At 41.6% G+C, this 72,089-nt stretch overlaps 3 protein-coding genes across 24 annotated transcripts in view; 2 read left to right on the forward strand and 1 right to left on the reverse strand.

Annotated features, from left to right (window-relative positions):
• Window positions 1-20,701: 20,701 nt before the first annotated feature.
• psma8 (proteasome 20S subunit alpha 8) lies at window positions 20,702-24,283 on the reverse strand. Its single transcript, XM_034703480.1, has 7 exons — window positions 24,068-24,283; window positions 23,020-23,146; window positions 22,451-22,575; window positions 22,023-22,145; window positions 21,806-21,925; window positions 21,255-21,317; window positions 20,702-21,172 (listed from the first exon to the last, which is right to left on the reverse strand). Exons 1-7 carry the CDS (start codon window positions 24,167-24,169, stop codon window positions 21,077-21,079), a joined length of 756 nt encoding a protein of 251 aa, XP_034559371.1. The 5' UTR covers window positions 24,170-24,283; the 3' UTR covers window positions 20,702-21,076.
• A 588-nt stretch (window positions 24,284-24,871) lies between these two features.
• On the forward strand, window positions 24,872-38,244 carry ss18 (SS18 subunit of BAF chromatin remodeling complex). Of its 7 annotated transcripts, XM_034702999.1 has the most exons (11): window positions 24,875-25,058; window positions 26,649-26,725; window positions 26,819-26,903; window positions 28,151-28,307; window positions 30,204-30,434; window positions 30,556-30,726; window positions 31,022-31,099; window positions 32,680-32,802; window positions 35,534-35,664; window positions 36,086-36,149; window positions 36,863-38,043. In XM_034702999.1, exons 1-10 carry the CDS (start codon window positions 24,990-24,992, stop codon window positions 36,101-36,103), a joined length of 1,140 nt encoding a protein of 379 aa, XP_034558890.1. In that variant the 5' UTR covers window positions 24,875-24,989; the 3' UTR covers window positions 36,104-36,149; window positions 36,863-38,043. The 7 variants fall into 7 exon arrangements, 6 of the variants coding, with proteins under 6 accessions (XP_034558892.1, XP_034558890.1, XP_034558889.1 ...); XM_034703001.1 differs by lacking the exon at window positions 36,086-36,149 and having other exon boundaries at window positions 24,872-25,058; window positions 30,228-30,434; XM_034702998.1 differs by lacking the exon at window positions 36,086-36,149 and having other exon boundaries at window positions 24,883-25,058; window positions 36,863-38,244.
• A 23,797-nt stretch (window positions 38,245-62,041) lies between these two features.
• The window catches only part of LOC117826867 (zinc finger protein 521), a 97,356-nt gene continuing 87,308 nt past the window's right edge, over window positions 62,042-72,089 (forward strand). For 3 of the 16 annotated variants that reach the window (XM_034703251.1, XM_034703252.1, XM_034703257.1), the window contains exons 1-3: window positions 62,042-62,359; window positions 65,223-65,450; window positions 68,246-68,315. In XM_034703251.1, the coding sequence (XP_034559142.1) occupies window positions 65,418-65,450; window positions 68,246-68,315 (103 nt within the window). In that variant the 5' untranslated portion in view covers window positions 62,042-62,359; window positions 65,223-65,417. Of the gene's footprint in view, window positions 62,360-65,222; window positions 65,451-68,245; window positions 69,301-72,089 lie in introns of those variants that run through there. The other 13 variants (XM_034703253.1, XM_034703256.1, XM_034703266.1 and 10 more) reach the window with 10 other exon arrangements.

Raw genomic sequence — 72,089 nt, forward strand, 5'->3', positions numbered from 1 at the left:
CATCTCAATTGTTGCCCTTTTCAGCTCCATCCCTGTAACACTCTCAAATGTGGATATTAAGCTACAGCTGGTTAGCCCAGCTAAGCAGAAAAGACTGCTTAGTCATCTTTGATTTTGTGTGAGTGTTTGTGCAGATCATACAAATAAAATATGGCATGTTGGATGGACATTTTGCAGATTTTGACAGAGCTAGGCTAGCTAGTGTTTGTGCTAAGGTAAGCTTACTAGTTGCTTGCCCTAGTGTCACATTTATTTTACACATGTATTGCTATCGAGTATGTCATTTAAATCTCAGAGAGAAAAAAGACATGAAATAAAAAATGTTTTTATTTTGTACTCATAATTAATTCCTAAAATTTCACAACTATTATTTTAACATTTCAATAAAGATTTGTAGAATGAAAATGGTTGACAAGTGTCTTGGATGTTCATTTCTTTAGCTAATTAAACACGTGTTTTGCTGTTAAAAAAAAAAAATCCCCATGGTTTGCTATAAATGTAATAGTAGTAAATTGTATTATAAGTCACAAAATGAACATGTGTATGGTTTAAAATTCAATGGTACTTTTTGTGCATGCTATGTGATTTCTAAGTTTGCTACCTGTGGGGCAGCCTGAGTATAATGAGACCCTGTCCAGCCCTATCTCTCCTCACTTCCTGGATTCAGACTAAGTTGAAAAGGAATTAGAGATATCCTGCTCTCAGGACACAGCCTGTTGGAGAAAAGATGAATAGTATTAAGAAACTGACTTGCAGTCCTTTAGAGGACAGGGGCTTTTGAGCAGAGAATAAAGTAATTTGAGATCCTCCTCTCCTCTGTGGTGTGTCTGTGATCATGTCTCTCTCACTCGCTTTCTCTCTAGTGATTATTTCCAGTCATCAAAAGGCAGCGTAGGGCCTGGAGAAAGTGGCTGTGGCCATCTTTCCCTCGGTCCCCGGGCTCTGCTTACTCACCACAAGTGAAGGTCAGTGGATGGACTCATTCACCTCGTCTTCAAATCATCAGCCCTCACAGTGCTCAGCTCCACAGCACTGTGAGAGATACTGCTGCTAATGAATGTCCTAACTAAATACACTTAATAAAGGATATACTTTGTACTCCTAATTGAGTCTTTTTCTATTCGTAGTGCTCTCTCTTGTTCTGTGTTGATCTATAGGTAATACTCTGTGCTGTAGGTGCCGCCTACCTTTATTGAAAAAGCCTTGTGGACATTTTATGCCAGCAAGATAATTATAAATGTAACCCCTGGCAAAAAAGCAAAACACAACTCCCACATCTTTCCCTTGCCATTCCTCTCTCTCTCTCTCTCTCTCTCTCTCTCTCTCTCTCTCTCTCTCTCTCTCTCTCTCTCTCTCTCTCTCTCTCTCTCTCTCTCTCTCTCTCTCTCTCTCTCTCTCTCTCTTCCTCTCTCTCTCTCTCTCTCTTCCTCTCCCTAAGCCTCAGGAGCTGATTTCAAATTTTCAAAGATATCTCATAGTGAGCCTGTGAGATTGAAGGCTCATAAATACCTTTATTATAATATAATGGCCACATATTTCTAGCAATTATTTCTAGTGGAAAAATTAGTTCATCTGTGTGATGAATGCCTGCTCAGTCTTTGGGGCTTTAAATGTTCTTAGACGGACAATCCCTGGTAGGATAATATCTCAAATGGACACTCACTAGTGGAATATTAAGTCACAGTGGCTTTGCTTCACTTATAGAACTAATGGTGTAAAGTATATTGCAATGTGAATTGATTCTAAATAGGAAAAGAGTGAGCAAGAACTGCAACGGATGGGTTCTCTGGTTTGAAGTTGTTTGTGAAGAGGGCTGCATGCAAGAGAAAACCTTGTTACTTTTGTTTGTGCAGAACCATATTAACACATAATCCTACCGTCCCCCAAGTTTTCTATTATGTAAGAGCTCTAGGCAACTTGTAATAATCTACTTTTAATGTATAACAGCCTCTAACCCAGTAAGGTTTGATAACCTGCACAATAGTTTATTAGCTCGGCCATACAAGAGATTTTGGCATCAGAAAAGTTTACTTGCAGAGTCAAACAAAAACGGCCAGAGACAATCATGAGAGAATTATTTTTCTAACCACTAAACCAAAATTTGACAACTCTTTTCATTAAGAATACTCAAGCGTTTTTGATATTGCACCCCATGACATTTAAGGATTTATGAGAGAATAAGGATAGCTGTTGCAATCGAAGCAGCAGAGCCTATATATTCTAACTTTAGGCCCTTGTGAGGGTCAGTCTCCAAAAACAATGTATCCTACACAATCCAATATTGTTAAATAGACTGAGGCTTTAATGCTATACTTGCGTTTTACTTTGCTAAAAGTTAGTAGAGGTAGTTGGACATTTACACAATTACAAGTCTAACATGCAAGATGCTTAGTGTTTGCTGCTGTAGCTCCATGAATTTCCCTGTTGTGGGACGGATAAAGGAGTGTCTTATCTTATCTTAAGAATAAACTTCCGTCTTGGACAGAGTGGCATTTGTAACCTTTTATTTGAACCATTATTTTTTGAATGTCAGTGTCACCTAAGTTTGACCATTCAATAAGGAACATGAAGTGTAGGGATTTTGTGGCCATAGCTACAGTTGTCAAGACATCTCGCTCAATTTTAAAACTTTACAAAAAAAAGTAACATGTGTCTTTTTGTGAACCCTAAATATCTGTGGAAAATGCTGTGTTGATTGAGCTATTGTAACTTTAATGACATCAGTGTGTTCTCTCCAAGCCTGGGATTAACCAATTGTTTAGTTGTTTAGGTGATTTTGTCAGACCTAACAAAAAGGTCCAAAAGAGCCTCAGCAGCTGTATGGCTGTATTGTACTTATTTAGACATCAGTGGAATACATCACGAGTAAATTGTAAGGCAAAATTATATTACCATATAATTACGTATTTACTAAGATGCTGTGATTGCCAACTTTGTCAAAAACAGTTGATTTTACACACCAACCCCTCATTGGACCCTCCGCTCACCTTGTGTTTATTGGCCTGTCTATGTAACAGTGCTCCTGGTGGAGGATTTGAGGTAGTGCTCCACAACATGCTGCGCTCTCCATTGTTTATTTATCAGTCAGGCCTTGAGTTATGGTGCGCTTGCAGTGAGGAATTTTAGACCGGACTATGGTCGCTGCAGGCCCCTTGGCATCCACTGTACACTGAGAGGGAATCATTTATATTCTACTCCAGAGGTAACAGAAGAACATGAGATTGGGAAACAGCTCAAACACCACTCTGCTTGTGAGGCTTTAGGCACAGAAAAGTCAAGCTGTTTTTTTTTCTTCAATTTTTTTGGGGCTGCAGAGCATATTCAAGCAAGTTTTGTGTTTCTTTTTCGATTCTTTTAAATAGTTTCTCAGAAAAATCTGCAAATATACACGCTGTCCTCAGTTTTACCTTCTTGGTCGTACAGTCTGTGTGATGGAATGCTGGCTTTGGTGAAATTTTCCGCAGTAATGAAATCTGACCATTGAAGCCGCCTGTAAATGCTATAGAAGCTCATTCTAACCTGTATTGAAAAAACCTGCAGGGCGATTTGAGCCACTGAGATAATTGCAAATGTATCCTTTGGCAAAAACATCCACAAACTTGCCCCCTCCCTCACTCCATTTTCTTTCCTCTCGACCACTCTTTCTCTTGGATTGGAATTAATAATGGCCACCCATCCTTGATTAAAAGGTCTCAACTGTACTGTATTGCTCACCGGTAGCAGCCTTTCACATGGGCAGACCTGCATGTTAGGAGAGCTCTAATGATTCTGGAGCTCGCCATTCGAGGGCCACCCATCCATCATAGCGGTGAGGCCAGCGGCTTTATTATAATACAGAGGACAGACATGCTCCGAGGCTATGTGGGACACAATAGAGGTCTTTCAACAGACCTATAAATACATGATCTGTCAGAGTTGCTGTCCTGAGGGCGCTCTCAGCTCGGCTCAAGCCCTCCGGTCGGCCATCACTTATGCTAAGATATGCGCCGGCCCTGGGGCTAAGGCTAAGGCTCAGTTCATTTCAGCCCCTCATCAACTACCACATTCTACCTCCAGCCATGAGAATAAATAAGAACAAGATGAAAAAAAAGTGATTCATTATGATGGAGAGCAAAACCTTAACAAAACAAACAAATGGAGGGAGTGAAAACAAACAGTGATAGCTTGCTATTGACTCTTTGGCAGCGGCATCTGAAAATCTGTTGCTCATATAACAAGGCTGAGTTTTTGACTTCAATATTGGAGAAGACTGATTTTATGGACCGCATGCCAAAACATTTGTTTGGCATGTCACAGCGACTAACAGCTATAATCAAAATATACATACACAAATGCAATTGTGCAAGAATAAAAGACATGTGGCTTGGATGGGTGTCAGATTAGAGCAAAAGTTGAAGATCACATCTCCCGCCAGCTTTTCCTCAAATGTTACATTTTTGAAAGTGTATTTTAAGTGATGTATGCAGCTCCTCCTTCTGCTGCTGCTGCTCTTCTCCACACCTTATCTCAGGTGAGAATCTCCTTTCACTGTTGCCTCCGAGCCAAGATCAGCAATCTGGGAGTTGGGGTGTGTTTCTTTTGGAGATTAGTGTGGATGGAGGCTGTTGCATGTTGGAATAATAAACAGGTGAACACTTCAACTCTGCATAATTCTCTATCTCTGTGCAAACCTTAATGTATGAAAATCGTATTCCACCTCGGGGCAGAAAAACCGGCAGAAGATTATGTCCAGGGCACGGTGAGAGGAAACCCAATGACAAATCTCACCACTCGCACAACAATGATCAAGAGGTAGGAGGTTGCTTTTTATCATCTATTTTTTCACTAAAATCCAGGCAGGTTAGGGAGGGATTCTAGATGTTTGAAATGTAAGTATTGCTAATGTTTACACGGGGACACACTTAACTGTATCTGCAAACAACACCCTATGCCAAACACATGTTCACGCACCAGACGCCCAAGTTCTTCCTGTTCTCATCCAGAGCGTAGCCAGCCCCCTCTTTGCCTTCTCCAAGGGTTATTCCGATCCCCTTGAGAGCCCAGCCAGGTAGGGGGTAACATTCATAACGGCTGGTGTTCTCAGCTTTGGATTTTTTAGTGCTCCCCTTCCTTTGCACACAACAACGCCCCCTGCACCCGTCTCATCAACCCCCCAGCGCTCCCTCCCCAACTCACTCCTCTTCTTCTTCGTCTTCTTCTTCTTCTTCTTCTCCTTCTTTTTCTTCTTCTTCTTCTTCCCCCAGATCTCTCTTTGCCACAGCTGCTGCCTCCAAGCCTCGCCTGCAGCCTTCAGGAGGCTTCCCAGCTCCCTCTCTCCTTTTCCCCGCAGCCAAGAAGGAAAAAGCAGGCAAAGGAGGGAAAATAAAACTTCAGGCACACCACGCAAGGCCATCTGGGTAATCTTGTTCAAAAGGCTTGAGGTGATAGCTGCAATTTACACAGGCAAAAAAAGAAGAGGAAGAAAAAAAAGAACAGACCTCATTTCCATACCTAGCAGCCTCAAGGAGATGAAATTGAATAAACTAAGAATTAGAAAAGAATTACAGTAAAACCAATACGGAATATTCAACATTAGTTCATTTTGTCCTTGTAACACCCCCCCCCCCTCCACACACACACACACGCACACACATCTTGTGATTTACTAAGAAAGGGTTGACATGAAGGTGCCATGGACAACTTAGTGAAGCACACAAGCCTACACACACAGACGCACACACAGCTCACTCGGATACACGTGCAGACACACACAGCCGTGGGGGGAAACAATATTTGCGATGAAAGCAAATCAAACTGAAATCCAACATGTTAAAGTCAAGTTGATTAGTGTGAAAATGTAAAAGCATCCTCAACTGGCATATCCCACAGTCATAAAGATATGTTAATTTGCAACTTAATGGCTGAGAGCATAATTTTGCTTATATAAACCTTGAAACATGCTGCATTTTTTTGAAATGTGCCTTAATTTAATGAAGTAAACACCACTGCAGAAACAATAAATGCCCCAATTAAAGAACAGGCATGAAGAGAAGTGTCTATTTCCCATTTTGCCCCCGCGGACATATGTACCCAAGCGTGTCTGTGCATTTACCCACACGCACAAGAAGCATATGCATCATGTGCAGCTCATAAACATCATGCCTTCCCTTTTCACATTAGCATATGTGCCGTGCTGTACAAGATGTAGGTTATCTGGTGTGAGATCCAGGCTACATGTTTATGGCAGAATCAGTGGCATGCATGTAAGTATGTGTATTTGTGTGCATCTGTAGGGGGCGGGAGTATGTGCATGTACGTCTGTGATGGCATGGTGTTTCTGTATAATTGGTCCATAATGTGGTCCAAATTGCTGTTCATAATTGTATGCATGTTTCAGGAGCATATTGTGCATTAAAAGCGGGATGCACCATCCTCTATTCTTCCTTCCTTCTTCGCCTGTGTCCCTGCATCTGTATGTCATCTGGCCTGCTTCGCACCCCTGGAGGGCATTTCCCATCAGGCTCGCTGTGCTCCAATGTGTCTCGACAGACCTGATGTGATCTGAGTGGCTGACGGGTTTGTCCCTGCTGCCCGCTGTCTTTTCTCTTCCCCGGCCATACTCACACATGTGCCTAAGAAACACACAACCTGATGCGGGCTGACTGGAGTTTACACCTCCTGTGGAAAAAAAGCCTCCAATCAGTGCTGGCATAATTATCCTCTGCACCAAATATGTCCGTGCACAGTACCTCACTAGAAGAATCTTTAACCTGATCGTGAGTTTGACTTTAATTCAAGTGCAGAACATGGTTTACGAGCTTCATTTCTTCTTTTAGTATCCGTTTGAACGTGTGCATAAATGTGAACGTTCAATTATGAAACCCCGCTGGAGAGAAACAATGCCCTCTTGGTTCAGTAGCCATCTTACACACACAGACACACACACACACACAGAAGCCTGAGGGGATGCAGGGAGAGTGGGGGTTGGATACCATGAGACTAGGGCATCAAACTGGGGCTTAGAGACAGAGATATACCAACTGGAACCTTATACCTACAGGGTGTGTGTGTGTGTGTGTGTGTGGATCTACAGAATGTGTGTGTCTGCTCGTATCCTTGTGTTACTCAGACTCACATATGGAGGATGCAGGTATCATACTGAGTGCTGCATAGGGAGGAATACAGTTTGTGGAGGATCTGCGTGTGTGCATGTGTGTGTATGTGTGTATGTGTGTGTGTTTGAATATAATCTAATTGCTTACTAGTGGAGGACAAAATTGTTTAGCCTGCAGGTATAAGTGCTGATGAGAACTGGTCTGATATCTCAATCCACCAATCAGCAACACAGGGCCGCCCCACAGCCTTGCTTTAAATCTTTCACACACTAAACTGTGTATGTTAGCATAACATTTTTGCCTTTTAAATGCAGTTATTTGTTGTTTTTCTTCCTTTAATAGACAATGAAATAGGTTGTCTTAAGGTCTGTTTTCTCAAGTACAGCAGCAGCAGAGAGCATCAGCCTTTTAGCCTTTAATTAAAAAAAGATCAAGGCGATTTTTATTGATATTTCTCTGCACACTTCAGGCACAGAACTATAATGCCCCCAAGTCCAGGGTAATGTTTTTTTGATCAATGATTAACTACCTTAGTCGGGGCCTTAGATCACCTTTAGGTGCTTCTCACAAGCTAGTTTTGTCTTGTGGCTAAAATGAGCCACGGCAGTGAGGAAATGGCTGCAGAAATGGCTGAGGGAGGACTGTGACGGAGCAGTGTTATTATCCTGCTCGTGTCCATTCAAGCAGCACAACTCAAGTGTTTGCTGGAACTCAAGGTGAGGAAACAATTAGACAAGTTCCTTGTTCTGAGTCACTATCACACAAATTAGGGATCTTCCTTATTTTCACTGAAGTATTAAACTTTTTCCACATGAGTAATATTGCAACGGTACAGCTTTAAGATGACACATAAGGTTGGCTGTTTCTGACATGATGTTTGGACGCTGTCAACTCGGAAAAACTCTTCCCTCAAAAGCCCAGGGACATAAACGCCATTTTGGAGGGGGCAAATGTGACCCTTATACGGTCTGTGATCATTCTAACCGACTCGCCGACAGGAGGGGAGGGGTCTCAGGAGGGCCAGGCGGGTCAGGAGTCACTTGAGTCATGTGACAACCCCCCAGGGTGTTATTGGGAGTGACAGGGAGAGCCAGAAAGCAGAGCTGCGGTGTGTAGCTGCATGCCCACGGGTGAAAAGGAGGTCACTGGCCACAGGAAGCAAGTGCAAAAAGTGCCCAGAGCTAGTGTCCTTAATGAGAGCTCATCCCCTGAGGTGTGTATCCCAGCAGCCTAACTGCCACATGAAAAACTAATCTATAAAGAGAGCTGTAGGCACACGAGAGAGCAGCCATTTTCATGGTCCATTCCCTGAGCCAGGAGCCATCTTGTGAGGTAAACAAACCCAAGTCTAAAGATGTGCACCTGAGTACGAGGCCAATGTCACGCCGAGCCCTACGAGGCCTTATCTCAATATCTGTTTGGTCCTAAAGATTTGAATCCCATCAAAAGTACTGTAAATGAACTTATTAATAAAGTTTCTGTGCTGCTGAGAAGCAGAGGTTAATAAAACAGGAGCCCTATAGCACGAGTGGGAGAAATACATTTGAAAATAAACTTTGAGTAACTCATTAGATTAAGAAAATTATAAGAATAATAACCCCGAGCGCTGCCTGGGGAGGGAAATCTCATTAACAGGTTTTTCGATTCCTTCTTTCAATACATTTGTTCAAAGTGCCAGAGAGTGTTCAATTATCACCCGCCCTCTCACCTCCGAGACATAGGGTGACAAGAAACCCCAGAGAAACCTGCAGGGCCGGGGAGGGGCTGTGTAACACAAGCACACACACATATATCCACACACACACACACACACACACACACACACACACACACACACACACACACACACACACACGGTTTCACTTCACTCCCCCCTGAGTAATGGGCTTTCTGACCATTTGTTTAATACTGTCAACAAACAAGACAAGAGCTGCAGGGCTACTCAGGAAATGCAATCCCACCCTTGAATGAGTGTGAGCACATGAAACTTACACACATATACTGTATGTATGTTCTATATACACGTTCACAGCAAGCTTTTGCCTCTTTCAACAATATCTCGAAGATTCTAAAGGACGTACTTTCATCCAGCAGGGTTTCATAACAGCAAACAAAGAGCTCCACCAAAGTTTCCTGCTTTCATCTGTTTCCAATCTTCCCATGAGCCTTTGGGCTACAGCCTTCAGGCCGGAGGTTTGGAAGGCTATATTTGCTCTGGAACCATTTACCGTGCTCTCCTCCTTCTCCAGACATGGCAGAGCGCCCGAGGGGGGGCTGCAACTCGGCCCACCTGGAGTGCTGTGTCTCCACCCAACCCCCCTCTGGTGGTAGTCACCAGCGTTGTACAGCACTGGTTTGTGCCTCGCAGGCCTCCGACTACAGCAACCGCTCGGAAAAGACATCACAATCTGGAGATCAAGATTGAATAAAGGCGGCTTCCAAACAACACTTTTCATGGCACAAAGCTGAGAGGTTGGATTTGAAGCATATGTGGCCGATTGAAAACTTGACCACAGCTATGTTATGGTAACACTTATAACCATTTACAAGCCAGATTTTTAAAAGCATAGATGAGACGCTTGGAAAAAGAAAAGTTGAAGTGTTAGCTCTGCACTGTATTACTCCAATGTTATTTCTGGTACCAACCAGCTAACAGTTTCATGGCAGCAACACCTGGAGCTAACACCTCTTGCCAGCTAATATTCCTTAAAATAACTTTCGAGATCCATGCAAAGAGGGTGTCAAATGGACCTGTAATCATAATAAGTAAGACAGCTTAGTAGATTCCGAATTAAAAGTAAGTCTTAAGTTGAGCCATATGTGCTCAGGCTGCCTGGAAGTGCCAAATTTTGCGCAGGCTAAAAACTATTTATGTTGCACCTTAAAAACAGTAAAACCTACAAAAACCTAGTCGTTGCCTCTGCTAGGATAGATGTTCTCCACTTTGAAATGGTAGAGGAAGACCCACATCTTTTCTGTAGGTCGGCCTTGACTTATGATGTTTGGCAGCAAACTAAATCAAAACCTCTAGACATAAAATATGTTAAAGTCTGTCTTTAAGATTGTGATAAAATAAAGACTTTGTGGACACAGATGTATGAGGACCATTAGTTATATATTTACACACCATATATGTGTCTGTTCTCATGTAGAGAGAGGGAGGGGATGATTTGCAGATAGGTAAAAGCATAAAAAAGACAATCTCTTAGCCAAAGGCAAGAGAGAAGTCATTTCTTTTCTAGCCCTCCAGCAGCAAACCTGGCATCATTTATTTCCATCTCTGTTGCCTACGCAACTGTTGAAGCAGCAGCATATGCTTGGCTTGTTTCATTTTATACCCAATGGATTGGCATTTTGTGTGACAGAGGAAGAAACAATATGTGAAAAAATCAATCCTTTGAAAATGGGTTTTCATCAGAGCAACAGCCCCTGATGTTGCCGTAAGTTTTAAAAGAAGTGTACAGAAAGTAGGACCACCAGACAATTTCATCTTACTGCAGAAATGCAGCATAAAGAGTTTCAGATTAACAGCACAGCTTGATCCAATGGGCAAGAAAACTAAACACAAATAATGGTTGAACTCTGTTGATGAATCTCATGACAGACAGTTAGATCTTTATTTATAGTTTATGTTTAAGTCCCACAAAACAAAACAAACACAGGTTTAGTGTCTACCAGAGAGACTGCAAAAAAAGACAGACGACATGACACCTCCTCAATAGTGAAGCAAAAACACTTGGAGCACCCCTACGGACTTGCTGCAGGATAGGTCATAAAGCCTGCCTACCCTTCTTGAATCAACATAGTTCACAATGTGAAATCAAAATATGGGTCAGAATTTCATCTAAAACGGGTTCTGTCACGATTGTTAGTTCTCATCATCCTGATGTATGTCCAAATATGATTTTTGTTTTAATGAGCTATTTAACATTAAAATGGTATATAATGCACCAGGTTAACAGAGAGTAGGAAACAGTGAGCAGGTGAACAAATACTAACATAAAATAATTGAACTTCCATTATTGTGAATGTCTGCATGGAACTGGCACAAAAAGCTGTTATCCTGTACACTGTGCTGTTCTCCTCAGACAAACTTGTGGTGTTTGCTGTTTACTGGTAAGTTTAATATGTGTATCAGTTAGCAGACAGGGTGGGGCGTAAGTAATCATCAGGCAATCTCTGCACAAACTCTGGCTCAAAAAACATCTATAGTGCAAGATGTCAGCACGTCTTGATATACAGTCAGAAGTATTTCCAGAAATATTATGTTAGCCTTTTGTATATGTAACATAAGCTTTTTGGGGTAAGTGGCTATTTGACATGTCATACCTCCAAGTCAAATGTAGCTAACTCAGTTATAGTCACCACTATTTGTAGAGCACATTGGAGCCAGAAAAAGCTTAGCGTGGTAGCACTGAAACTCCACTGTAAGCTAACATTTTGGGGGTGTGACAGCAACATAAACACATTCCATAAACAAGAAGAAAAACTCATGCATCTTACATATGTAGACTTAGGTGTTAGCTAAGTCAGATGGAAGCAGCTGTAAAGAAAATAAAATGTTAAAATCTAGATGGTAAAAGTATATGGTTTTCATTGCCTGAAGGTAGTGACATATTTGTGTCAACAAGGTCTAACTTGGTGTTAGTGGCAAATGCTAAACTGTGCTGCACCACAGAATGTATAAAATCCTGGACAGTAGAAGAGATACCATGAGTGAAGCCACAACTTTTAGAGCACCCCCTGGTGACTGGCTGCAGCATAGGCTTTAAAGCTCACCTCCTCTACTATAACAGATGGAACATGGGTCAAACTAGAAAATGAATGCATGTCGTTCTCTCAAATATACTTCTGCCATGACTGTAGTTCTTATCAAGTTGATTTATGTGCAAGCGGTCATTTTTGGAGAAGCATTTCAACTAGCTTTAACTTGTTATTTGATGCTAAAAGCAGGGTTTTATTTTTATTTGGTTAGCCGAGTAGAGGAAGTATGGCGAGAGGAAACGTAAAATGATGAGTTATTGAACTTTGCATAGCCGTACAAACTTTGTGTAGTACACAGCTCCTCCTCGTGGAATAACCGCAGCATGCCAATTTTGTTTATGAGTTACTTGTAATTCCATTTGAGTGGTTAACAAAATCAGATACACAGATACATGTCTAATGACAAACTAGTGCTGCTCTGTCTTTGGTTCCCACAAACAGTTACTCCCAGGCTGAAACATTTACTGTGTCTAAAAAAATGAGATAAAACCAACGACTAAACTAAAGCGGGTAATGATGCATTCATGATAGAACTGGAGCAAAAAAATGCAGGCATACACATACACCCACCATTCACACACAAGCACAGTCAAAGTTTTAGTGCCTAGTTTTGATTCAGCTCTTCATTAGCCACAGGGCCCAACTCCGGTTAGCTCCAGTATTAGGCTCAATTAGAACAAGATCCAATTAGAGGGCTGCTTTCCCCTGGGGCAAGGAGAGGCAGGAAATGGAGACTGAGAAATGTATAAGTCGACAACATGCGGACACAGCCAACATAAACAAACTTACTTTGTTGATCTCTGCTGTTGCTACGCAGGAGTCCTCTGGGAGTTAAAACCCTGCTAGTCTAAGCTATGAGATAAAACAAAATAAAAAAAAAAAGCCCTGCAGCGAAACATGAACTCTGTGAACACAAGGGCTCCGACACCATGAAGGGAACGTCTGGGCCCAGAAAATGAAAAGCCCGCAGGCGTTTTCCATTTACAGCTAAAAATCCAGCACTCGCTCCTAGCCAGGGTTAGTATCAGACTCTCAAAATGAACACTTACACTACGGGGGGAACAAATGAGTAGCTTTCTATTGTCGCTCTATTAAATCTGTCGGTTAATAGACATATACCTTACTGCTGACAGAAATCAATAATGTACAATAAGATAAAAGGCAGGAGGAAGAAAAGGAAGGTATAATTGGAGAAAGAAAGGGAAAAAAGAAAGACAAAGATCCAACTGTGTGATTCTGAGTGCAGTATTTCTGTCCTCCTATCAGTATGGTTGGAGGTGGTGATGGCGGCGGTGTTGTGTGAGCTGTTTGGGCTTGCCCTTGCCTCGGGCCTCTAGTGTTCCTCCCCCGGGCGGCGTGCGAGGGAAATGGTGTGTGGTGCGAGGGTAAACCTTGACCTGCCTGCCAGGAGGCTGCACATGGAATGAAATGAGCACAAACAAAGCGGGGAGAGAGGAGGAGGAGGAGGAGGAGGAGGAGGAGGAGGAGGAGGAGGAGGAGGAGGAGGAGGAAGAAGAGGAGGTAGAGGTGGAGGAGGAGGAAGAAGAAGAGGAGGTAGAGGTGGAGGAGGAGGGGTGTCAGGCAGCAATTGAGGAGGTGTACAGTTTTACTTGTATCACCGCTACACCTCTTTTTCTTGCTGTCTGAGTGGCAGGACACACATGATAGATTTGTGTAGGACATACACATACACGCACGCACGCACACACACGCACGCACGCACATGCACTCAACGCACGCGCGCGTGCGCGCGTGCACACACACACACACACACACACACTCACACACTCACTCACACACTCACTCACAGACACAGACACAGACACAGACACAGACACACACACACACACACACACACACACACACACACACACACACACACACACACACACACACACACACACACACACACACACACACACACACACACACACAGGCATCTCTGCTCTGATTGGGGGGTGCTCAGGTGTTGTGGGTGGCATCCTGGTACGCTGTGAAGATGGAATGTGAAATGTTGCGTTTCCCTTCATGCTTTGCCAAGTTGTGTCTCAGGGAAAGATGGAAATCCCATTATGTCACATGCCTAACTTGGCCCTCCAAACTCTGAAACTCATTTGTGAAATTGGGTTCAGGTCTTAATGAGTTGCAAAGTGGTTTTTGGTCTCATAAGTCTGGCAGCGGATATATTTGTTCAGACTTAAGTGAATGTGCTGATTTTAAGTTAACTTTGTTGCTAGCTAAATTGAAGGTAACAATTCAATTCTCACTTGTTTGATTCTGTGTAGAGTTTAAAGAAGATACAGCACTTAGTTCATCTTTATCCCAGGAGGATTACATAAATCTAGAACATATAATCACTGTAAACCAGCGTGTTGACAGAAGTGTGTATGCCACATCACCCTGCTTACCTGTGAAAAAAAGCCCAGTGAATCCATTACATACTTTAGAGACGACTCATGAATGGAATAATTAGCACAGCATGCTTTCCGCCCGGCTGGAAGTCTCTCTCGATAATGAACAAAGGAAAGGAAATTAGCTTTTGTCTCATAAAGTCACAACTTCAAAAGATCCCTGCCATTGCATTAATACAGCCATAGCCTGCAGCAGCGTGGCAGAGAATAAAATAAGCACTCACACTCAGACCCCATTCCTATCAAGGTCTTTCTCAGGACAAATACTGAGAGCTTGTCTTTTATAGACCACACACACTGGACACAATTGGTAAAATATTAGGAGAGAAAAATGCAAATCCATCCAAGCCAGCTCTTAAAAGCAGTAGAAGAGCCAGTTTGATGTGGATCCTGACTAAAGCATGGTTTCCATTACTAAAATAAATAATTCTCCAGGTGTTACACTATTTCTGTGTATTCTCCCTCCATGCAGCTGCATGTACACTTAATCACATCAGGTCAAGACTTTGGCCCGGGGCTTCCCAGCTGTGGCCTGGGCGACCTGCGACCAACGTCTCGCCTAACTGCTGCAGCAGTCAGCTGCCCTCAGGAGTGTGAGTGGTACACTGATCTGGTGCTGGGTCATGCGGCCTGGCATTACTACATTACAGCACATTAAAAAAAAAAAAAAAGAAAAAAGAAAAAAAAGGGGCCTACACAGCCCAGTGTTTGCGGTGAAGCTGATATGATTGATGGGGACAGTTTCTGTTTAGGTCACAAATTGAATCAATACGAGGGGGTTTTCCAGATTCTGGTCAGGGTGGAACATCATGAAAATGAAAGCATGTTGATGACAAATTGTAGTTAAAAAAAAGAGCAACTACAAAATTAGCTTTAACAAGTATTTTTGCCATAAGAGCTAAAGGAAGCAGCACTGAAGACCAGGGCGAGGCAAGCACTGTCCAAGGCACTCTCCTCTCTCCTATCTGCACCTTTATCTGCCAGGATCAGTTGTTAGTGCTGGCAGTTTTCCTCTCCTGTCCTCTGGAGAGAGGTGGCTCTCAGCTGGAGAGAGGCGCCACAGGCTATGCACTGTCTCCATTGTGTGCAGAGACACATGGAGGACTTGAGAGAGACTCAGTGCAGGTGCAGAGAGAGGAAGAGTGAGAGGGAACACACCTGAGGGGGCTGATTTCTTTTTTTTTTTTCCCCTCCTCACAGAAGTCAGGCTTGTTTTTAGACGGGCCTTTTAGGTTGCAGGGACATTTGTTGTCGGGAGGACAGATTTACTGGAGGTACGCTATACTGGGGGGAGAAAGAGGCTCTCTCAGTTAAAATGTTTCCTCTCTAACTGCCAGGGATATTTGGATACAGGCATAGGTTGCCAGGATAAATAACACTTCCAGCATTCAGGATGTAATGTGAGGCAGTGCTACCAAAAACAATCACATGAATTCAAAGGAGCATTAATTTTGAAGGCCTTCTACATTATGATGAGACTTGATCATGCGTGAGGACATAGTCATTATTTTAATCCCAGGGTGGGTGTGTGTGCACGGACAGGACACAACAAGCTCACCTCACCGCAGACTGGGAGGTTTCCAGAGAAAGTGATCCTTTTGCTAACTGTTTGTTTAAAAGCTGACAGGCTACAAGAGTCTCAGTGACAGCATCTATTCATCTCAGGGTGTCAGGCGGAGAAAAAGAGTGGACGAAGAGGGGATAAAGAACTAGAGAGAGGGAGAGAGAGGGGAGGTGGATGAAGGGAGATGGTAGGAGTAAATGGGAGAGCAGTGGGCTTTGACAAGTGGCTACATTTACCTTTAGCTTTGAATCATCTTCAGATCATCTCGGTTGCAATTTCAGAAATTCATCTGGCGAGTGACTGAATGAGTGCTGATGTTTTCATCACTTTGGTTTTAATTATATGTCTCACTCAGCACACTCTTCCTTCTACTCGGCTAATTTAGATTGAGATCCTTCCAGGCTTTCCCCTATCTTTCATTTCCCTCCCCTTCTTCTCTCCTCTCTGCATCCCATCAGCCCCTTTGTAGAAAAAAAGAGGAAGGAAAAAAAAAACCTTCATGTCTGTGACTTTCTTGCCCTCCAGCGTCTGAAGCCCTCTTTTATTTTGATCATCGCAGCACAATGGATTCATGCCATTCTGGCAACTTTATTCAGTATCAGCCCAAATTTACATACTGCTTAACAAGTTTGTGCGTGACTGTTGATGCCTCTGATCAAAGTGCTTTTGGAAATCTTTCTCATCTGATTTTTTTCTCCCCCTGCCCTTCATTTCAAATGCATGCTGCAGACAGGCATCTTTAACTCAGGGGCAAAGAAAGGTAACCTTAGTGCTGCACAAGCCCAAATGTCATCCAACAAGGAGGGCCCATGTCCCGGGGATAAAGATAATGTAATCTAAGCAGTATACAGTGTGTGGCTGTGTGTCTTTGAGTGTGTGTGAATCTATGTTAGCCTCAGTGTTTGTTGGAGGCTTGGGTTTGGGGGCGGAGGGAGACAGGGGGATGACAAAAGTCAAAGCAGTCATGTGTCATTTTCGGTGCTGAAGGGCTGGGACCTGCCTGCAGGGCTGTCCTCTCTGTCAGACGCACTCACATATCTGCGCTCAACTCTCTCTCGCTGTCTCTATTTTCTTTCGCTCTCTCCATCTTTCTCTCTGTCTTTATTGAATGCATGCACAGATTTGCAGCTGCACAAGAACACACAATAATTATTTGCTCTAAGTAGCATACAGTATTAAGGTGGACCCACAGTTGTATCATTGAAGTAACACAAAACAGCACATTTTCAATGATAGACATCTGCTTTGGATTTACAGTGTGCAGGGAAATCTAAATTACTGCATTTTGACCACACCAAAAAGACTATAGAGACAAGAATTCCTCCACAAATTGTAACTAAAACAGTGTAAAAGTGCAATAGAACAAGCAGGGGGAATTTTTTGACAAAGATCAGCCTTTAAATCAAGATTTCAAAGGCCACGCTACAAACCAAAGGCCTATCAAATTCCCGTAGGGATGGAAGTCGAGGCAGCAGGGAAAATGCACCGTAAGAAACCCGTTGCAGGAACCCAGTAGCCTTCATTTACAACATTACAGAACATTTGTAAATATACGTGGCCAGCAGAGTAAACAACAGAATTGAGAACATTAAATAACTGAGAAAGAAAAATGGATTCAAAAATACAATGAGGAGAGGGTGTGGGTGGAAAGAGAGGAATCGTGGGAATGCAAGATTGCACCTCCCTCAGGCAATCGAATTATCCTATGGGCTGATGGTTCCTCCTTATGCGTCGGCTGACATTTTCCTGTAACCCCATCCTGAGTAATGCTATGTGATGTGTGTGACTGGCTTCTGCCACGGCCCTGAGAGGCCACGGAGCCCTGAAGCCATTTGCTTTTGGCCCCGCAGCATCCTGGGAATTGTTTATTTTAGCTCTGTCTGCTCCTTTTTGCCTCTCAGTCTCATTTTGCTTTCTCTTTCCCTAGTCTCTCCTGTTCCTTCTCTTTTTCTAGCCCAGTGGTGTCTACTTTCAATTAGAGTAGGATGCACTTGTATTCTTGTGTGAGACAAAAAGCCCTGACAGGTAACTCTTGAGGGGTAACTTAAAACCTCACCCTTAGTCTCCTCACACAAACTGTTAGTAAAGCAGCACCTTTCACAGGACACAAAGGTAAAAAAGCAACAGAGGCTGTCGGTGGTATCTGTTACTCAACTGTATATGTTGCTCTGTGTGGTGAAGATAAGAGCAGAGGGTGTGTTCAAGAAAAAAAAAGTTAAAAATCAAGATGTGCTGTGTTTCATGCATGTTTTGTGAGGGTGAGAGAGAGAGGAAAGAGATTTGAGGACAGAGAAGATGAGATGTGTGATATGAGATAATAGAATGATATTCAAAATGTATCCCTGGAGCTAGAAGTTAAAAGAGAACATTAAAAGAGAACATATTTTGATCGCTTATGGATATGTAAGCCAGCACGCAGAAATGCCCAAACTTTACTTCATACTGCTGCAGAAAACCCCTGAAGGGCAAAAGTGGAGGCGGTCCAATCCGCTACACTCAAACAGTATATGTGTGGAACTGTCGACATGTGACAAGCAGAAAAGGGACAGTGTTGAGAGCGTAGCCTTTTATGACCCAACACACTTTGACAGCTTGGCCATCGCTCGAGGACACGAGCGATGTTGCTTTTTCATCTGACAATTTTTAAGCAAAACAACTCTCCCTCGATAGATTTGATTGTTCAGAGAGCCTTTGTGGCTGTGTGTTAAAGCACAGAGACAAAAACATGTCAGCGGCCCCGTAGATTCTGCTCGCTGTTAGCTAGAGGAGGCATACTGTCAATCTGTAGGACAAAAAGTGAGATGAAAGTGTAAAGGATATGATGGGTGACGCTGCTTTTATGCAACACTGCGCTCTGCTGGTGGAAGGTGGGAACACATTGAGTTATTCAGCAGCAGGAGTGAGAAAGTCTTAACAGAAGACTAATGCAACCTTAGGTCCCTGGGGATGCAAATGTCTGTGTGCTTTTACCCTTGAAGCAGTCGCCTTATTTGGACCTGAGGACATTCTGCACTGACAAATTTTAAACATCTCAGGGGGGCATGCTTTGAAATATGGCCACAGGGTGGCACATTAGAATGACAAAAATGTAGATCCTCAAAGTGAAATCTACATGTGACTTGGTAATCAGCTACAGAGAGGAGGGATGGAAGTTGTTAGAAGAGGGTCAGACTAACCGTGCTTAATTCAGACAAATACAAAAGCAGATGTGAACACATGCTATCTTTCTCTCTGTTTGTTCTAGATTTGCTACAACGTGAGAGTACACTTTGTTTATGTGCATGACAGATCATGAGTAAAGGAGATGTGGGCACTGTTTTAAAAAAAATCTGTTGTGCGTTCACAGTAATACTGTCTGCTGTGTGTATGTGCAAAAGGCCTGTGAGCTCTGTGTTTGTGTGCGAGTCTGTGAGTGTGTGAGCGTGTGTGCGTGTGTGCGTGTGTGTGTGTGTGTGTGTGTGCATACAAACAATGCACTCAGTCGACAGCCTGCAGCAGTGTGCATTCTTGCTTGGAGAGTACATTTCCTGGGGCCTCGTTCCTCCGTCGATGACCTCTGGTGAAGCCATTATTTTCTGCATTAATGATGAGCAGCAGCCAGCGATGAGAGAGATGGACTTTGTCCTGAGGCACAGTAGCGCTGATTATGGGCAACAACAATGCCAGCAAAAGAAGAAGAAAAAAAGGGAAAGAAAAAGAAAACTCTTCCCACAAGCAGTTCAAAAGACGAGGAGTCTTAGAGGCAGCACTGAATAAGCTTCTCTGGCTCTATTGACAAGATGGATCAGATAACCTTTGTAGCTGGGGGATTAGCCAGAATAAACTTTATTAAAGTTTACCTATAGCTTGTTCTGTCATCCAGTGGATCTACAACCTGAGCGTCAACAAACCAGTGGCTGGGACAACATATCAAATCTGACATTTAGTGCAGCAGTGTGTGGCACTAAGCGTATAGTAAGAGAGAGCCTTACAGGTTTGATCACCCTTTAAGGATTTAATGACATTATGTATAGGAAGGAATATCAAGCGCTTAATTGATCCTCTGACACCTGCCCAAATAGCGACCTATAAGACTCACAAACAAGACAAATTGCAGACAAAGTGCAATTGCTCTAGTCAAGGCAGCCAGGGCACCCACTCAGGAAATCCTGGCTTGGGGAGATGACTCTAAATGAAGGACTTTACCATTCACCATTATGTCTTTGGTGAGAGTCAGAGGGAACCCCCGGGGCTCTTCAGCACAGCACGGCACAACTTTTCAAAGGGCTCCAGATTAAAGTCACTGAAAGTTCCCACTGGGGTCTGAGGCCAGGATCCCATTAAGCAGCCCTACCACACCGCCGGCCATAATTGTGTCGTTGAGAATTCAGAGCAGCGCTTGCTTGATAAGCGAATTTAGGGTGAAATAAAAAAGGAGAGGCAAAAAAGGGGGTCTCGCTGGGCCACCATTAGACACTTCATTCGCTCATCGCTAATTTGTTTTAAATGACTGAGGGAGAGGTGAGCACTTTATAAAGCAATCAGATACCTCTTTTTTCATTTCCAGGTCTGCGACAGAATGCTGATAAATGAAAACCACTCCACTTTATTGCCACACACACCATAGTGCCGCTAGTGGTGTTTTAAACTGTAGTTATCTTTATGGCAGTACTTGCTTTGCAGTAGGATAATCAATAAAGAGGGAGACAAAAAAGGTAGGAATCTCTTCCCCTCTTTCTTGAAGTCCTTCTTCTACTTGTCTTGAAGAAACCATTCATTTTGCCACTTGTGACAACAACATTACTCTTTGTACTCTAACATTGATACTGTGTAGTAAAGCCATCTTGCGTGACCCCTGATTAAAGCCAGTCATAAAAATAAGATGGAAAGGGTTTTTACAAACATGCCAGCTTTTATTGAGAATTTAATTTCAGTATACTTTGAACGTTGCAAAGAGATTATTCACCATCAGAGCTGTTTGGTGATTTATAAAAACATCCTGTATGTGGCTATAGATCTGAAACATAACTTGAGACTATGCATGGGCTCATCTGCCATCAGTGAAGTCAAATTGCTTGAAGTATTGCAGCTTTTTTTGCAAACCGTATAGCAATCCTCTGAATGCATCACTAGATCTCAAGTTATGATTTAGCTCTTTACATTGACATAAATGAGAGAAGTCAACTCTCCAAAAACATATATTTGCAACCCAAATATGCTATTGTAATCTAAGTGCAATGAAGAAAACCCCTTAGTGGACTGGTTTAAGTGGATTTTTTCTGCTTCTTCTTCTCTGCCTCCTCTTCTTTTTCCTTCTCAATCTCAGCCACCAGGGTCTCAATTTCCTTGGATTCCAAAATCTGCAAATGAAAGCAATTATCAGCATTTAAATAAAGAAGAACAAACAAACACAAAGGCCGAATATAACTTGTAGTAGATTACCTTGAGCGGCTGGTTTCGTCTGATAACAGCAAGCTCAATGTTTTTGCCTCCTGACTGGACAACCTGTGACAGAACAAATGTTGTGAGGCAGAGAGACAAGGTTCCTGAAGTAATTAAAAAGCATCAATAGAAGAAGAAGTCCTTGACAAATGTAAGTTGTTCAGAAAATTTTACTTTAAAAGTTGATCAACAGCTCAAGGTATGACTGAATCTAACAATACACAAACAAGGCTCCTGAAACCAATCATAATATGGTTCACAATGCACGACTTCTTCCTGTTTCTGATTTTACTGTGGGCAACTTTGGCGGTATATAACCATAACCATTAAGCATGACACAGCAGATATCTTCACAATGTCTTATTTATCTTTATGGTTTACATCTGGCACCAGTCAAGACTGTCTCAGGACTGTGGTAGATTTAAACACATTACAAATACTCCTGCGGATTTTGAATATACTATTTGGCACTTGCAGCTGTGCATATGTAGCCACTAACAGTCGGCAGGTTAATACATTTAGGTGAAAGCAAAGACTATATTTGACCTTACCTCAAGCAAAGCTTTGATAGCCAACTTGATTGCCTCGTTGTCCCCTGCGATGGCTTCCTCCGTGTAATTCTTCTCCAGGAATTCCCTCACAGTTTTCGCGCTACGGCCGATTGCATTTGCCTGTTTTTTTTTCAAGGGGCGCAAAATTCAATTATCTATCAATTTCAGACTGAAAGTGTAACAAGAAAACTAAGTCACAAAGAGAAAACGCTCTTACCTTCCAGGCATGGTAGGTTCCTGATGGGTCTGTCTGATACAGCCTGGGAGTCCCATCGTAGTCAAAGCCGACAATTAACGCAGAGATGCCAAATGGCCTGCGCCCGTTGCTTTGAGTGTAGCGCTACAAACAAATTCGACCAGATTTCCAAATTGTTATACAAAATAAAATATGCACTGCTTCAGTTTTCGAGGAACTGTTTGTCATACTTATACTAGGTATCACTATGTAGTTGCCATTTGTTGAGAAATCTTTGGCATAACTTTTAAAGAGCTGTCACAGTATTAGGTGGCAGCCTCTTGCGGCATGGTCCATCATGTATGTTGTATTTTTTTTTTTCATTTCCCAGTTTGGAATCAGTTACAGGCATTTACCAAATCTAGTATATTAGTGGTGCGCTCTTCATGAAATGGGAGAAAGATGAGTACCTGTTTCAGTGTAGCGATGTAGCGTGTGATGTATTCCACTGTGACTGGGTCCTCAACAGTTAGCCTGTGGCTCTGGCACTCAACCCGAGCTCTGTTTATCACAATGCGGGCATCTGCAGTTAAACCTGTGAAATATTCAAAAAGGTGGAGTAAGTATACATGACATGATATTTGACATAAATAGCTTAGAAGGGCTAATCAATTAAATATTTGGTTGGGATGGATTTTCAGACTAAGGACATGAGCTGGGTCGGACATTTTTAGCAGACAGTGAGCAAAGTTAACCATTTTTAAAAGAAAAACAAATAGATAAGATAACAAACACACTGGATGTTTATTAACGTATTGCCACACCCAAAAGGGCATCAACACAATGAAAGAGCAGCACTTGTCAGTATTAGTAAAAGATGTTTTTCTTGCCGGACCCAAGTCACAATCACTCAGCAGTTGCTTTCGGGCCACGAATTGAATAGGACTGGCTTAGAGTATTTAGCATTTTGAGAAAACTGATTTGCACTCTATGCCAAATGAAAGATGTGTCTTATTTCAATGATGTGATTGTGACGTACCTGCGAACGCCATACAGACATGCTCATCCAGTGCACATATTTTACGCACTGTCCTTTCCTCCTGCAGCTTTGCAACGGATTTCTTCTCAACTCCAAGGACGACTATGTCTTTGCCTCGGATTCCAACCTGCAAAGAATAAAAAAATAAAGAAGTTTAGCTTCTGCTCATTGACATTGCATGATCTTCCATCCCCAGAGACTGAAACTGTGACTGTTGGTATGAGACATTAAGTAACAAAGGGCACACTGATCAGCTCCATTAATGATGGGGAATGCACTGTTTGTTTGAGATGGATACACTTTACAGTGCTGTGTGTTGCCATGGATAAGATGTAATAACAACATTAACAACATGACAGAATCAAGTGGAAGTTAGCTCTGTTTTTTGTGGAAAAGGATGTAAAGGAGGGACAGAAGCCAGTATAGACAAAAATAGGTCAGCGCAGTGCAGTGTGGCTATTTGATTTAAATAATGTCAATTTATAAAGTTGTGCATAAACAATGCACACACCAGAATAGATATCTCGTAAACTTATATAAGAAACTTTATAATTTAGTGTAGGATTTTGCATACTGAACTATAAACAGACCCTTCGTCATTACGGTGGCCTCAGCACAACTTTGATGAGTAAACTAAATGACAGCGTTTTTCTTGGACATTTAAATTGTACTTTAAATGTTGTTCTCATGTTTGCTTCTTTATTGTTTAAACTCTACATTACTACAATTCTTGGACAGCTTTTCCTCAATTCGCAAATCACACTGAAACTGAAACTACTGTGAGAGTGACACAGCGACAAAATGCTTGCTAATGATACTCTTTAAATTGTTGTAAATTGTTGTTTATAGCATTACTTAATGAAGTTGCAGACTGATAATTCATAACAGGGCATTAAAATACAAATTTTGAGGGCAACAATGTGTCCAAAAACAACATTAGATAGGTAACATGTGTAGTAAAGTATTGTGCTGTGTGCTAGCTTAGCTGGCTTTGCTAAATGAAGTTTGCTAACGTTAGCTTAAGCATTAGTTTCTCTTTGAGACTCACCGCTGTGGAACCTTTCTTTACTGCCTCCTGTGCATACTCCACTTGAAAGAGATGACCATCAGGAGAGAACACAGTGATAGCCCTGTCGTATCGTGTCGCCATTGCCCTGGTATACACAAACAATCACAAGAAGAGAAGAGAGGACTCCCACAAAATGATTCAGCTAGTTAGCAAAGAGATGCTCAGGATGTGCGGCTACCAAGTGTTGAAGACAGCGCATGCGCATGACCTCTGAACTGAGGCGATACCAACTCTGGGGTTTAGTCAGAGCAGAATTGTAAATGAACAGAATACTCAATGTTTAATGTGAGTTCTGTGATAAAAGATATAATTGATTAAATAATAACAGAAAAAAAACCAACTCCCGTGTTTCTGTCTTAAATCAGAGTCATGTATTCATTGAATTCTATATATCATGTGAAAAGAGGGCGCAATGTATGTGAGGATGAAAGCGTACAGCTCGGTCAGATAACTACTGTCATTGACCATACGTGCTTTAAACAGCTTATTATATATATTTGATAAATATTAGTCAAAGCTCGAACTGCATTACCCCTTTAGTGGAACATTCCATTGCCAGTGGTTTAGGACTAACTCTGGACTGTTCCATTACACGATAATAGGGGTAATGTAATAAGAGGGGAGCTATGGTGCTGGTAAATTTAAAAACGTAGAAAAGTGTGTCGACGTTTTGTAATCACTATGAAATAAAAACGACGTATACGTATTACTGTATCATTGAAATACACTTTAATCCCTGACATATTTTTCAAATGTTCTGTATCCACACCCAGACCGGACCAGTCCATTCCGACATCCTCTTCTGTCCTGTTTGATCTGAGTTCTACCGATTTGTGTAGCGTGTTGGCTACTTTTCGACTTTTATGCTCTTGTTCGCCCTAAATTTCAAAGAGTAAACAGCATGTCTGTGGCGTTTGCACCTCACAGGCAGCGTGGGAAGGGTGATATAACTCCCGCTGGAATACAAAAGGTAATTCATCTTTTTTTAAGCGCGTCTCAGAATGGAGGGCTTCGGCATCAGCTAGCCGCGGAGCTAATGAGTGTAGCGGTGCCCATCCGAGACCGAGTGTGAACAGATCAGGAACAATGTGCAGGGTCAAAGCGCGGTGAATATGAACCTGTACAGCGTCGGGAGGCCATGTGTACACTGTGGGACTTAGATCAATTTCTAACACTGGCGTTAAAATGTATTTCATATGAATGGAGGCCTGCTGTTTTGTTAGCACAGCACAGCTAGCTAACAAGACGCGTCTTTTGTTAGCTAGAAATGCACACTCACACATCAACAAAACCACCTCATCCTCCTCTTTGTGTTCCATGTACGATTTGAGAACAACGAGGAAGCAAAGGAATAACTACACCGAGTCCCTCAGCATCACACATTGTACATTGTGTTTGTGTTATTCTACTCAAGATAAGCTTGTGGTATAACTATCTAGCAGGTCTATTCTTCCTGCAGTGGTCAGACTTTATAGCCAACAACAATAACCTCACCAAAACAGACTCAATTGCAATATTTCCCCCCATCTATTCATGAAAGGGCAATAAGATAGACTTTATTTCAGACCCATAGGTCCATATCAGCACAAGAGTAATATAAAAAAAAAGACTAAGCATAGGTCAAATAGATGTCCAGCAAGAAATAAAAAAGATCATATGTCAACAGCACACATTCATTTTGATTCGAGCATAAAAAGGCATTTGTTCCATTGTTTCCAAAAGCAAGAAAAATACCTTGAGTCACTTAATGTGGGCTGAGTGAGCTCCCTTAAAATGTAATTTTCTGAATCAGATAAGCGACACAAAAATGTATACATCAAATGTCTCAGTAACACATGAAATGTAGGGACATTGTTTGATACAAACGTGCAACTTGCACTGGTCCATCTTGGTTATTGGTCAATAATTACTCATCCCTCTCTTCTTACATGTGCAATACGTTTTTTCTACTCATATTATCTGAATCAGCTTTATTGGCCAGGTAGGCTTGAACACATGAGGAATTTGTCTTCGGTAAACTGTGCTCTCTTTGTACAAAGGCATAAGAATAAGGCATAAAAGTATAAATTATAATAATTATAACATCAACTATAAACACAAAATAATAAGAAATGGGCATGACTAATATGTACAGGCTAAAAATAGTATATGATAATAGTGCAAAGATGCTGACGTGAACGTGAGGTAGTTTTTACATTAAAAAAGTATATGTAGGTGATAGTTAGATAATAAAATATATCAAAATATGTGAATTCTGCCTCCTCAGTTCTGTTCTGTACATTGTTTTATACCTATGCTACAAGTGTGTGCACATTTTTCCCCACATCCCTGGTTTTGTAAATATTTGTAAATGTACTTATTTAGTTGTGTATATACATCATTAAAATATGCTTGTTTTTTACTTCTTAAATTTTAATTGCCAATAACTTTTTAATAATTGCTATACATGCTCTTGTTTGTTTTACACTGTCTACATCGCTGCTGTAACACTTACATTTCCCAGCTGTGGGACGAATAAACGATTATCTTATCTTATCATATCTTATCTTTACCCCTGCAGTTACTTGACGAAAACAACCAGCTCATCCAGTGTATTATGGACTTCCAGAGTAAAGGAAAAACAGCAGAATGTTCACAGTAAGTTATAATCCCTCACCACCTGCTTGACACTATTGTTTTCATATTGATGTAATTCAGAACCTGTATATTGATGACTCTCCAACTGTCCAGTTATCAACAGATGCTGCATCGAAATTTAGTGTACCTTGCCACGATAGCAGACTCCAATCAGAACATGCAGTCCCTCCTCCCTGCTGTAAGTACTGACCCTTCCGAACTATTAAGTGAATTGTGTATCATAAATTGTCTTTTCAACCTCACAACAGAGAGCTTTTAGGCTAGACTTGTGTTCAACTCTTGCTTTGCCAATGTTACATTAGAGATAATAGTGTTTCACTTACAATTGAATATAGTAAACAATCTGAACAAAGATTTGTGTGATTAATCTCCAAAATGACCGATAAACGCTCAGGATGGACAGTGCAATTAATAATCTGTTATCTATTTGTTGTTTTGATTTTTTAATCTAAGCAAGCCACAGCTTTGTTCCTGCTGCTGTTACTGAGCTGAACAAGCAACAGCATTTATTTTCTCACACAGTCAACCTCCAATTTTAAGACTTGAGCCCAGATTTTCTTATTTATTCACATGATTTTATCGTTTTTATTAGTTTTTATTGGTTGACTGTTTTCTGATTTGCCTTTTAAATGGAACCTTTGGCACTTTTATCATTTCATCATGTCTATTCATTTTACCATTTTTATTGTTAGATTAATTTTATTTTAGGATATTTTTGTGTGTTTTGAACATTAAATAGTTTGTTCTGTCTGACATCTGTCTTCTCACTCTGTATTGACCTAACATCTCACTGGCTGCAAAACAAGTTTACCTACGGGTACAAAGAAAGTAACCTGAACCTTATATTGATACATTTCAGCTTCCTTGTCACAAGGTATTCTTCTCAGTGTGTACAAATTATTGATAAATATTTGGCATTATTCTGTGCAGCTTCCCAAAGTTAGGAAAGAAATAACCAGATGCTTTGTTATTGTTTTAACTAACCTATTTTAGATGCTCAGTATAAGTCAATATAACCTTAGTGCTCTAGTTTGTAAGAGCTGCATTAAGAATTGCTTGAAGGCCTGTGGGTTTATAAAAAAAATCCCCATAATATTATCTAAAGTTGTAAATATTTAGTTTGTTACATCTTAGTGCTCATTGGCCATTTATGCTTGCCAGCCACACACGTCACAGTTATTGAAGACTGAAGACACTGGCAATTGAAGTTCAGTTTACAGTGTTTAGTACTTCTGTGACCACGTATGTGACTTTTTCTTTAAAAGTTGTTAGTCAAAGGTATGCCACATTTTTGGTGTGGAGATGAATGATATTTTGTACAGACATCCTTACTTTTAACTTGTTTATTTCTTTTGCATGGCTGAGGCTCAGATGTGTTTGTTGTCAGCTGATGTGTGTTCTTGTGTCTGTGTTGTGCGCCTGCAGCCTCCCACTCAAAACATGCCCATGGGCCCTGGTGGGATGAACCAAAGTGGGCCCCCTCCTCAGCCTCCTCACGCTCACAACATGCCCTCTGAGGGTATGGTCAGCGGTGGCCCTCCAGCTCCACACATGCAGAACCAGATGAATGGACAGATGCCTGGTGAGTGACCCCCCACCCCCACCCCTCCTCCACTACTTCCTCCCGTCTCTTTCTCTCTCTTTTCTTTCCCATTCTTTTTCCCGTAGTCCCTGTCTCACTTGGGTTGCCTAGCAACACCACAGAACTGTGAGGGAGGTCGCTGTGCTGAAAGATGATGTCACCCATTCGCCAGCTCTGGTGGTCTCAGACTTGTACACGTTTTATTATGGTTATCCTCTTCTCTTTCGACAGTATGGTTTTTTTTTTTCAGTGTATGCTTTGTTTTCTAGCTTTTACATTTGTTAATGTTTTAAAAATCCAGACGCCTTGTGATGTTGTGTTCAAAGGCACTGATTGATACACCACCCACATATTTTAGAATTAAGAAGAAGGTTGTGGTGTTGGATTCCTTCACTGAAACTGCTGTTCAAATAAGGAAAGGGAGTTCACTGAAACATCTCAACATTAAATATACATTTAGACCGACTGTACAGTGTTAACACTCGTTAGCTCGGCCTCAACATGCACCCATCCCACATTTGAAAGAATCAACACCTCAGGTCTCTTAGACAGACACAGTTGGCATTTTCTAAAGAGTGTGGCCAGTTTTGGAGTTCTTTTGTAGCTCCCGTAAAATTGAAAAGTAAAGAAAAGGAATTTTGGGGATTTCCTTTTCCTGATTCAATCAATCAATCTTTATTTGTATAGCGCCAAATCACAACAAACGTTATCTCAAGACGCTTCTACAAACATAGGAGGTCTAGACCACTCTATGTCAATATATATCTAATCTATTAGAATATATATCTAAAAAAGAAATGTCCATCAGAGGCGACAGATTGGCCATAATCCTCCTGTCATCCACCACCTCCGCAGGGTCCAGGACTGAGCTGGCCTTCTTCACCAGTGTGTTCAGTCTTGCTCTCCTGTATCCTGTCCGCCCACAGCAGGTTTAATCCTTCCAATGTGGCTTTCGTGTCCGGTGTTACCTCTGTTAGCATGATGCTACTCAGCCAGTATTCCCTCTGGTGCTGGGTTAGCTTGTCCACCTTATCGTAGATAGATCTTACATTCCCCATAACGGTGGGTGGAAGGACAGGTCGTTGTCGTCTTTTCTTAGCTTGCACCTCAATACCAGCACGTCATCCTTGCCTCCTTCTCCTCAGCTCGCAGGGAACATCGGGCCTAGTATCGTTTAGCATCGACATGATTCTTTATTTAAAGCTGCTGTTGGTAGTCACAGAGTAAATATATTTTCAGTGTTCAGTGACTTCGAATGTCAACACTATCCCTCCCAACCAGATCTCCACTTAGCCCAACACAGATCAGCGTGTGCACTCATGATAGTGCCGGACTCATAACCAATCAGAGGACATAGTAGGGGCCGTCCCTTAACCAATCAGGACAGAGGATTGGAGATTAACTATGATTGGTCCGTCATAACGGGAACAAGGGGAATAATAACGTTGCTTGACAAAAAGGCATTGGAAAATGCAGAGATTTCACAATAGTCTCAAATTACTCCACTTACCGATGAGTACCGATGGGCATTATGACCTTTTCTCCAAACCCAGCAGAAAAAAAGTAATGTTTTTTACACCATTCCTACAGCAGCTTTAACAGATGCAAGCCCCCAAGAGCCCCTTGGTTTTCTTTTTGCTATTCTAACAAAATGCTAGTCAAGACTATTTTACTGGGAATAATGAGTAATGCACAAAATGTTGTCATTGTGTATTAAATAGTGACCTGAGAAGCATTTAACTTTTATTTGAAAATTGATTGTCATTTCTGGTTTATGGAAACCGCCTTAAATAACCAAAGAATTGCACATAGTTTGTTTGTTTATGTGCTTATTTAAATTTCCCTTTTGAAATGCTTGAAAGAGGGTCATGAATTATCTCTGCTGCTGTTGTCCAGGTCCTAATCATATGCCCATGCAAGGTCCCGGCCCCGGCCCCAACCAGCCTCCCAACATGCCCAGTGGCTCCATGAATATCCCTCCTAGCAGCCATGGCTCCATGGGTGGCTACAACCACACCGTTCCTTCCTCCCAGGGCATGCCAGCTCAGAGCCAAATGAACATGACCCAGGGCCAGCCGATGGGAAACTATGGACCTCGACCAAACATGAATATGCAGCCCAATCAAGGTAAAACAACTCAATTGCTTATTTACACTCACTGTACATGCATTTATTAAACCATACACTGCATGTGTAGGTTTTCAGCTCTCCATAATTTGAGCGATAACTCTGTCTGTGTGCGCCACAGGCCCTATGATGCACCAGCAGCCTCCCGCCCAGCAGTATAACATGCCTCCAGGTGGTGGCGGGCAGCACTACCAAGGACAACAGAACCCGATGGGCATGATGGGTCAGGTCAACCAAGGAAACCACGTCATGGGTCAGAGGCCAATGCCGCCCTACAGACCTCCACAGCAAGGTATACCCCTCACAGTGTGTCTGTCAAGTGTGCAAGTTGTGAGTGTTGGTCTTTCTTCTCCCTAACCCACCATCCTGCATTTCTTACTCTTGTTCCTCTCAATTTTCCTCTATTTTCACTTCAGTAGCTCTGTTCCCCAAAGCCTCCGATCATAAAATTAGTCACGTGACCCAAAGAAAGCTTTCTAACAAGAACTAGCGGCAAGGTATCCATCATCTCTACTCTTCCCCTCACACAACCGATCCAACAACACCTTGAATCTACTTGTGTGTATGTTGTGTGTATGTGTATGTAGGACCCCCTCAGCAGTACCCAGGGCAGGAAGACTACTATGGGGACCAGTACAGTCACGCAGGACAGGGAGCCTCAGAAGGTAGGCGAACCCTCCAGTCACTTGGAGAAAATCAACCAAAAAAACCCAAAACAAATTAAACCCAGGACTTGTGTTAAGACACAAATGATGCAAAGAGACTGTGACAACACCCGTATTTCAGTTTCTTTATTATTTTCTGGGAAATCGGAGAGACTTAGGGCTCTGTAAAAGGAAAAAAATATATATATTCTGTCTGATTTCGAAAAAAGTCCATACTCACCCTAGATTTATATGTGCTGCAGACCATAGATAGGTAAGCATGCACACAGTTTTGTAATGGCCTCCCCCCGTGTGTGGCTGCTGCTTTACCTATTGGTGTAAAGGAAAAGTTAGGTCAAGATTTCTGCAAGTGTTGCAGAAGTACAGGCCAAAAGCTGGACAAAGGTTGTATTATAATAAACGGTGATCAGTCAGATGTTCTAGAAACATGCTCCTTGTGGTGTAGAAGCCAGAATATTCATATTCTGAAAGCACTTTTTAATGTGCACATTTTTCATAAACACAGATTTTGTGCTCCGACAGGAAATGATCCTTGTCAGAAGAGATGAACTAATCCTTTATAAACCACCGACTACTTTTAAAGAACTGTTCTACAAGTGTGTTTTCCTCTAATCTAACACTTGGTACACTTCTGATTTTCTCCATGTTTTTGTGTCAAGAGGTGCTGTTATTACTTTACTTGACAAGCTCTTCCTCTTTCTTTGTCCAATTAACATTTACTCATTTGTTGTTTGTTTTTGTTTTTTGTTTTCTACTGACAACACTATTTTCCTTTTTGAACTGTCAAACGTGTACTTTCCTATTTTTCTGTAATAATGAAAAATGTGCTCTGAGGATTTTTAGGAAAGCAACAACCAGATCACAAAAAGCAGGACTACTTACAACAAGGCTAGCTCAAAACTGGCAGGTGTCCATGCATTATGTTGTGCTTCCCAGCACCTCTCAGGAACATAATCAGTTTCTTCTTACGCCATCATGAGTATCTCAACTTCTTTAAATGTCAGGTATAACCTGGGTAAATTGAAAGTATTGGATCCTTATTAAGTTGATTTAGGTTGAAGTTCAGAGTCTTGGAGGTCACCACAACACTACTATTATGGAAGGATCTTTATCTCTGCTCTAACATGTTGGATCATGACAATGTATATAATTTTTTCCTGTTAGATTAGCATGCATTTTATTCTGTCATTTGCCATTAGAAGGTTAGATTTACCTATAAATTGAATATTTCAAATAGCAGTATGTTATCCATCTTAGACTTCAGTCATGACTTGAAACATGATCCTTTCTTTACTTTGACTTGAATGCCTTCACTGCTATAGTGTGTGTGAGTCATTAACTCTTAGATAGTACCTAATAGTAAGCTTTACTTTGCAGAAACTATCTTATCACTAAATGTCCTTGTTTATTTTGTCATGGCTGAAAGTATAGTTACATTTAAACAAAAACAAAAATCTGAAATGGAAAGAAAGATAGATTTTTTTTTAAGTGAAAGTATGAGAAATGTTAACGTTTTTGCTTTGTTGTTCCTCTGTAGTAACCCACCTGTTGCTCACATTGTGTGTCATTACCCCCTGAAGGTAATGCCCAGTATGGCCAACAGCAAGAAGCATACCAGCAAGGCCCTCCCCAGCAGCAGGGCTACCCTCCTCAGCAGCAGTACCCGGGTCAGCAGGGCTACCCACCACAGCAGCAGGGCTACGGTGAGTTTCTTCCCCTTGCATTGGGGGCACATATTTGTCCAGTAGGAGGCACTATCAGCTCTCTTAAGTTGCCTTTTGCTGGATCAAAAATCCCTCCTGAGTGAGTTTTTGGTTATTGCCCCTCAGAACTGTATCGGAGCCAGATGCGTGTCAAGACATCGTCAGGAGTAGGGAATTTAAGAAGCACCTTAATGAACGGTTAGGGGATTGAAGCTTGGTGGAAAAATTTAATCAAGGAAAGAGGCTGCCACCACATTAGCATTTCTCCTGGTTCTACTGTTTGATATGACAGACTAAGGGAACGGGAGAGGGGCTTTGGCTGATGGTTACAAATATGAGGCGGTGTATATGTAGTAAGGTTTTCAGGGTAGGGGAATTTCAGACTTCATAACACTATTGATAACATTCAAACTACATTGGTACTTCTTTAATAACAAAGAAACTGGGACTGGACAAAGTACTGGACACCAGGAAAAAGATCATTTTCTTGTCTTAGATTACCAACGTGCTCACTGTGCTTCACATAAATGGCCACTGAAATCATACTAACACATAGGACATGACATAATAATAACATTGTATTAGTTTTTGCTGTGTCTGGATTAGGGGTGGGAATTGATAAGATTACATCAATGTCAATTCTCCTTATCAATCCAATTCCATATCAATTCTCCAAACGATTCCTGAGTATTTTTTTGAGGGGGAAAAAAAGTTGTTCTACACAGTCTTCTGAACCAAAAGGAACCATTACATTTTTCCAAAATTATGTCTGCACAAGACTGAACATGAACATATTCAACTTGAACATACTGAACAATAGATTGACCTCATTCTCGGCCTCGTGAGTCTGGACCATAGACTGTAAATAAAAGATAGATAGACTGGTCCAGACGTGGTCCCTCGAGCCTTGATGAAAGGACTTTGAATTTGGAGAGGAAAAACGCTTTTCCTCCGGGGGTCATCGCTGAGGTATTTTACCCGCTCTCTGTGCCTCTTTTTCGTCCGCGTGAGTCCGGACGTGGCCCCTGGAGCCTGGAGGAAAATACTTTGAATTTGGAGAGGAAAAGCATGTTTCTCCGTGGTTGAAGGAGTTCTGTGTTGCAGAGTGTGTGACGGAATGCAAACGTGACGTTGTGCTGGGAAATGAATCGTTAAGAAGAATCAATTACATCCGGTTTTCGATTCCCACCCCTAGTCTGGATAGTTCTGCCGCCCCCGTCTCTTTTGATACGTTAGAACATAAAATAAAGAGCGATTGTATTCTTTGAAAACACAAGGTATTGAGAAGTGTCTAAGTACTGTTTTTTTTTGATAACCTCAAGTGTGTAAAGATTATGAACTCCCCGAGTTGTAGCACTTAGGAAAAATATTTGTCAATATTAGCCAACAGTAAACATCCTACTACTAAATAAAACACTATTTAAAGGTTTAAGATGCACAGCAGTTGTGACACTTAGCAAAACAAAGCACAAACCAGAAACAGTCATGAGACATCGTGGTAGGAACGTTGAATTGACTCATGCCTATTCAGTACTTTTAATACTTAAGGTTATTCAAAATATGGGTGCAGCTATAGGACTCAACACAAAGTAATTTAATAAAACGAAGGCTGTTTAAATATAGTTCCTCATGCGTGGAGGTATTAAAGGCCCCTGCAACTCTTTGGTCTTTTTCTTCCTGGTCCCATTTTTCAGCAGAACTTTCCATCACTCAGCCTCTGTCGGAGCCAGAGCTCATGTCAGTAATGAGCTAACAGAGAGGCAGAGGCTGTGAGGTGAGATCCATCTGGCACACACGCACACAAGCTTCCTCTCACAGACCCCCACAAGGTTATGCTCAACAGCATCAGGCATTATGAGCGCCTAACGATGCTGCGTGGGCCTCATTTGACTCCGGCCCCAGTCAGGCTTTGCTCGGGCGTTCGCTGCACCTGCATAGACAGTTACAGTGTACGGGGGCTGATGAAGAGAGGGCTTCTTTTTTTTTTAATGACGCCTGCCCCTCCTAATGAAGACCAACAGAATCTCCTTGATGTCTCCTTGCATTAGGGAACCTCAGCCCGGCTTCAACCTGACTCACTCATTCTCATTCATTACTGAGTCAGGCATTGTGGAGGCCGCCTAAACAAATGGGTCAGACATATCCACCATCATTTGTCATACATCCATCAGCTTTTCTTATCGCAGCCCATTAGTGATAGTAAACTTACAGGGATTCCCAAGAGTTATACGAGGAACAAGTTGGAAACAGAAACGGCTAATGAGAAAAAGTTGGTGCAGTTCAGACTGGGGTGCCGTGTTTGAGCCCAAACCTGTGTTTGACATTTGCCACATTTCTCTCTAAGCAGGTGATAAGACCAAAAGCTGGACTGTGTTAAAAGAAAGAAATGCCCACACTTTTGTGTCATGAAGTTTGGACAGGATAAAAAGTCCTGTTGAATGTTACCATGATCATACTTAGTAGAGGTATTCATGCATGTTACTGCAGATATCACTGGGTTATTTGGGGGGGAATTTTCTTGTCTGTAACACAGCATTGTCTACAAATGTCCTGCATTTCAATTAAACTGTTCAATTGAATCAGAGTTGTCATGAACTTTGGTACAACACTTGTTAAAAGCCAAAGATGTCTGGATACCTATTTCTGTACCTGCTTAATCTGCCTTTAAAGCACTTCCTAAATCTGTCAACTATACATGGTGTGTAAACTGAGATCCCAACATTTGTTGTAGGTCCCTCCCAAACTGGCCCAGGACAGTACCCTAACTACCCTCAGGGGCAGGGGCAGCAGTACGGGGGCTATCGCCCTCCTCAACCCGGACCCCCACAAGCCCAGCAGCAACGCCCTTACGGTTACGACCAGGTGAGTATAACCAAAACATAGAACGGTCACAGAGACTTGTCGATGAATTCTTCTTAGTTTTCCTTTATTGTATTTATTGCCAGAGCTAGTTGTGTATTTTGTGTACCAGTGTTAGAACATAAACATTTAAAGGTGGCATAGTATGCATGCTGTCATCATATTGGGGGTTAATTCTGTTCTTCCAAATGGCTGTATGTGTTGTGATTGTCTCTCATTGTTAATTTAGATCTTACTTAAATATATCCGGGCTGATGTGGAATGCCGAATCAGTGAAATATGAGGGCTTTAAGAGGATTCTTCCTTTAACATGGTCCAGACTGCTCTCGTGTTTAAAGGGAGATCTATTTGTTGCCCTGTATTTCCTGTGGTCTTTTGTGGGGACCACAGCTACACTTTGATATCTTTATCTTTGAACATTCAGGGGCACATGAGGAAATAAAGACCCGGGGATTTGAACCCCCTGACTAGCTCTGTAAGAAGCAAAGGTAATGGTTGCTGTGAAGACCTCAACGTCCAATCTAGACGTTTGACCACCTAGCCTTAATTTGCATTTTTGTTTCTTCTGTCTGTCCTTTTTCTTTATCTTCCTTCCATCTTTCTCTTTTTCTTAATTTTCTTTTTCTTGATTTTTTTTTTTTTTTTTTTTATTAACCAGGGGTCGAATTGTAAGTCACGAGGTCTAAAAAACACAGCATGCTTAGTCTGCAGGGAGACAGCCAAAAGTTTAGTACTTTGACTGTGTCCTGAATCTGCTTTATGTAACTTTTGTCCTTTCTGTAGCACAATTTGAATTCTAATGTTATATTGTATATCAGACTGACAACATATTTTTTCTTTCAAATTTGTTTCCTTTGTACTCTCCATTAATGCCAAACACATTCTTCGACCCCTGTTTAGAAATGCATTAACTACTACTGTTATACATTGAATTCACATGGATATAGTTTCCACCACAATAAGGAATTTCAGCCTCAGCCATGCTGTGGCTGAGGTATCCAGTTAGTTTCACAAGTTATGAGGCCATGCTGCCACCTGCTGGTCAATACCAGCAAGTGAAGACATTTATCATGGTTTGGAGTACTATATGGTTTTAACCACAAATATTTGTTTGCACCATTTTGAGATTTGTGAATTTAAGCTCTGACGCGTTGTTTTTGAGAAGGTCAGTAACATAAGTCTGTCACATTTCTCTCCACAGGGCCAGTATGGAAATTACCAGCAATGAGAGATGGTCACAGCAACCCACACAGCTCTGCTCTGATCTCTGTTGAGCTTTGACATCTGGTCAACTGCTAAGCAGACTTAAATGATGGCCGTAGCTCCCTGAGATCCTCTCAGACACGAACACACAACACCCGAAAATACAAGATACATTCTCCCCTGTCTTTGGGCTCTGATTTTGGCCTATAAAAAAATGTATTCAGTATAACATCAAAATGGGCTTGATAATGTCAAAGTTTATGACTCTCCCTCTGGTCCAGTATGTCTCAAAGCAGCAATGCCTTAAAAATGGAACTGCCTTATCCTTTAGCATTGCAGATTGTGAAATGGGATAACAAAATTTTGGATATCAGAGAAGATTTAACTGTACAGTTTCAATCTACTGTGGTGCATTGTTTCTCTATCCTTCAGCTCCTTGGTCATAAGAAGCAATAATGCCAGCAGTAGGTCAATGTGTAGGAGCGGGGAGATAAAATAATGCACCAGTTGAACTTCCCACTAGGCCATGGTACATGTCTTGATGTATGTGATGATGTAAAAATATATTTTATGCTTTTTAGATCAAGCTAACTTTGTATCAGACATTGGAAACTAGTACTAAAGCTGTGTTGTTTATTTCATGAAGTGTATGTGTCAATGTTTTTTTTTATGATCCCATCCAGCACGTTTTTTCTTTTTCTTTGTTGTTTTAAAGAAATTTTGTCTCTGTGCTAAGATGTGTAAAAAAAAAAACAACAAATTTTGATCAGTAATAGATTTTTTCCACCCAAAATTGCTGAAAAATGTGTGCCCACAGGCCTGGACACACGTGAAAAGAGACTGTATGTAGCTAATGCCACCTCAAAGTGTTAGTTTCTACATGGTGAAGCCTTCTCTTTCTGTACAAGCATCTCACTCTTGTCCATTGATTGCAAATTTGTGAATGGGATGGATCAAACATGGTATAAAAAACATTTCTTACAAGTCCTTTGTTTTGTTAGTCTTGACAATGCTGGAACCCCTCTTCCCTCTTTGAATAAACGTCTAAGTTGATGTCATTCAAATAGTGTTGTGTGTGTGTGAATAATTGTTACTGTCAAATATGTAACATAAGATGTGAAAATAATGTTCTGAAATTGATTCCTTAATTTCACAGTAAAGACTGGTTGTGCAGTTTTATATCACTGGCTTGATATCTGTTTTACGGTGCATACTTTATTGATCCCACATGTACAGCTGCATAAAGAAGAGGAATTCATGTCCTCTCATATTGTTTATATGGCTGTTTTAATATTTTACATTCTGCACCCCATCCAAGTGGTCACTTTTGTGTCATGGCAATGTATAACTGTACAATAAATTGGAAGAATCTTTAATATATTTTGACTTGTGTCATTTATAGCCTTTCATTGACAGCTTTCAATTTATAAAAAAGTGCAAACTCATTCATCCTGACGACAACCCAAACAAGATGTGCACGTTTGGTGCCATCATAATGTGACAGTTTGATATAATTGTTTTGTCTTCATCTGCGATCTGGTAATCAGTTTCCTACTGATAATGACCCAGCACCGCTCAGCAGCATGTCTGCTTTGTCCAGATGCATCCAGAGAGGTCCAGAGCACATTTACACCCAAAATTACCTTCCGTGTCCCTCTCTCCCCCTTCTGCCTCCCTCCAGAGAGGGAGAGGGACTACCTGTCACATTGGGGGGAGTGATACAGATGGTACACCAGATGTGTGGCCGAAGCACGTGATGGGAGACTGGTGTTAGTGTTAAGAGGGCCGCAGAGTGCTCAGGTTGCCTTGGTGCTGGCTGATGAGTGTGTGTGTGTGTGTGTACATCTGTGAGTGCAGCAGGAGTGTACTCCAAGAGACGAGGAACGGCTGAACTTTTTTTTTTTAGTTTTGGACTATTTTTATGTGTGTTTGTGTATCCCTGCTCAGGTTTAAGAGGCATCTCCTAGTCACCTCACCATCCTGCTGCTCCACAGCTGGCCGCCCCACCCCTTCCCAGCTGCCACTGGGGCTCCCCCCGGCCCCTCCGCTTGGCAGAGCTGGCGTTTTGGGCGCTCCCCCACCAGTCCTCCCTGGCAGCTGCTGCCCTCAGCTGCGCTCTCGCAGACGGTATTGGGGTCGGACAAAGTCACTCCTCCTGTGACTGTGTCTGGGGCCGTTGGGGGAGGATGAAGAGGTGGCAAGGAGACTCCTACATCCTATGAAAGATCTCATTTAGCTGTTCAGGATTTCAAATTGATGCGTGAGTGAATAAAAATGAGCAACTGCAAGAATTTTGGTTGACCCTGATTTTTCAACATCAGGTTAGCTTGCATGAAAGAGGTCTTTGGCTGTGTAGTTCTAAGTGAGTCATTAAGAAAGCTAACAGGACAACATTACTCCTTGCAAGCTCCATGATTGTACGCCAAAAAGTGAAGAGGCAGCGTCATTTAAAAGGGTGATTATCTTGTTCAATATTTTGATAATTATAATTCAGGGCACCTTTCAGAGGAGGCTTCTAACCACTGAGGGGGAAATGACATTGTGATCATAGCTGGCAGGCAAGATGTGATCTCTCTCTCTCCCTCTAACTCTCTCTCTGACTCTCCCTTTCACTCTCTCATAGCCACACTCTCAGTGTGACAGAAAGTCTATGGGGAGGTATAAGAGGTAGTTATGGGGGGAATGCAGCAGCCTCCACAGTTTAATTGGAGATGTGTCACACTAAATAAATGGTGCAAAAACAAGCGCTGACTGGAGGCTTGAGGGAGGGGCCCTGGGGATGCAGCCTGTTTTATTGGGCAGGAGCTTTGCACCGCTCCAGGGTGAAACTGGGCTATGCACTGCTGAGATACCCTCCAACCACCAAACCACCAGGCCTTCCTCCCAAAGACGACTGTGGAGGGAAAGACAAAGGCATTAATTTCACTGCGCAGAAAAGCATCTTATTGGTGCTGTGGAGAAGGTGTGGGTGAACTTGGTGACCCGTCTGTTCCTCCTCCTCCAATGAGGGGCACATCATCGTCCTCATCTGCAATTTCAATTTCTGCACACTGGCGAACAAATCCATAATTGTAAAAATCCTCAGCTAATGCTGTCTGCCTCACTTGCTCCTAGATCTTATGTATGTCAATTTATGTTTTGAGGAGACGGCAGCCAACAGCCTGCAGCCAATCTTATTTCCCTGTGTAATCCATACATGACCTCCAAGTTGCCAGGAGAATGTGTTTTCCGATATTCTATCAATGTTGATATAAATGTTGTCTAGCCTTTCTCGTGCACGGTGAATGTGAGTGTGTGTGTGCACCTTGGATTCCAGAGTTCATGGCATGAGGTTTGATTTACCTCTACAGTGTGCCGCAGTAATTGGATGTGACACCATTCTCTCTGCTCTCCCTGGGGGATATAACAGGAATCTGACTATTATGGCCCCAGTCATGAATATGTCACGACAGCTGCAAACAAAGGCATGTGATTTGGATAAGACTCCACTGTATGTTGTCTTTGTGCTGATATATGAGATAAATGCTGAAAGGGTAAATGAGTTTTCTGTAAAGCAATTTGCTGTGTTTACAAGGAATGATTAATTGCCATTGTTTAGGGGAAAAAAACTATGTTAGAGACAATGTTCAATATTACATGTTCATCATCATGCCTGCCAGATATTTGTGTGAGCTATTAGTTGCAAAAAAACAACTGGAAAGATTTTTTGGACCTGACATACACAAACAGGGTGATCCCCTTGAAAGACATTGTTTTACATGCATCTGATGTGCAGTGCTTTGTTTAAACCCCATCGTTTGTTGAGGGTTTAGCCATCAAATCAAATCGAGTGTGCTGTTTTGTATGCGTTCGAGCCTCATAAAAGTAGTCTCTTGGTGAAATAGCAGGTATGCTGATATCAGTATTCCCACAGCCTGCATAATTGCTGTAATTTGCTTTCCCTTTGGGTAATCTGTAAACATGGCTGTTTTGATGTTTTTGGCATCCTCCATTGGCTGGGCTCTCCACTCCTCCAGTGGAGCCCCCATCCCAGCCCAGGGTGACACAAATAGATCCTTCCCCAGAAGGCGCACGTAGTTCCACATGGGTACAATCAATACGGCCCAGTTGCACTAGGACTGTGGCGGTATTAAAAGCACCCCGTGAGCTGCTTCTCCCCATGCCAGCGTTTTAGGGAAATAAAGCTATTGATCCTCCAGGGCCTCTGGCGGAGCATTAACCTGGGCCCACAAATTAGAACGTGCTCATCTGGACACATCTGCCTGCAATGTTCCCAAAAAGCCAGTCCAAGGGAGAGAAAAGGAGGGCTGCGAGGCCTGCTGCTTTCAATGATGAGTAGAGCGCTACTTGACGTCCTTGTCGGAGTGGGGGAGGCGTCTGGATGCCCAGGACTTCCATTAGAGGCCCAGGATGGTGGCATGGGTCGATGTGGTAAGGTTTGGTTGGGGGTACTCCATCTCAGATCAGTGTGGTTCCTTCCCCCTGTTGTAGAGAGAGAGGGGGCTGACCCACAGTAAACCTGAGCTCCTGACTGGAAGGACAATGAGGGAGAGGGCTGCTGCGTCCAACACTTGTTCCAGCAGTGTCAAAGACTTTTCTCCTTCTGAACTGTTTTATATAAAAGAAAAGAATATAGATCACTTTCTGTTTTCGACACCATTCAAGTGTTACATTTTTAGGCAGATTCCCCAAAGCAAACAGCAAGCAGAAAATATCCTTTGCACCTTCTGTGAAATGGCGCACAACATAACTCTCAGCTTTGGTACAAAAGAAAGCTGCATTTTCAGATTACATTTTATTTGTCTGCAAAACCTAGAATGACGACCCCCCTCTATGGCACCATGAGGATATTTGAGCCATTGATTCAATGTTGTCACTTGGTGGGGTGTCCTACAAGTCAGTAATTATATTTGACTAGGAGATCAGAGTGTGGGTACGCTGAGATAGAAACACAAACACAGTTATGCTCATCTACAAGCATAAACATAGCTTTACTGAAGACCTTCTGGCTGAGTTGTCCTCTTTTTGGTATTATGTCTCTCTCACTGCAATCCACCTGTTTGAACTGTGACCCCAGTTTGAACCCTTGAGTTTTCTTTTACCACCAGATGTGATCTATGTTTGAATTTCACGGTTTGATTTAGTCACTTTAAAACAGAGTAAGCTGTTCTCTGCTTTAAGAAACATTCACAGGATTAGTTGTATGCATCTGTATCTTTAAACTTAGCTTTGGAAAATAGGGGGTTTCCTTTTTTTAATCATGTCTCTCTGATTACAACACACCTATTTTGACTGTGACCCTAGTGTGACCCCTTTACTTTTACATCAACTCAAAGAGTGATTTGATGAGAAACCCTTCATAAATGTATTATCAGAAAACCAACTGACAGGAATTCTATTTGACATACAGATCGATTTCATCTAAAGTGGCTAAAAGAAAAAGACTCCTATGGCCAGTATCAATGGGTAAGGAGACTGTCATGAAGTGAAGCATTTTTGTGGCCAAAGCAGTAGAAATGTCATCACACCAACACAGGAACAAGATTAAAGAAACACCACCTCGCAGAAAGCGTACACCAGAGCCAAAAACTTGGACAGACAGACTCCAATGCCTCCAAAGAAATGAAGGACTGAATGGTATTTGTCACGACACACAGTGCAGGAGCACAAAACATCAAAACAATAATCAACAATAGCTGGGGAATCCTTCAGAGTGATGGATTTTTCCCACAGCTTCCACTCATCAGTTTCAGAAGATTCCCAATGGTTCAGGACAAACTGGTCGAGAGCCACCTGTAGCCTGACGCCCAACCTGCATGGCTGAGACAAAGACCAAAGGGATCATACAAATGCAACCATCACAATCCCTGCACAAACATAGTACCAACAAAGACTTTGTCAGACTAAGCATCACAAAAGGAATTCACAATCAGTCATTTCATAAGCTGCCATTAGAAAAGACAACACAAAAGAGAAACTGAACCCACAGGAAGTCTTTTGGATTTATAGTGTGTAGTGGTGTTGATCTTTCATTGAAGTGGTGAGTTTGTCAAGAGTATACATTGTTTTAGGTAATGAATGTGTACATTTGTTGGCTATATTTCTGTATGTCTACATGTTTATGTATGTATACCTCAGTGACCCAAATAATGCCATCTGCTGGAGGTTTGATGGCTAGACACCCTCTGCAGGCTACAACTCTATGCCTAAGTGGAACTTAAGTTTGTTCTTAAAGTCTACATTACCATTGCATGAAAGTAAAGGCATTTTAACAGCTCAAAAGAGAGTGCTATGGAGTTTTCTTATTATCCAAAGAGCACCTCAAACTTCCACCTGTTTGAATACAGGAAGGGCACATTCCTCCAGATATGGTGACTTAGAGAAACAAACAGTGATGTGAATCCACATGCATAGACATTGCATTAGTAAAAACCCACTTGTATAGAATTACTTTTTCTTGAATCATGTCTGCCTCACTACTGCCACCACTGACTGTGCATATAAATGGATGGCGTGCCTCCATCTCCATCCAACATGAGAGGTGAAGCCAAAATATAGCCTTGATGGTCGCTAACATGTTGCACTGGTGGAGCCTAAATATGTGTAGATGTAATCTGGCTGGTGGAGCCACAGGAAAGACCTCAGAGCTCTTCCACTAACCAATACATGCATTTTAATTACCAATAAATATTAGAGATCCATCAGGTCTACAGCAGAAGAGATTCTTGTCTTGATTTGAAGCAGCCCACCTGCGAAGTTCAGTGACTCTTGCGTTGGTATTTGATATTTTTTCACACCATTCTTCCTCTACTCTGCAAATCCAGTAAAAGAACACTGAAGAAACCTGCTTGTCAACAGAGCTGTCAATCATGATGTCACATTCCATCTTTTTAGCATCAAATAACTAATAATTTTTTTTTTTTAAATGTACACTTTTACATAAATTATCGTGATAAGATCTAAAATTTATGATGGAAAGAATGTTTGAGAAGAATGTATTTGATGTGTATTTTGATTTTCTAGTGTGACCCATGTCCCATCTGTTATAATGGAGAGGCGGGCTTTAAGACATGCTGCTGCCAGTTTTAAATGGCTTCACTCTGAGTAGCCCCTGTGATGTCAATGATTTTATTAAGTTTGTGACTCCAATCTGTTGGGACTGTGACCCCAGTTTGACCCTTCAGCTTTTTTGTTTATTTTTCCTTTTTCATTTAAAGAAACATTTGCATCTTGAAGCTAGCTGAAGCTAACACCTTTTAGGTTGTTATTCCCTTTTTTAACTTGTCTCCATATCTTTCTTTTATCAACTGTGACCTCATTTTGACCCCTTCATGTTCCTTCAGACACAAAATGTGAGTCAAATATAAAATGTCTAGTTTTATTTCAGCTCTTGTTTATGAATCTGGAATACTTAATACTGGCTCTGCTTTTGAAACATTTACATGATTACTTATGTGTTATATGTTTTACATATTTACTTAAACTTAAATACCTCACATGTATACTGTACTCCCAGTTTGACCCCTTTACTTTTTCCTCAATGTGATCACTTACATCTTTTCCTGTTTCATTTTATCTCTATATCACTCATAAATGTCGGCCTCTTGATCCTGAAATACACTTTTTTTATGCTCCAGAAACATGTACATGATTAGTGTTTACTAATGAAGACACTGTGTATCTCTTCAAACAACACATTTCACCAGCTACGCTCACACAGATGGAGACACTTTGGAAACTTTCCCTCTTTTTTTTTTCTCAGCCTGCCCTACCAGTGGGAAGCCTGGAAGTTCTCTGCCCCAGTTCTCCATGTCCTTGAGAGTTGTGCCTTCGGGCCGGGGCTGGTGGGGTCCCGTGGTGCACAATGTGTGCTTCTCACTCAGGCTCCCGCTGTACTCCGCCGCCCCTGCATGGCTCTGGAGAGTTGCCAAACTCGGAGGGGTTTGTCCGTGCGAGTGGGGGAGCGTGCATGTTACCTCAGAACCGCTCTGAACATCTCACTTCCTCCACCCCCTCATGGCTGCCGACTGGGTATAAATCACTTTCCTGGATTGGCCGACTACAATGGGATCCTTGGGAAGATGTTGCTATGAATAATCAGACTAATAGCAGTAAACAGTGTGAAGTGATGTGCAAATGACTGAGCATCTCGTTTCTCCAACATTCTGCTTGTTCAAAGGTTAAACCATAAGGTGGAGTGTCTGACACAGTCATCAAAAGCATAAACAATATTTGCTTGAAGTGAGAAGGAAATGGGATTCTCTCTGAAATCCTGGTAATGTATTCTTTGAGTCAACATTATAATACTTTTGTTTAATGATTAAATTAAATCACCAGAAAAGTAATTATAAAGGGTGGTCATAAATTGTAGCTGTATGTGTTTGACAAATCTCTTTATATTTTATTCAGCACATATGCAGTGTTTTCTTTTTTTGTAATTAATATGGATATTGGCCGAGAGCAAAGATAAAGATCCATTTTCTAATATTTTGTCCTTGGATTGTGCACTCGGGGAATTCACTCCCCTTTTTCTCTTTCGTTTCCCTGGCTAAGGCATGGGGAATTGGTGGGATAAGAGGCTATTCCCTAAATAGCCCATGGCAAGAGGTATCCTGATTAGCATGCTGCCTGCTCTCTGGCAGCAGTCCTCCAGGCCACCAGCGCTATCACTTACGTGCTGTTTGTATTTGTAGTTGATAGTGTGTGCTGTTATAATTGGAATGAGCTCAGGAACCTCGTTTGCTTTTGATCCGCTGCCAGCCACTCAGAGTGCTACTGGGCCACAGCTCTCACCTCAACACTCCCAGTGGATTATGGGAAACTGCAACGCTTATGTTCTAAAAAGCGCCTGACAGCATCTCACTCAAGGTCGAACAATACAATGGTTAGCGAGTGGAGTAAAACAAAAAAAAAAAAGGTGGAGGAAAAAGTTGAACAGATATTTGAAGCAACACTGGGTATTGAGTCAGGAACTGGGAAAATGCTATTTAAGACTTGTGAAACTAAGAGGGAAATATCAAAGGCCCTGTGTGTTTGTTTGAGGTAGATTCACTAACACAAAGGGATATGTGGCATTATGATCCTCTGAAGACCTCTGCAAAGACTACATCAGCTTTTTTTTATGACTAACAATCTGAACTATAGTGATAAACAGGATACATTTGTGCAATTAAACGTAGAAACAGAAAAAAGCCTCTCTTCACAGGACACATTTTGACTTACTTTGACAAAGACTGCGCCTACTGATGGTAACTAGAATCTAAACCTCTTAGAAATAAAAGTCAAGAGTGTAACTGGTTCAGGAGATGATCATTTTCAGATTTGGCTTTGTTGAGAGAGTGAGCAGAGAACTAGCACACAAACTAGGCCAAAAATGGCACAGATGGGTCAATTTTACCACATAATTTCACTGGGAACAAATGTTTATGTCGTTCTCAGTGCACATTCTATTAAGAACTATTAGGAGCTTTACTTGGCTGTAAGTAAGTACATTTGTTTCAGCCCTATTAGTGGTGGTAACATATTCATGTCCCTCTGCCTGCAGTGCAGGGATCAGCTTAAAAAGATACTTAAATACAACCAAACTTAAATATGAGTGATTTTGACAGCATTGATCACATGCTGTTTATTCTGGATGCAAGAAGACACTTTTATGAACTGGAGTTTACAAGAATGAAGAAAGAGACTCAACAGACTGAGGAGAGACCTGTTGGTGCAGAAGTGTAAACAGTGAGTCCACACCCATGAACCCTGAGAGCTGCTGCCATAAGTGGGACTTTGTAACAAAAGTATTTCAGGAACTTTCTGAATCAGAGGATACCCGCGATTCACAAACGGATGCACTCTGCATCACCCAACATCCAGACTTATCTATTGAACTGAGCACCACTTCTCCTCCTCAATTTTCAGAAGTTTAATTGGAAAACTAAACAGGTCTAATTGTAGTTAGTCTTCAAAGTACGTTTTCGGCTCTCACTTGAACTTTAAGCAACTAACATTGAAATCCACTGTTTATCAGTGTGGTAGGTAAAAGTCAAGTAGATTTGTACATCATGGACCTGAACAGCTGATCAGTGAACTATAGGCAGAGGAACATGCATTTGTCACATCCGTAAAACAGCTTTCTGACAGCAAAGTAAAGCACTGACAAACTTCTGAATAGAGTGCATCCTTACACTGTCAATAATGTCTAAGCCAGTCTTTCTTACATTAGTTAAATGATGTGGTAAAGTTGACTCTGTCTATAACAGCTGATATAGCATCCGGACAGGATCCCCTGTTGGTAATACACTTACTATTGAAAAGTACCTCATACAACCCCACTTCACAAAAAACAGAACTATGCCTTTAAGAGCATCACAACACCACTACCTTCTTTATATGGACACATATTGTTGAGAAATAATTTGCCAGTTAACATAATTAAGGAAAAATAGTTTTCTGTCACTTCTTCATAATAAAAGCCTTTCCCTATTTCAATAGTTAAATACTTTATATGTGAAGTAGTAAATAATTTTGTTGTAACTAGAAAACCTTACCAAAATGGACAGAGCCATGTTGAGGATGATACTAGCAAGAGGGTTTTATAATAAACCTGAAATGTTGCATAGTTTGGTGTGGATATTTTTGTGTGATTGTTTTATCTAGCCTGGAAATAGCATTGTGATGCCACCAATGAAAGCTGCTGTTTTTGACTGAACAAAAATCATATCATACATTTTGTCTGATGTTATGCTAAAGTTGTTGTTACTACATCTTTATTTTCATCATCCACCATTCATCATGCACACCTGTGATATCCCTCAAAAAGTCTGTAACAAGAAATCCTCACTGTACTTTTACCTTGTAACTTATTATGCAATGTTTGATGCGTCATAATTCTGCTATTTGTCAGACTTGACCCAAGTTAACTTTCCACAGCATTCCTCATCTGGACCTCATCAAGAACTCAAATGTCAGTGTTGGAAGACGACTCGAATTTGATGCATGCTTGTGGTTCACTTCCTCTTCCCTCTCCATGACATTTCTACAGTTTGATTTGCTGGCTCAGCGCTTTTCCAGAGTGGACCAACTCCAAGGACTTATGGGAGTTTGATGCTCCCTTGCTGCCAAAATGCCAGCAGGCCGATGAAAAAAGATATCTGAAAGTTCTTAGCTCAATATTTAATCAGGCGCTGGGTTACACTTGCTGTTTGATTAGGTGAGAGAATTCCACCTCCCAGAGTCTTTGATTGCTTTGAAAATATTTGGCCAAAAATTAATACTCTTCTTTGAACTGTGTGCTCTCGGCACTAATGCCCAGCACCAGTAACGGCTCATAATCGCCATGGTTACATTTGTATTCAGCCATAGATGGCTCTAAAGTAACATCATCCCTCTCTTCTTGTCCTTCACTTTCATTTTGGCTTTAGATTATTCTATTTATCTGTGTTCCTTACATTATTATTCAGATTCCGATCATTATTATTAATGCTGCAGGGTTTTCATGTTGTCCTCTTTGTTTTCTCATTCAGCAGCATCATTATTACCCATGTTTTCTGACCAGAAGTCCATCTTGTCACATCCTAATCATCCAGGACTGCAGAGATTCACCTGAGAATAACCCTGATGAGCTTGTTCCAGGAGGGCATTACTACTGGTTAAGTACAAACACCTGCTAAAATATTGGCAATTAGGACATAATTAGCTGCTAATGTATTTCTAATCCGAAGCGGGCCATAGATTTGTCTTTTTTTTTGCGTAGACTCCCTTTTTTAATGTTCTCTGTTGTTATTGTTTTCCTCAGGTATTTGTATCCCAGGAACATTGACTAAGTGCCCTAGTTCATCATATGCAAATGGCTTATTAATTACACATGCATTATGCCCGTGTTCAGAAGACATCAAAGGGCCTGCGAGTCTTCAGATGGTCCCCCTCTGTAACACACTCAGGTTACAAATGCCTGCGTGTGCACTTTCCTGCATGCCTTTTCGGGCAGAATAACTACATCCTCAATTAAAAAAAATTCACAGGAACCTCTTTTTTCTTTTTTCTCTTGCCTCCTAATATTTGAGAGTAACCTCCGGTGTGCTGCGGTTGTTTGGTAACTGCAAATTGCAAATAATCACTTGAGCCTAGATTACATAGCATTACTAGAAAGCAGAAAGAGTGTATCTCTCTAGCAAACCAATATTTGCTTTACTAAATGAAACATAGTCGTTTAGTGTATGACCTCACTAATCTTTCCATTGATCAGCTACTTGATCACTATGATAGTGTTTGGTTTTCACTGCCTCAGCCTGAGCTTCAGACATCTCTGTTCTGTGTCTGCATGTTTTTGTTCCGTCTATTCCTCCCTGGTGACTTCTCTGTTAACGACCCGTACAGCAGGTGTCAGAGTGTGATTTATACAACCTATAATGCCTCACATTGATTAGCAATACAGCCCCTAATGGGATGCCAGCTCTCAAACTCCTGTTAAAAAAAAACAAAAAAAACATTGCATGCCACACCTTCTTAGTCCTGTTCTATATTATTATGCATCTTATTTTTGCATGAATATCAGCAGCCCAACTGGTCCAATGAGATGGCCTGGTGGGAGTTTGTGGTGTGCAATCACTGTAACCCTGGGCAGTCCTCTGTTATCAGTCTCTGGTGGGGCTGCTCTGACTGGGTGCTGCTAACATAATTAGCACAGCACTCACTTTGATGATAAAATGGCTAATAGAGCATTCCTTCCCTCCCCTGCCTACCTGATTTTACCATCATTTATTGATCTAATTAAAGTTGTTCTACTGTTAATGACGTGGGTTTTTTCTTATGTAAAGATAGTTTTGATTACAGATACTTAAAAAGATTGTGTGAGCGTTAAAAACAGCAGATGTTTGATTTAAAGGTAGAATTCTTGTAATAATACAATAAGTGCTTACATGCTAAAAATAAATGTCTTCTAAAGCCACTCCCAAGCTGATTTAACATTTTATAACCACCCAAGACAGCTGAAAAAAACCCCTCTCATTAAAGATATTGCAACAACACAGAAGTGGTGCAGATTACTGATACTAATGAAGAACAATGTCTCCACTCCATGTATAGAAATGTTTGGTCTACATCAAAGCCACCAGGTGGGGCTGATTCTTTCACAATTGAATCCCACTTTTGGCATTCTTGTTTAGAATCACAGAGAAAATGCTTAAATGAGGTGTTATTCTATGGCAGTTTTGTATGGCACCTCAAAAACTATCATTTCTCATTAGGAGACCAAACTGTTTGTGGTTGTCCTCATTACTAAAAAGATAGAGCTCTACCCCCAAAGGTAACTTCATCAACACCAGAGACAAATCTATCTTAGGTGCTCTATTTATATTTCTGACTCACTGCCACAAAGATTTATTCTGCACTCCTGTCAATCCATCTCTCTAATGGGCAATGGCATCCTTTTTAGTTTGGATGGCTGGTGTGTGAGTGTGTGCGTGTCTCAGTGTGTACACGCACATTTTTTAGCACCAGGTTCTTTTTTTTTGTCAGATGAGCACACACACACACACACACACACACACACACACACACACAAAAACCAAGTACCTCGAAGTCACAGAGCCCGTCTCATCTCTAAAGAGAGTCATCTTTAGATAGAGACCTTAGATGTCGTGTAATTAAGATGATAAAAAAAAAGCTGTTTGCACTTCCATGGGTTATTAATGTGGTTTAATGATGCCGAGATCAACTATAAGATGTCTGCTTGTTATGGGGTTAATCTCCTAAGTCTTGCAAAAGCTATAAAGATAAACATCTTTACACAGAAATGGGCTCATGAGACTCCCCAGAGAGCAGCATCCCAACTTCAGAAGAAAGTTTGAAGAACCAAAAATAAAACTGCAGAGCAGGATAGCATGGTCATTTTGCAAAATCTTAAAACAAACGCTACCCAACCTAAGAGCTGCTTATAAAGAAGATGATTTGTTTTCGATTTTAGATCCTGTGGAATACAGCATCCCGCATGAAACAAAGTCAAGCCACATAAAGCTCACGTGAAGACGTTGTAACTGGTTATGAAACAGACTGATATTAATGTTGATGCCTCGGTGGGACATATAAAAGTAAACAAGACCATCCGAATGAAGACTTACTGTCTTTATAGAGTTCTTTTTTTAGCAGCCAAGATTCAGTGAGTGATATATTTGACCATTTAATGGCAGCACAAGTGAATAATTGAAATAAAATAACAACACTTTTACATATGTACAGGACAAAATCAGCAAAGACATGGGACTGCTTTGACTGCTTTGTCCCCTGGGGTTACCAAAATTGACATAAAAGTCTCTTTCACATATTAGATCCTGAACATCTCCAGAACTTTTCTATCATCCTTCTTCTTAACTCTCAGATTTTTGTATTTGCTCTACTATGTTTAGCTTGTCAATGTGTGCACACGTTGCATGACATCATCACCACTTCTTTTACCAAATATGCCCTGCTGCATTCTCACATAAGCTCACCCTGACTTTTCTTTTGGATAGATTTTAGCCTTTTATAGTTAGGACAGCTGAAGAAAGACAGGAAATCTGTGGAGTTTAGAGTTGGGGAAGGCAGGGGGTCGAACCAGCAACTCCTACAACGTGTAGCCTCAGTAGGCCACAAAGTGCTTTAGGGTGACTGGCACTCCAACTCACCTGACTTCAGATGACATTTTACTAGGAAGCAGGCAGGAGAATTCTGGATGTTGTTGGTTAAAATTCTGGCAGTTTGCATTCACACATGCAGCACACCCAGAAAATGCTGGCTGGAAGTTTTGTGTGTATGTGAATACAGGTAAAGTTAGAGTTTGCTGGAACTTTAACAGAAAATGTTTGATTATTTGTAGTTTGTAATCATAGTCAGTCTAAACAGACAGAGGATTTTAGATAGCAATACATTAAGACCATGAGTTAAAACCATAGACTGTATAAATAATAGACGTAGTATCAGTGATGTCACCCATCTGTTCCTGAGCGCTGTTTTGAAGCCAATCGACGGCAGCAGCCTCAATGGAAATGTTGAACTCAGTATGACGTAATGGGGCGTAGTTTGAGCCTCTAAGCCAGCAGCTATGTGTTCCCGACCGGGAGTCAAGTCAGTCATGTCCTTATTTGGGCAAAAACTCGTAATCTTAATATCTTCTGAATGTGGCGTTAGAAAAAAATTCACCCCCCGTTCAGTGTGTGCCGATAGAGAAATGAGCTACGTAGGGACAAGACATTTTTTGAACCAGGCTGTAAACATGTTTATTAATGCTGCAAAGGTCCTCTTTTTCCCATTCATGTCTATGTGGTTTCTGGTGTTTCTGCAGCCAGCCTCAAGCGGATTCTCGATGAATTGCAGTTTATATCACTTACGCATGTTCATAGTTTGAGACCAGAGGTTACCGCTTGGTTCAAACAGCAGTTTTGAGTTTTTTACAGAGCACAAGAGAGCTTGCATTAACACAGAGCTATACTTTCTCTATACTTCCTATTTCAAAAAGCTCAATGCTTATGTTTTGGTTTCTTTATTTGGTGTGTTTTCAAAGGATTTCAGCAGCCCAAGGGTCAGATAATTATTTACTATCTTTAGGGAAGCTTAAAATCTTAACATAAGACTCACTAAAACTGAAGGGAAAAAGTTTTCGTCTGAGACACAAAGATATGAGAAGTTGTTTGTGTTCACTGAAGGTCACTGTTCTAATCTCTAAATTCACACTTTTAATCGCTTCTGAGTTCCTCAAATGGATCTGTTTATGAGCACTAACCTGGGGTTCACTGGAGTGTATGGGTGGTAGAGCTCCTCCTAATACATCCAATGTGTAAATGTCATGCCTGCTGATGACTTTATCATGAAGGCTCTGATCATTACACTGTCATTAGTTAGCAGACATGGCTGCACCTCGTTAATGTACACAAGCAATCTGAGGAGCGGCAGATAATGTTGTGTGGTGGTGGTGTTTAATGAGGGTCCATATTTGCATACTGGCCTCCACCCCCACTTGCATTCCCAGCCCAGTCTCATTTATAAAAATAAATCACATTAGAACATCACCAGCTAATAAAGTCGACTCCGGCCCACATCCCACGTCCCTCTGATAGCCAAGTCTCAGTGCAGGAAATACACAAAGCAGTCTCTCAGGATTAGAGAAAACCTATTATAGAAAATCCTCCTATGGCACCGGAACATTCTTCATATTAACGGTGTGCAGCTCAAGTAAATTATGCCAGTTGTTATGCACGCTACAATCAAACACTTTATCAAGGAATCTCCTCTGGAAGTAAATGTTGAAAGTCGGCCTATCAAGTAATGCAACCACTTAGAGGAGTCAGATTGAATTACATTTCCCGTCACTGGAAATAGACATAAAATAATAGTGCGTTTGATTTTGAAGTAGTTTGTAATCTTGATTGCACATAATTGTACAGGATACCACCTGAGGCGAGCTACTTTCACCGCCATTTCTGCATTATTGAAAAGCTTTGATTCAGTGAAGAAAAGATTAGGCTTTGATTATGAAACGAATGCAATTAATAGCAACACTTGCATTTTGAAGTCAAACAGCTAAGCTTGTTTTTTCCCCGTGTCGTGCAGACTTTGTGCATCACTATGCATACAAGAGCAGTCAAGAGCTACACCCTTGTAAGAGTGTTTTGTCTTGTGTCCGTGTGTCTGTCCAGGTGTGCACACGTTTGTGCCCCCAAGTCAAAGCCCGCTAAATAAACAGTGTGTTTCCTGATGCCTAACGGTGTGCACGGCCCATGCACCGCTGATGTCAATCCACCCAGGACTACCAGTGGCCCCCACTCGGCTCACTTACTTACTTACTCTTTGGCTCACTCCATCCTTCCTTCATGCTCAAATTGACACTTGGTGCAGAGGCAGGCAGACAGGGGGCCTCTCCGCCCCGCGCCTCCAGAGATGTGGCCCAGCTGTCAGCCGTCTAATCCAGTCCAACCTCCCCCTGAGCCAGGCAGGAACTCCAGGCTGTTCCCCCCCCTTCCTCATCCTCACACCCAGAGGCACGACAAATAGCTCAGCCCCTCGTCAACACTACAAGCGGCAGGCTGGGAGGGGGGCACTTTGCTAGTCAAATCAGTCTTGACCATTCATCAAAAATCAAGTGCAGCTATGGGACAGCATGCCAATTAAGCCTGGTGATTGCAAATGAAAAACAACAGGTTCTGCAATGTATGGAATCTTATGTCAAATGTCGAATATACTGAGGGATATCTTGACAAGAAACTGTAGTTAGTAATAAAATATTTTACATTTAATGATATGGTTTTTATTTAGTTTTGTTTTAAACTCACCAGACTATTTAATTATTTCTGTTCCAGTCGGCCCTCAAATCTTAACAAAAACTTCTCATCTCATTTTTCATTTTAGGTGTTGCTGTTGGCATTGTTACTATGGAAACAACCGTACAGAGACAATGGCATAATGGCAACTTTAGATACAGCAGTGCAAACATGATTGAGACTCTATCCAACACTGCAGTCTTTGAAAAATATAGTAATTTGTCATGACTTTAAAAAACATGTATCTATGTAAATATATGTATTACATTCATAGACAATTTGATAGAAATAAGGACAGAACTTTAAAAACACACATTTGCTCTTTTTCTGGTCGCCGATTGCTCCTGGCACTTTTGTGGGCATGTGTGTGTTTTCAGGAGTGTGTCTGTACCTCTTCGTGTGGCTCCCCATGGCATTCCCAATATCAGTATTCCTGTAGATGTGTTTGATGTGTTTGAAGCCACGTAGCATACCTTGGAACATGACAGTAAACATGGCAGAGGCTCTCCCTCAGTGGAGCAGTGATGCACGTCACCCCTCAGAAGTGTGTGACGGGTGTACAAACCAAACCCACCGGGCCACATGCTCTCCTGGGATTCTCCTCCCCCTTTCGATGCTGTGCTGACTGGCTGCATGTTGCTCGCTGTTCAGAATAATTCCAACCCCAGCTGAAGAAAACAAAAGAGCGAACTCAAACAGAAGACAAACAAAGAGGAGGAATGCAAAACGTGGACTTATGTGACAAGTTATGGAACCCACTTAACTGGTAATCTGACCCAGGAGCAGTAGATGCCATGATACATCCTGATCTGATGTTTTCCCTGTGCTTCATCCCTGGAAAAATCACTAGTGTATGTTTCCTGCATGCATCCCGAGGGAAATTAAGAGGCACAGTATGTATCTCAAGAGGATTCCCCCCCAAGAATGAGAATAAAGCAAGCAGCATGAAAGAGTAGTGTTGGTGTGAGGGAGTTATTGGTCTGGCAAAGGGATTGCCAACACATCAAAATAGCATGGGTGTTGAACAAGACAGAAACGTGCACCATTTACACCTGCCAGAGAAAGAGAGAGCACCATCCTGACATGGAACATTTCCATAGCCACATGCACGCACACACCCCATGTTGTGAAGTGTACGAGTTGACGCGTCATGTCAGGCTGAATTCCATGAAGTGACATGTACAACATTTTCACATGACAGAGGTGCTTTGAGTGTTGTTTTTTGGGTTGGTGAGATATCATTTGTATACAGTAGCAGTTTTGTAATGTCACACTGGTAAAGCTTTGAAAAGAGACTCCTGTGATCCCGGACTGAAAAATCCAAGTGCATCAACAGTGTGGCAAAATAGGCATTAGTGTAGTATTGTTCAATGTGTTTGACATTGGATACCAACAGTGTCAATTGCAATGTCATAGGCCAATGAGAGTTCATCACTGCCTCATCTGGGACAAGCTACAGCAGTAGACATGCAGCATTGAGAGGTAAATATCAGATTACAACTTTTTAGAGGACTAAATACATAAAAAAATAAAGTAAAGTTAAAAGCGACTTTGAGTATCAAGAAAAGCGCTATATAAATCCTTTTAATTATTATACTTTATTATTAAAAGCCCTCTGAGGAGTTTTCAGCTGATTATGAAGCAAACTGAAACTGATACTTTTGATTCCATATAACCTACCAGAGCAAACAAGACTAAAATTACCAAGACTCACATGGGTTGTTTTTAATGTCTGAAACTGCTGCTGGACAGTAGGTGCTAGAGAGTCATTAAATGCACAATATCAAAACAGCCTTTATTTATTTATTTATTTACTAAACTTTTTCAACAACAAAGATTCACATGTGTTATGTTTGACTGTTACAAGAAAACAGGATGAGGTTATATTTTTATTAACCTTATATCATAAAATAGTGCTTACACATGAACAGGAAAATTCAGCAAAGAGAAAAGAGGCATGGCTTTGTCCACAGGGAGCACCAAAATGGACAAAAACCCAAAGTTCCTAATGTCTACTTTTCAGCTTTCAACTTTACAGTTTCACTTAAAGGGCTGAAAGGAGCAGGATGTTGACACTTGTCTTGTGCTCTCCTGTAAGATAACTTTGAAAAACAAAACAGAGACGTTTGTGTCACTTTTTGGTTTCATGATGGTGGCCTTTCCAAAGAGTATTGTCACTGCTCAGTGCCAAATTTCAGTTAATGCAATTAAATCATTTTTTATAAATGTTATTAACATTTATAAAGAGTTAGGTTGCTGTACCATTGTTGAAAAGGATCACAATCCCACAGCAACCTGTTTCACAAAACAAGCAAGGCTGTCTTTTTTTATCACTTTATTAGCTGGTGCAAATTAACACATTAAACCAGTGGTCCCCAAACTACGGCCTGCGGGCCGGATACGGCCCGCGGGCCGGATACGGCCCCCTGCACAACAGCCTACCAGAGACGGTTATTTGGTTATTATTTATTTCACAAATAGTGTTATTTATTTCCTGACTTTTTTCTGTGAAGATCCCAGAGAGGGTTATTTGGTTATTATTTATTTCATTAATAGTGTTATTTTTTATTTCCTGACTTTTTTTTCTGTGAAGATCCCGGAAAGGGTTATTAATATTTGGTTATGTGTGGCTTTCTGGAAAACAATAAATGTTTTACGTTTAGGCACCCCTGCGATCGTCACACTTTTTCTGTTACAAACTGACCCCGGCCCCCATCAGAGAAGGGAAAAGTTATGTGGCCCTCACAGGAAAAAGTTTGGGGACCCCTGCACTAAACCTACTGTGAGGATTTTTTCCCTGGTCATGGAACATACTGAAATAAACATTGAGGTCTCTGTATGATCTACCAAAACACCAATGGGAGATTGATTAGTTCTATTTGGATGATTTATATGCCTTTCAACCCTGCCAGGGAGTGTCCAATGAGGCGATAATTTCTGTATCAGAAATGTATTGTGAGTAGTGCGTTAAACATTTAAAATAAAGAGCGATGACATTTTTATCAGCAAACACAACACACACAAGTATGAACCAAGGCCCCTGTTTGTCCACAACGTGTAAGAACTACATACTTGTGTGTTAGAGTGTCGGCTTCACTCTGCAATACTCGACTTAGACGCTAATTGGCAGAGTCATTTCTGTGTTAGTCACATCGTCAGTTTCTGGTCCTGCTATATTCTCTGATTGTTTGTGCATAGGAAAAAAATGACTGAAACAATTAGTTAAATGTGGGGGTTGGAGCTGATACACACTGATCACACTGCAATTATTGCATAAAATAAAAAGAACAAGACATCAGAGGATATGTAATGTACAGTCAGTGCATGACAATGCTGGAAATGCTGAAATTGCACATAATACATGTTTGAGGAGGTGCCCGTCAGGCCACGTACATAAGCTTTTGCGTAAGTACAGGGCTACGTGAATCTACAACATTTGCCAATGCCTAGATTTGTCACAGAAATATAAATCAGTCTTAAGATATTAGTGATGGTTCTGCTTGCCTGTGAATCTCCCTGAAAGAAAAGCTTTCATTACAAATTAAAACTAACCCTAACATATTATTAACTTTGAAGATGAATAAATGTTGTTTTAATAGGAAGTTTTTCAAAATTACTGTTACCTGGAAAACTTTTCATGTTACTAAATCATAAGTGGTTTACTTCATCATCCAAAAGAAATCTTGTCTTTTTTTGTTAAGCTTCTCATTTTTTTTTAAAGAAACCATCAACAAATCAAACAAAACTTTATTTTTCAACCATTGTTAATCCACAATCCAGATCTGTCTCAGTTATTCTTGCTGGAGCAGCTGTCATGTCTGTGCACTGCGTTGTGCAGAGATTAGTGACCATCATCAACATGAAAAAAATCAAGGTATTTTTGGTGCAACTTGTGACTGTTGTGACAATATTTTTCTCAGTGAGGGGAAATTACAGGCAGAACGAAGACATTAGAATGTCGCATTGATTTGGGAAACAGCTAGACACATCTTTGTTTTGATTGTTTACTTCTTCACTGATTTTTTAATATTTCAACTTTCACAGACTCCCCTGGAAAAAAGTGATCGCAACAAAGAAGGCAATGCATGGTGACAGAGAAGGGACAGAGAGGAGGTGTTAGAGTAGGGCAGTTCATTGAGGTCAGGATGACAGTAAAGAACAGATGAGATGGGGCGGCTGAGGAGTGTTTTGTAGGTGGGATGTTGTAGGAGGGGTGGGGGGTAGAGGGGTTGTGGAGGGGAGAGGAGAGGAGGGAAACTAGGCCAGTGTCCAGACTCAGAGCACCAAAGGCCCCGCATCCCTGGATGCCCTGTGTCAGCCCTCTGACAGGAGAGATGGGACTCTAACACAGAGTTTTTCACCACCAGACGCTCCCCATCTCCTCTGAAGAATACCCCCCTACACCCCCAACCCCCTCTCCTCCTCCTCAACGCACTCACCAGTCAGAGTTTGAGGAGAGAAATGCACTCGTTACAATAAGGAGGGCACATGGCATGGGACCTCAGGCTTTGAGTGCCGCCTCCTCCACACTCTCAGTAGAATTGGGATCTTTCCTGCCAGAGCTGTGCATTTCTAAACTTGACGTGCAGTAAATAGAATTTTTGAGCTATCCTCACACTGCTGGGGTGCATGACCACACAATATGTGTCTCTGCTTGTTGGCTATATCAAAATTAACAACTGTATTGCACATGAACACTCGATGTGTGTTCACACATGAACACGCATGATAGCTGAATTTGAATATTCCTCTTCATCCCTGCAGTCTATTCTGCTCCGTTCTACCCCACAGATAAAGCAGACTTATTGTCAGGCTTAATCAGGTGGTCTGTTACCTTGGCAATTAAAGCCTTGTTAGGGATATAAAACCTTGAGACTCAAATGGAGAGTCCCTGGTGAGTCAAACCACTGAGCAAATCCTTAAACCAAACAACCTTCCAGTGGGAACACTTCTTCTCCGAGGATAGATGTTTAATTATCTCTGCTTGTTTGGGGGGGAAAGGAAGGAAAAACTGTTTCACTCCCTCTTGTTTGTCTTAAAAGCTCATGAGTATTTATTGGAATTAATTTAGGTAGCAATCAGTGTGCTATGTTTGATCATCACATGCTTTGACCTAAGAAATAGTGAAGACAAGGAAACAGTTGCGGGGAAGGTGTCAGTGCGTATTGTTGTATTCAAGTGAAAACAAAGAACCAAAGTACAAAGATAAATTCATGGTATTATATCAACCGTGTTTAATGTTCTTAATCTACTAATGAATTAATCTTTAAATATTGCAGCTAAGTATAATCCATTTATCATTTATTCCCAATTGATCCAAAACACCTATTCCAATGTTAGCTCTCCTAAACTAGGCCAACTATTTTCCCCAAAGAATATTCTTTTTTGGAAAATAATGCTACTTATCTGAGCAATATGGAGCGATAATTTATCATTATTTAATGATCTTCACCAGACAGAGCATCACACATGGTGCAGTCAGCAACAACAGCTGTGCAGGATCTTGATGGGCCCTCTCAGAGACTCAACTTCTCTGCGTGATAAGTCCCAGGTATGCCTTTGACCCCTTCTTTTGTGTCCAGCATGACTTTTTCTCTCTGAAAGGCTGCTCCATACCTCTCCGGGTCTCCTTTCATCCCACTCTTTGTCTGTTTCTCCTTACCTCTCTGACACACTCCTCTAAATGGGCCTGGCATGCATCCCACTGTCTAACGAAGGTATGTGTGTGTGGGCGGTGTTTAGGGAGGTGAGACCTTCTCTGGGACACACTAATCAGCTCCAAACCAAGGCCCAGGCAGGGAGGCACTGGACAGGTGAATGGAACCACTCGCTACACCCCCTGGTTGCTCCTCGGTGTGAGGGTCACATCCGCTCCATCCTTTATAGCTCAGTCACTCCTTCATCCTGGTGTCCCCAATAACCAGGCTTTCATCCCTGGTCGCTGGTCCCTTCCTGGGGGCCTCCAAGGGGGGAAACAGAGCAGCTGCTCCACCAAGGGAGCCTCCTGAATGTGGCGTCTGTCAGCCCCGTGTGTGTTAACCTTTTCTTTTAATTAACACCGTCCCAACTCCCAACTCCCGCCACTGTGGTCCGGAGAGAGGTTCTCGGGGCTTATGCAACTGTCAGGGAAGTGGGGGAGTCATCAGGGAGCATAAAGGTGGTGGGCGGGTGGGAGCGATGAAGGTGAGAAGGGTGAGGAGGGTGAGGAGGAGGAGGCGGTAGGATGAATAATGCGCACATGGCCTGGGATTGAGGGTTCTTCTAATCCTTCAGAGCCTTTCTTATCCACATGCCTTCACAGAGGTACAACACACAAGTCATTCTACACAGCTGCCTATTTTCCAGGGACGACCCTCAAGTAATTGGACATGCTGATGAGAAGATGGCTGCTCTTAATTTGCACTGGAGGTCGTTATACTGATAGAGAGTCAGAATTGGAGCTGTAGTCACAAACTTTACTTTTATTTAAATTTGTAAAGACATACAGATGCCTGATTGACAGTGGTAAGAGTTTGGTTACAAGGTCGCAATATACTCTACATTTACACAATACATTTTCAACTTTTAAAATTATCTGCAGCTGCAGGAGGAGGGGTGAGGAGGATATTAAACACGGGGTACACCTATGATTCCCATCCCCAAGAAAAGTTGTGTGACAAGGAGTAATTTTAAGCTATTTGTCCAAATATGATGACTAGCAACTAAATGGCCTTTGATGTATGAGGGAGTTGTAAAAAAGAACATGGTAACAATTTTATCTAGCATGTTATGCTTCTACAAAAGTGATAAGGACTGGCTGAGAATGTGGTTTTCACATGTACTTAATCGTTGTGAAGGCCTCATTGGTCATGGTCAAAATGTAACACAAACAACAGATTAACTCAAAATAACTTTTAATCACATAAAACAAAATCCTACAAATACTGATGTCAACAACAAAACAAATAACCGATGAGTGTTTAAAATGTTAACAAAATGTGCCTTAGTCAGTAAGAAAGCATGATCGGAAACGAGAGCAATCCATTTATTTTTTGTTTGTTTTATTCATGTAACTAATTGCCGTGAGAGGGAGTGGCAAAGCATTGCGCTCCTTTCTCAGTTATTTTTCGTGATGAAAAGACTTTTCAGAAATACAAAATTAAATTAATTTAGAGAGACTTTGAACTGACTTTTAATTTTGTATTTTTGAAAAATAACCCTAACCCAACCCTAACCCTAACCTAAATCAGGGGCATCAAACGTGTGACCTGCAGGCCAAAACCGGCCCACCAGAGGTTCCAATGCAAAGTGACAAAATGACAGAGAAGACATTAACTGCAATTTTTCAATAAAAGTAACTACTATTTCAGATTTGTCCTCTGGGGGCCGCATAAAATCATAGTGCTGACGGTGCTACGCAACTTTTTTTCTCAAAGTGAGAAAACAGATTACTTGCTGTTTGCATAATCCAGTTGAGATTCATAAAGACTTTTTAGAGCACTATAAGATGATCCACTAACTACTAACACCAGCCCTACACCCCACCAGCAAGCAAACTGTTCATGCTGGAGCTGAGGGGTCCAAAATAGTCAACTTTACCTTGTTCATTATTATAATCTATCTGTTCCACTATGAGACTCATCATTTCGAAAAATATAACAGCTGTTTTTGTAAAAATATAGTTCATTAAATGTGAACATTTTCAGAATGTACTCGCACAGAAACAAAGGGAACAATTTAGAGTTGTTGTTATTTATAGGTTATTATGTTCTGATTTTACTGGTCTGGCCCACTTCAGATCAACTTGGACTGTAGGTGGCCCCTGAACTGAGTTTGACGCCCCTGTGTTAAATACATCATCAAGTTTGTAATTTACGGGATGACGTTGAAGTAGCGTGAAGCCGTTGGAGATAGTGACGCAATGTTTTGGCTCTAGGCCTTTGTGCAATATGATTGGTTGCTTTGTGTCTCTGTAAATTCGCGCAGTTTAACTGCAAACTTAAAATAGTTTGTCTACAGTTTCTGGTTCAACAGTGAACACGTGTTTCAAACTAACACGATGAAATGCAGTCACTTTCTACTGAAGTTCTCAAGCTTATTATGGACCGTGTTACTATTGGAGAGTTGGACATGTCTGTTGCAAGGACTGCTAATGCAATAGGGAACATTTTGACAAGCATGAAGGGAATCGAAGAAGCAAGGATTTATGGGACTGTCGAAATAACCTGCTTGTGAAGGTAAGCTAGTTTCTTATACTCCCAGTGAACTTTTATGTCATATGCTGAAGCTCTAATGCTGGCTTATGTTAGCTATAGCCAGTAGCTAGAGATGGGAGTTATGGCTCTTTCAAATGAACCGGATCATGAGGAGCGGTTCCTTTCAAAGAGCCGTTCAAAAGACTGGCTCTTTGGCTCATTGTTGTATTTATTTATTTTATAGAAGTCAACCAGGGGTAACTCCTTTTTATCAAGGAAACAATCACTGGTAGCAGATATAAGAGTTGGATCAGAATAATTCAAACTTACACATCCCACCAATATATATATACTCTATTGGTGGGAATTATTCTGAAATATTGATTATAATTTAATTTGGCATTGTAAACATTCCATAAGATGGTGCCATATCCCCATGCTTTGACAGTGAGATCACTATTTTGAATTTTCCCCCACCTGAAAAACTTTGTGGCACTATAAAAACTATGCAGACTACAGATAACTTCCATGCAAAACAACTTTACTGGAACATTTTCCACACAAGAACATATATATGTATATAAAAGATATAAATACAACTAGAATAAACTTTACTTTACAAACAGGAGCTCAACTCCTTGACTCAGTTCCACATTAAAACAATGTAAACAATAACAAAATGTAGACGATAAGTGTGAACTAAATTAAAGATATCCCTAATCAACCATCCATAATATCTCCTCCTTCCTGATACAGCAGTAAATAAATGTCTTCACTCCAGTCGGCGGCGCTGACTAATCTCCCCTGAGTTAGCTGCGATAGGCTCGTTCACATGCATGGAGCATGCTGTGGACAACTCGTACTCGGAGATGGCATTGGTCGTTCATGTGAAGGCAGCATGAAAACTCAGACTCATGGGGCACACAGGTGACACGTGAAGGCAGCGTGGGCAAGCTGCATATAAAAACGTCTCTCCAACTGCGAATCGGTTCTTATCGTTCACTTAAAAGAGCCATTCGAAAGACAGACTCGTTCGCGAACGTCACATCTCTAGTGTTAGCAAACATGTTTAATGTACTGCCAGTAAGCTAAGATGAACCTGCAGCTCTGTTTCAACTCTGCTCAGCACCACAGTGGTTTCTGCTCACGTGCTCAGTACTTTTTATATCCATATAAGCTTTGTGGTGGCCATTTGGATTATCACAGTGAATATGATAAATGAATCTTCTTAATCTGTAGTCAAATGTTGGCTATTGGATATGACATTTTAATATCCCTTTGTCTATATCTAATATCTCCTTCAATCTCAAATCCCTGCTTTAGCATTTACTCAAAAGCACTTGTTACTTTCTTACTTAGCTTTATCCATGCTCTTTAGCCATACCGCTTGTTAAGTATGAACAATATGCTTGACTAAGCTGTTCAGGTCAGTGTGAGATCCATTGAGCCTGGTAATCTGACACTGGTGCCATTATTCTGGTTTATAGTATGTCATTTTCTGTATGAGAAGGAGCTCTGTAGCAGACTTGCATGCTGCAGCTTGGTCAGGTACCAGTATGTAGAGAGTTGCATGGACTTGATCTTGTCTAACAGGGAAGATCTTCTAATGAGAGAGTGGTAATGAGCACAAAAAAACCCCAATCTAATTTCTGGGGAAAAAAAGGGAAGTGTTGAAAGGTTTGCTGTCTTTTCCTTTCATCTTTTGAAGCTGGGCCAAGTGAAAAATGCCCATCTTTTCACCAGGACATGTTATGTTCGTCTTGGCTAACGGTAATGCCCCCAGGGGATCCTCTTTCCTGGCATGTTCATAGTGGTCACCATTTGCTGGAGACGGGCTGTGGAGGTCAAAGCCATTTCAGAAGGACATAAAACCCCTAAAATGATTTTTGATCACACTATGAAAGTGTCCCATTGTGGTTAAATGGTACTCTTCATGCCAGTAACACATCTTTGTAGAGGTTATTGCCATGACAATTAAGTTAAAGTTGTTCTAAGAGACTGTCTATGGAATTGTAGTGATCCAGACTGACTTCAGATGTTTTAGTCTGTCTAGGAATTTAAACATGGTACAAATAATGTCAAATGGATCTCAGTGGCCTAGGTGATAATATTGTCACTATAAAAAACATGATAACACTCTACAGATAGTCATGATGTTGCAAGGAAAGGCGACATGACTCTAACATCTTGTGACCTCAGTTTTATGATGGAGTAAGTAAGGGAGAAACTGCCAGGACCTTCTCCTCGAGAAGACCCAGAGCAAGGGCACTGTCTCCCCAGCCCCATAGATCAGCCAGCCCTGAATGTCAAATCGCACAGCAGCCGCTGCAGTGCCAGGAGTCCCCCTCTTGCTCCCTCTCTGGCCCGTGATCTGCTGTCTGGTGACACCACTGCGCTAATGACCTGGTTTGGGAGTTGCTCCATGGGGCTCCTTGGCTTGGGAAGATGGAAGTTGTGGATATCCAGCTGGAAGGTCACCATTGATGAGGACCACTCACTCTGCATTCTCTTTACTTTGTTGACACCCCTCGGTTGTAAAGAATGTTAAGACATGGAGGCTGTCACTGACTCTTTATCTTAACAGGTGTGACTATTTACTGAGCGACAAATCAGGATTATTTTTTTCGTGACTTCCACATTGTTTGGTAATTATATGCAATAGTTCTTGGTAGAGAAAAACACGGATGTGAGCAGCATATATATGATGAGTTCATGCTCCAGTGTTTAATTGCACAACAATTTGGATAACAGTGAAGTTGGAAAGCAGCACTCATCCTCGCTTGCCAACTCTGAAGCCCTCTGATTGTTAGTTCTCTGTGCTGTTTTTGTTCTTTTTTTTAATCAGTTTACTGCGGAAGTATGTCTCAGAGAGGGCAATGTTTTCAGTCACTTTTTTTTCCCTCAGCCTCAGGAGTTTGGCTTGTTGGAGCAGAGTTAAAGTCCCAGGGGAGCGCTCCTCTGGTGATGGGGGCACTGCTTCGACCTCACTCCTGCCCGGTGTGGGTGGCATCCAACCAGGGAGACACACAATGGAGAGCGAGACTGAAGATGGTGATGCTTCTAGTGGACTCTCCCAGGACTCAGCCTTATTCTCAGGGTCATGCATTCCAGCAATCTCTGTAATTATAAGCAAGTAAGAAAAAAGTTGAATCTTCTGCCTTTCTCAAAATGAACGTGCCCTGCTCCTCAAGGGAAACATTCACATCTCTGAGTTCTAGTAGTTGGATGGGTTTTAATGAGGCAAGTCAAGAGTGTGTGCGTGTGTGCGTGGTTGGTGTACATGCATGTCTGTGTATCTGCCCTCCTCTAACGAGCGTAATTGACCGACTCTGCTTTTAAGCCTCCGTTTTTCACCATTTGCGAGAGTATTCTGCTAAATAGCCTTCAGTGATTATTATTTCTTCAGGAGACACTTCATTGGGATTAAAACTTTGTCTGAGTTTTAAAGTTCAGTTACTGCTTGTTTTTATTTTTTATTTTTTATTTTTTGGACAATGTGCAGTTGGTGCCAAATGGACAGAGGGTGAGCGGGGCCACAGGTCAGCTAGAACTGCCGAAGGGTCCCACCACCTGAGGGTGAAGGATTCCACTGGGGAGCATTTCACCCCACTGAGAGGCAGAGTGAAATCTCTGATGCCGTGGCACACACACTTGCTGTGGCGTCTCGTTGTCTAACTGAAAGCTATGGGTGGTAAAAAAAAAAATCACCACATAACTGCTCAGTTTTACTCCAAATACTGTGGTGGGTTTAGGTGATCTGAAAACAGACTGTGCCTTTGAGCGTTTGGTAGAGTTTCAAAGGATTGCAGTGTGTGTGTAGCACTTTTGAAGGACAACACAATTAGAGATTCAAATTAATCAGTGATGTGACTGACTAAAAATGACGATGCATCATGAATGCATGCCTTTATTTTGCAGTATCATGTCGGTACAAGACATTTCCTGGCTGGCATTGTTTTTTTTTACAACAAACTTGTCACGTTTTTTATTTATGTTTGTTTGATTCCCTATTCCCCTCACGCTCAGAGGTGAGACTTGAAACAAGAACATTTTTGTTGGTTTTCATTGTGCCTATTTGCTACCCCAAATTTATATTTGATTCTCCTTTCCATATTTATAAAGTCATCCCTGAGGGACGAGCCGTGTCAGACAGTTTTCGGAGCGACATTTGTCACATGAGGTTTCTTCCACTTGAAGGAAAAAACAACAACTTCAGAGCAGGAGTGTACTGTAACACAGAGACTGAACTGTGTGAGCACTGAGCCAAGTCAAGCCTTTTCCCAGTTACTTTGTCGCTAATGAAAGTAGCAAAGAGCCCTGGAGGACTGAAGAGCACTGTTTGTTTGTATTTTGAGAGAGCATCCGAGAGGTGCAAGTGGGGGGAGGCAAGGTGGTAAAACTTTGGGAGAGCCGCCTGACAGAGCGCCGAGACAGAGAGGGGGAACTTTGGAGCATTGTTAAGATTGAAGTTTTTAAGGCAGCTGAGACCTCCTGACAGATTCCAAGCACCTACAAATAGACGTTTCATATGTGCGTGTTTACCAACTTTACTGTAGTTTGCGAGGGCTTTGAATTTACCAAAGCACATCACGTCAATCTGTGTCAGACTTTGTTTTATTGATCTTCTGCACACGTTTTATGGCAGTGTGTGGGTGGGGAAATTATTTGAAAAAGCAAAGGCTGCAGATGAAAATTACAAGATTCAAATTGAGCAAACAAAATGAAAGCCTTGGCATCATATGTAGGTCAGAAGTCCCAGCTATTATGTTAATGCCTCACATATACGAGGCATTAAGCAATTATAGACTATAGGTTAAACATGCAATATTACAGGCCTCTTCAAAATAAGAGATTAATAATGACAGCAAATAAATATTTCTTCTGTAGCTCTAAATGTTCCATTACATTTGCATTACTATGTGAGATGTGATTACTTTCGATGTGCGTAACACTATATGGCCTCATTATGAACTCCAAAGTAAAGAGTGGATATACCCCATAGAATAAGAGCAGCCTTATTATGTACTCACATCATTAACTTTTATAGTAATAGTTAACTTTTATAGCGAATTTCCTGCACCAAAGTTTGATTCCGCTACAGTAAAGGCTATCAAAGGTTGTTGTTAATTTTCTTCCTCGACTCCAGCACGTATTTGGGAGTTGCCCTATCGACTGTTTCTGTCCCTCCCTAGGTGTGCAGCGAAAAAAAAAAACCTTGGTTTCCTCTTCCATCCGTGTCTGTGGATAAGTCAGGATAGAAATGCATTGAAAGTGAGAAAAGGCAGTTTGCGTGACTGTGATTTTTAGATGGGGCCCCTGGCAGAGGCTACCTCCAGGCTGCTGAAGGGGCAGAGAGCAGAGTGAGAAGCCCACCGCAGGACTCCTCTCTGGATCTCATTTTCACATAGCAAGGGGAGTAAGGGGGCCTGGACGTACACATGTTGGGGAGTGTAGTCCAGTGCACTGGACTAAAAAGAAAAGGAAAGATAGAAAAGAAAGAGGTTGTGCTTTTACACAATTATAGCTCTTCCAATTATATAACTTAAAAGTCTGCAGGCTAAAATGATTTAAGTGTATTTATTCCTGACATTGTTTGTAGAGAAAATATGGAAAAAGAAGTAAAAGAAAATAAAAATAAAACAAAATCTATGCTATAATAAAGAGGAGCAGGACACGGATCAACCAAAAGCATTTAAAAACTTTTATTTCTTCAATTCTGAGAAAATGCATTTCTTTGTAAAAAGCATTCACATTAAAAAATAAAATAACCATTTAAATACTAATAATCAAATCCATAGTGGAAAAAAAGATGATGATAAAAAGACAAACTCCATGTGATCTTCCTAAATTTCTATGCATGCCTTTACATGTCATATATATGTCAACAGCTTAAGAGAAAATGTCTCTCTGCATAACCGTTTCTACCAGAAGGGGGACCAGTCCGTCTGCCGTAGACGGAGAGTGGCCGACGGCGAGCTGAGGCAGAGGAGACGCCAGGGTGAGCAAGCCGACTTTGGGTTTAGAGTTCGACTCCGGATCCGGGGACCAGCCGATCCAGCACTCCGCATCTTGCCATGATCCCTAGGATTTTAATCATGCCTCTCTGTCTGTGTGTGAGTGCAGGCAGGCTGACAATGATTTCCTCAGTGATTACGTACAGAGCGAGTCCCTGCGGGGTAGGGGCCCCCTCTGGAGCCATCCTGATGGCTTTGGGGGCCTTGCTTCCATTTTCCATTATTATGTGGACTACCGGAGCGACAGCGCAGTCCAAGACCTTGCAGGTTTGTGATGAGGAGGGAGCTTCCATCTTCTCTCTGCTTCTTCATCCTCTTTTAAGGGCAATTTAGACGTAGACTTAGATCAGATTCCGAACCTAATTCATGATTAGTTGACTGGAGTGAGAAAAGGAAGAGTCTGGAATAGTTTTGATGCAGTTAGGTGGATATGAAGTGAAAAGTGTGTTTATCATTTTTCCTCCTTTTTTTGGTTTTGTTGCATTTTTTTGCACACTCACGGGAGGCGTTTTGCTGATGTCTTTCTCACGCGGATGCATTTGAGATGAGAGGCGAAAGGCAAATATTGCGCTTTTATTTCTAAACGAACATCATGCCTGCACGCGTGTGTGTTTTCACGGAGAATGGAAGCGCATGACGGGATTACTATATTCTCACACTTTTCCCGATACCGGGCTCAACTAAATAGAGTCTCCAATACTGATCGGACTGATTGGATTTTATAACATCCACCTACTCATCACAAAATAACAGCAAACTCGTGTTTAGTGCGCGCGACAAACGGGCTAAGTTGCATCTTTCTGTAATGCTAAAAAGGCAGCCGCGATTTTGGATAGTGAAATTTAGAGAGACTATACCCCGTTTACACTCTCCCGTCTTGCACAAATTACCCGACAGAAACTGAGCAACTTCAGCGTTTTTTCTGTAGGATGTCGCGCCGCAAGCAAGCTAAACCAAGATCACTGAAAGGTAAGTGATAAGCCTGTGTTTGCTTGCTCTCAGAACATTTTCATTTTTTAACGTGATGACAAGTCTAGACGAGCTTTGAGTGAACTTATGGCTCTCAGAAATGTTACTGTCTCCCCCTTTTTTTTTTACGCATTTCCAAGTGTTCTTCCTGTTTTGCTGCGCATGAAATCGACAGCATAGCTTATTACGTGCTGTGGCATCGGGGAAAAGCTGGTCGGCATCGGTTCCGACTGCATTGTAATGCTAGTTAAAGTGCAGGGGCAGGGCATGGGCAATTTGGAGAGCAACAGTGCAGTGCGTCGCTGGCTCAACATCTGGATGTGTTAAAAGACGCTCCTGGTCGGAACTTAAGCCGTCTGATGGAATGGGGCGCAGAGTCACGTGACCCTCCCCGTCTGTGAAACTAAGGAGGAAACATTTTATATGTTTGGGGAAAGGGAGGGCTGCGATGTGTGTTTGCATGTCTGTGTATAACAGTTAAAAGAGGACTTGGAGGTGAGCATAGTGTTGAATGCTAATTTGTCATGTTTATCAAAAAGTTATAAACATCTGGATTTGTCAGTCCGGTTTGCTTTAAGCGTGGGAGTCACCAAACTTTTTACATTATTTGACTTCAAATTAATTCTCAGAGCAGCATACGCAGCAGCTTATGTTTGGATCTTGTGTTGTTTTTATTTCTTTGCTACTTTTCCCCCCTCTTCTTTTCCAACAGTGGGGCTGGTCGTAATTTGATCGTGCATTTGTGTCTAAGTCTGACATGTGTGTGAGAGGGTGAGTGAGGGCGAGAGAGTGAGAAATAGAGACAGAGCAACATGCTTGAACACACACGTGCAGTGCACACACACACACACACACACACAGGCACATATTCACACTCTACTTTTCTCTGTAGCATTTTGGTGGGGGAGCCGCTGGGTTTTCGGAGGTTGAGCTCCAGTTCATCTGGCAGGCATTGTATTTTGCTCAGCAAATAATTGTCCACAATTTCACATTCCCAGCTTGTGGTCTGTGGACCCCTTTCTCCCTCTCCCCTTTCCTTCTCGGAAGTCTTCATCTCAAAGGAAGATTGCATGGTCTGCGGTAGTACATTCATGCAGCCACCATTTTAAATCAATACCCAGGAGAGGGTGGAAATGTGAGTGCATGCACATCTTAAAATTGTCACATTCTGTTTCCAGACCTGTTTTGCTCTATTCATATTAAACAGCTCTATACTTAGATTTCCTATTTTCTCAGATTGGCATTGACTGTTTTTTTCTTTTCTGTTAGTTGATATGACATGTTCTATTCTCAAAAGACACAGCACTTATATATAATCGTCCCCTGCCTGCATGCCTACATGCTACAAGTGTGTTTGCTTGTGTGTGTGTGTGTGTGAGAGTGTGAGTGTGTGTGTGTGTGCGCGTGTGCATTCAGAGGAACATCTGTCAAGATTTGTATACATCTAAGTGTATGACAGAGTGAGCTCGAGAGTCAGCAAATAAGTATGCAAATGAAGCCAGAGTGATGACATTGTTTGTTTTGTTATTGTCACCAAAATTTAAATTAGACAAATGTGGTGCACTAAACAGCCCAACTTGTATGTCTTCATCCCGGCTGCTCAAGCGGAGCAGAAATGCAGATACGTCATCGATATTTCCCTGTTTTGGATCTGACCCAAAGAAGGCCAGGCAGATGTTATTTATTGTTCTTTGTCTGTCTCTTTCCTCAGGGACACTTATACAGATGTCCAAAACTTTCCTTGTCATTTTTTAACACAGTTGCTTAACACTGTTTCTGTCACTGTTGTCTATAAGGAATTGTCACATAATTTGCAGACTTGTTTTCGGTTGTAAACACAAGAGCGGCATCTCTTTTTGTCCACATGTTTTTACATGTGTGTTCATGTGCATGTGTGTGAGCCTGTGTCTGCGTGCACTGTACACTGCTGCAGAGTTCAGGTTTCACTTTTAAAGGTTGTCTTCTGCTGACTTGAGGTAGTGGTCAATGTGGACGGTGCCTTTTTTTGCGCAGAAAGAACACTTTGTTCTGCGGAAGGAAAAATAAACAGTGGTGCCGATGGTACAGGGAGGGAAGGCAGAGCGGGCATCATGTGCGGCATTTTTAGGGACTGGTTTTGATAGTATGGACATGGAGTGAATGTAGAGGAGATGAGAAAATAATGCTCTGACAGTTGGCACTTTTTTTCCCTCGTGTACCCCCCAAAACACACACCCACTTCTTCAGTATTGGCTGCTTGTGGGAGTCAGAGGTTATGTTTTTGGTCCCATCGAGGAAAAGGGCAACATTACAAGTCCCGTTTCAATTAAGTCTGAGAGACAGATCCGGCTACGTTATTGCTTGGGGGAATAAATGGCACAGGACGAGACCATACATCATTCGCTTATATGCAAACACTTCACCCTAGCCACTGACATTTACTCAATCCGGAGCCTTCCACATTTCTCAACTGTAGGCACATTGTAATTTTGTTTTGATGTGCAGAGGCTTTGGGTCAGCACATTGCCTCAGTCTGTCGTGAGCAGCGAGGAAGGAGGATCTCACTCCAAATCCTGCATGTAGCATGTGATGACTGCCACGTTGCCTGTCCTACAGCACTTCCTGAATAATGTGAAGCAGGCTTGATATTTTCATTCGGAGCACAAATGACACTCAAACCTCAGTCCTGATGTGTTTATTGGCTGAGGAGGAACTTTCCAGGTCCGTCATCCGCATATATAAATATATTTTCTGCGCCATTTACTTTAAGTACAGCGGTTCTCATGAAATCAGCGCTGTGTCATGTACAC

This window comes from Notolabrus celidotus, chromosome 15 (assembly GCF_009762535.1).
Source record: "Notolabrus celidotus isolate fNotCel1 chromosome 15, fNotCel1.pri, whole genome shotgun sequence".
Taxonomy (NCBI): domain Eukaryota; kingdom Metazoa; phylum Chordata; class Actinopteri; order Labriformes; family Labridae; genus Notolabrus; species Notolabrus celidotus.

Excerpts from the sequence above, each read along its gene's own strand:
- psma8 (XM_034703480.1), bottom strand. The coding sequence starts at position 24,169 with ATGGCGACACGATACGACAGGGCTATCACTGTGTTCTCTCCTGATGGT. Across the intron at positions 21,926-22,022 it reads GAACCTACCATGCCTGGAAG|GCAAATGCAATCGGCCGTAG; the intron begins GTAAGAGCGTTT and ends AAAAAAAAACAG. Across the intron at positions 21,173-21,254 it reads GACGAAACCAGCCGCTCAAG|ATTTTGGAATCCAAGGAAAT; the intron begins GTAATCTACTAC and ends TTTCATTTGCAG.
- ss18 (XM_034702998.1), top strand. The coding sequence starts at position 24,990 with ATGTCTGTGGCGTTTGCACCTCACAGGCAGCGTGGGAAGGGTGATATA. Across the intron at positions 25,059-26,648 it reads CTCCCGCTGGAATACAAAAG|TTACTTGACGAAAACAACCA; the intron begins GTAATTCATCTT and ends TTACCCCTGCAG. Across the intron at positions 30,435-30,555 it reads GAATATGCAGCCCAATCAAG|GCCCTATGATGCACCAGCAG; the intron begins GTAAAACAACTC and ends TGTGCGCCACAG.